A 72089-nucleotide genomic window follows, 5' to 3' on the forward strand; every position below is an offset into this window, starting at 1 on the left:
GGCACTGCAAACCCTGCCCACTCCCGACAAGACCCTCCCAACATGGTGAAAGACAAAGGGATGAATCCACCTCATCCCAAACCCACATGGAACAGTACACTAGAAGCTGGAATAGCCTCACTGATAAAGCATCGACCAAGGCCCCCATCCCAGAGGGACCCTTGCCACAACCACAATCCCTCACATGACTCCGTAAAAACCAAGATCGCGGAGGTGCGTGTGGACGTGGGCCTCATAAGACAAGATCTCTGCAATGCCACTGCCTGTATCACAGAGGTGGAGTCCAGGCTATTCCCAGTGTAGGATGAGGTAATACATCTGAAGGAGCAGGTCACACAGCTGTTGTCACACGTGAATGATCTCCATAGGCGTGTGGAAGATGCCAAAACCTATCATGTCGGAACAATCTTTGCCTGTTGGGCATCCCTGAAGGGGCAGAACCAGCAGAGGTAGCCACCTTCATAGAGAACTGGATAAAATCCGGGAGGGCTGCAGATGCACTGCCGGCATGGTTCATCGTGGAATGCGCACACTGTGCGCTTATGCCCAGACTACCGGTTGGAAGCCCACATAGGCCGATCATAACCAAAATCCTCAACTTCAAAGACAGGGATGCCATCCTGCAGGAAACCTGCATCCATCCCACCCGGTCCTGTCAAGCCAATATAGTAATGATTTTCCCAGACTACACCAGAGTAGTGCAGGCACAAAGGAGATCATATTACGCTGTTAAGCAGAAATCACAGGCCCTCAATCTCCAATATAGGCTCCTATTTCCAGTCCGCCTTAGAGTGATCTTCCAGAACAAGTCTAATTTCTTTGAATCTCCTGAGGCAGCATGGACTTGAATGACTGAGGAGTGCTGGTTCACTCACAAGTGGCTACTCCTGTCTCTGCTCCTCAATTACGGCCAGTTAAGACTTCAGACACTGGGTCGCACTGGTGGCACAGCCACTCCCACAGAGTACAATCCAGCCAGAGGGTGGTCTCCACCTCACCCTCCGGCATTCCCCAGAGCCCGAGTGGCTCACCCGCGCCCCAGGGATCCCTGGATCTCCTGGGGTGGCCAGGATTGGGTGAATGAGGCAACTAGAGAGACACCCCCATGTCTCCAGCAGCGAGATCAGAAGACATGGACCTCTTGCGTAACCCCAAAATTGAACTGAGAATGTAAAAGCAACAACGATCTGCTCCGGAGACCTGCACATCCTGTCATGTGGAGGGGTCCACCATGATGCTCCTTCATTAAGCTTCACATTTTAGTCTTGTTTTGAACTTCTGCTACTTGGGAGACAGATGCTTCCCCAAAAGAAGTACTGGGTAGGGGGCTGGGACCATTGTCCTTACTTCTCTTTTAGGTTTTCTTCTTGGTTACATCATTCAGCACAGTACTCCTGATCCACACAGGTGCCACTCTCCAGGCAGAAGGACAGTGATCTTAAATATTTCCATGCCCTAGACACTCAAGCCCACTAGACAACCCATGCAGCCAGCCCCATGCAGCCACACTTAAGCAACATGACCAATCCCCATAATAAGGGGGAACCCATACGGGTTCACTCCTGTAACCTCAATGGGCTCCTCGCCAAGGTGAAGCGCACAGCAGCATTAAAGTATTCTCAGAGATTACCCCCAGATGTTCTCTTGATGCAGGAGATGCACCTCATGGGAAACCACTGTCCCTTCCTAACACATATAGGGTTTGACAGAGTTTGGGACTAGGGGTTTGTGCGATGTTCCCAGGGGTGACGACTCTCCAGCTGCACTCCGTTCCCTTCACTGCTGCCCATGAAATCAGAGATCCTTAAGGCCTCTTCATGACCCTAACTGAGACCATCAAGTTGATGTCGCTCTACGTGCCTCCAGTGACCCTCAAGCCCACTCTTTGTGCCACTGTAGACGTCATATCCTCCCTTTCCCCGGGTCTGACGGTGATTAGGGGGATTTCAATGCATCTTAAAGCCTACCAAAGATGTAACCGGGGCACCCTTCTCCCACAGGAAAAAATTTGCCAAGTGACTAACAGACTGGACATCCATACTAGAGCTCTGAAGTCCCGGGGTCAGGGCCCCAATATTTATACCACATTTCCCTTTGAAGTTGGCACAAACAAAGTTCCACTCGCATACATAAATCAGTTCTTCCTGGGGGGGAGCTTTGTGGAAGACAGACACAGTCTATTCAGGTGCAAGCACCAACTCCGCCCACAACTCAAAAAGCAAACAGATCTATTCATCCTGTCTATGAGTCACCCAGGAATGGGACACACCTCAATTCCACACTTGCTTCTGTGTAGTGTGAATGCACATTCCCTGCTCCGGTCACTCTGAACTCATGCGTGGAAAACATAAGTGGTAGAGGTCCACAGGATGGTTAAGCAAGAAAATGGCCACTATCTAAAAGTGGCATTTTCAAATACATAATATAAAAATCATCTGTGCCAAAAGATAAACCTTTTAATTCTGAGTTCAGGAAGCCTAACCCCCATGTCTATGTCTTTTCCCCATGGAAAATTATGTTTGTAAAATGTTACAAAGCAACACCCATGTTAGCCTATGGGAGGGACAGCCTTTCAACAGTAAAAACGAAATGCACAGTATTTCACTATAAGGTCACGTAACACTCTCCAGCACATGTCCTACCTTTGACATACACTGCACCCTGCCCATGGAGGTACCTTGAGCCTACCTGAGTGGTGCCTTACATGTAAGGAAAAGGAAGGTTTGGGCCTAGCAAGTGGGTGCACTTGCCAGGGCAACATGGCAGTTTACAACTGTGCACACAGACACTGCAGTAGAATGTATGAGATACACTTATAGGGCTACTCATGTGGGTGGCACAACCAGTGCTGCAAGCCCACTAGTAGCATTTGATTTACAGGCCCTGGCACACAACGTGCGCTTTACTAGGGACTTACTACTAATCAAATATGCCAATCATGGAAACACCAATCCATACACACAATTTACAGTAGGTGCATTTGCACTTTAACCCTAAACAGTTGTGAGAAAGTGTGCAGAAACACTAAACCAACAAAAAGAAAGCCCAGGACGCCATCAAAAGCAGGAGGTCAGAAAGCAAAAAGACCGGGGAAACACGCTAAAAGATGCCAGGTCTAATTTTTAGTCTTAGTATTGCACCTTTGAGTCATAAACTTTGGCTGCAGTCACTGATTTTAATCAAGAATTTTATGTTAATTACGTCTTCCAGACTTCCAGATATATAAATGTGACACAATAACGTCTTTAATAGGCATATACTATAGCTTTAGTCTCTGTCTTAAAACTTACAAACATGACTTACTCAAATCTACAATGACCACCTATTAAAGCCTTACTGACTTTTATTAAGCATATAAACTATGTATTTCGTTTTTCAGTTTCACCTTTGGGGACAATGGACTTGTTGTATAGCTTCACTGACTTTTATTAAGGATACAAAATGAGTATTTTAGCTCTTAATTTAGACTTTCTTTGGGGGAAATGGGCACTCAGTTTAGTTTTACTTGCTTCATTAAGCTTTTAAAACACCTGCTATATTTGTAATGTTGACCATCCTTTTTTATGGATAATACACACGATGAGAAACATGCTCCTGCTGGCTCTCTCCTGGGTCAGTCTTTCAACCAAAGCAGCGAATTCAGCAAGGCAGGCCATCTGCAGAACCGAACTAGAGTCCAAAGTTAATGAATCCATCCCTGAACTGACTGTACTGTATGCTATTATATTACATTTCCACAAGACTACTCAAGCACGGGCTTGGCAAGAATATGAACTCAAATAGGGTCAACTGTGTGAGATCAGTCATTACCATTGAGGGGCAAAGCATCAGTGTCATTCCTAACCAGAGAGGCGAAGAGCTCTCTATCGAAAACAGCGCACCTGTGTTTCAAAGAAAACATTCCGATATTTATTGAATCAGTGATGGAATGCTGAAGTATAAAACCACCACTGACAGATGCTCACATTTTTCATATGCAGTATTCAAGCAATTAATTATAATATTAATTTGAACTCAGAAACGTTCGAACTATGCACTACAAATCAGTAAGGTGCAAAGAAATAAAATCTGCAAAATATGAAGCATATTTCCTACACATCAACGTGTTACTGTGCGCTCTGAGAATTTGAATGGTCCCGAGTCACCAAAATGAGGGTGAGTGAAGCCAGAAATCCAAGGACAGTTTTAAACGGCCCTAGAGTTCACTTATTCGTACAAAATATAAAAGCATTTTAATAAATGCGTCTCTACAGATTTGACAACCCGGTTAGTCTTGGATATGAGCTGACAATCTGTTTTTCAGTGCAAACCTATATAGGGTCCACTGTTAACTTAGGGGCATATTATCAAGGAACGGCTTTAAATGATTGCGCCTTTAGCTGCAGGAAACTGCCGCTAAAACAGCGATAATTGGCTTGATAATATGCCATGGAGAATTCCAATAGAAGCCCATGTTAACACCAGAACATGAGCTTCTATTGGAATTCCAAAGGGCATATTATCAAGCCCATTATCGCCGCTTTAGCGGCAGTTTCCTGCTGCTAAAGCGGCGATAATATTAACGCCGTTCCTTGATAATGTGCCCCCCAAGACCTTCACATTCATCTTCCTTACAATTGTTTGGGCCAAAATTGAGGTATGTAGGCCTTCTTGGTGCATCTCGGCTCCAATGCTTCTCTAAAGATCGGTGCCTTTCCAGCTTGCCCACACATTGACCAGTCAATACAGGAGGGTAAGGCAAAGTTTTAACTTTTCCCACAAAGTATGTCTCCACACTTCCACTGACATAAAGGTGGTCTCTATAAAACAGAATGTCCCATGGTGCAATACAAGAAATCCTAAAGACTGACCAGGTATGAGGTGCTGGGAGAGGAGGCAGCATCAGATGGTATGAGATAGGTGTACTGATGAGACACACTTTGGTAGCACCGAAACTGGAGCGTGATGCATTGAAGGAAACAGTCCCAGTTGCTGCACTTCAATCAGAAAATGCATACTTGGAGTTTAATTTGTTGTGAATAGTGTGCGTGTTCAAAGGAGGGTGTATTTCTATGATGTTGGATTAACCAAATACCTAACCTCTTCACCCCCAAAACAATGGCCATAAACCAGAGCTTAATTTATAAAAATAATTCAGTGCCAAGGTCCTTCTCAGGAGGCCACTGCAGCTTGCACCACTAATGTGACTACTATCATAACTTACTAACCATTGAACTCCTACAAGTGTGACAATGCAGACTACTCCACACGCCCAAAGCTATAAGATTGGCGTGGGAGACAGGTGTTAGTTAATTATACTTTGGACACTGCGTGGGACTTGTAACCAGATGCTGCAGGCTTTACTTGCTGTCCCTTGCCAAACGAGTGCAGAGAGGAAGCACCATTGGACTTAACTGCTTTGTAGAGCTGACCTGCTGCCTGCTGGACTAAGAGAAGGACTGCACTTTGCTACCAGGACCTTGTCTGCCCTCGCCGTTCTTTTGGTGCCCCAGTGTTCTCAAGCGACTGTTGGCTTGCCCCCACTGTTTTACCAGTGTCCCAGGTCCCTAAAACATTCTGTCCTATCATTGGCCACCCAGAACTAGGGTGTGGGGCACTTGTGTTGTCTTAGCATGTGTTGAGCCGTTTCAGAAGAGATATAATTTCAGATGTCATCAGTTATGTCATCAGTGATGTCACTGACCATGTTATGAGTGATGTAATATGTGAGGTCATATGCAGTGCATTGCATGGACATGGGTTATAGTTAGCGCTGAATTTCACAGATTTTGTACAAGTAAAATCTGAGTCTAACTATAATGTCCCTGTAACCTTTGGTTTTCTCAGTGAATTTCTAAGTTTCAATTTTTTAATACTAACTGTAACCTGCCACCTTTCAGAGTGGGTGTGTGAATGGTTGTGTGGGTCTGTGAGTGCCTGTGTGTGTGGGTGTGTGAGTGTCTGAGTGGGTGTGTGAGTACCTGCATGAGTATGTGAGTAGGTGTAGGAGTGCCTGTGTGGCTCTGTGAGTGGATCTGTGACTGCCTGTATGGGTCTGTGAGTGCCTGTATGGGTCGGGGAGTGGTTCTGTGAGTGCCTGTCTGTATCTGAGTGGGTGTGTGAGTTCCTGTGTGGCTCTGTGAGTGGGCCTGTGAGTGTCTGTGCCCATCTGTGAGTGGGTGCATGAATCTCTGAGTGCATCTGTAAGTGGATATGTGAGTGTGTGCATCAGTCTATGAGTGGGTCTCTGAACAGGTGCATGAGTATCCGAGTGGGTCGCTGAACAGGTGCATTAGTATCTGAGTGGGTCTAAAAGTGGGTGCATGAGTTTCTCAGTAGATCTGTGAGTGGGTGTGTGAGTCAATTAGTGGGTCTGTGAGTGTGTGCATAACTCTGAGTTACTCTATGAGTGAATGTGTGACTGAGTGGGTCTGTGAGTGTGTGTGTGAGTGTCTGAGGGGGTGTGAGTGGGTGCATGAATCTTGAGTGGGTCTGTGACTGGGTGTGAGTCTCTGAGTGGGACTGTGATTAGGTGTGCAAGTGTCTGTGTGGGCCTGTGCATGGGTGCATGGCTGATAGTTTAGGTCTGTGAGTGGGTGCATGAGTATCGGAGTGGGTCTGTGAGCAAGTATATGAGTCCTTGAGTGGATCTGTGAGTTGGTGAATGAGATTCTGAGTGAGTCTGTGAGTGGGTGCATTACTGTGAGTGGGTGCATGAGTCTCTGAGTGGGTCTGTGAGTGGGTGCATAAGTGTCTACGCGGGTCTGTGAGTGGATGCATGGGTCTCTGAGTAGGACTGTGAAAGGGTGCATGAGTGTATGAGTGGATCTGTGAGTGGGTCCATGAGTCTCTGAATGGGACTGTGAGTGGGACATGAGTGTCTGAGTGGGTCTTTGAGTGGGTGCAAGAGTCTCAGAGTGAATTTATGAGTGGATGCATGACTGTCTGAGTGGGTCTGTAAGTGGGTGTTTTGGTGTCAAAGTGGGGGCTATGATTAGATGTCTGCATATCTGAGTGTGTATTTGAGTGGGTCCATGAGTCTGAGTGCAGCCTTGAGTGAGTACATGAGTGTGTGAGTGGGTCTGTGAGTAGGTGCATCAGTCTCTGAATGGGTCTCTGAGTGGGTGTGTGAGAATCTGAGTGGGTCTGTAAGTAGGTACATTAGTCTCTCAGTGGATCTGTGAGTGGGTATATGAGTCAGAGAGAATCTGTGAGTGAGTGCATGACTTTCAGAGTAGCTCTATGAGTGAATGTGTGACTGGGTCTGTGAGTGTGTGCTTGAGTGTCTGAGTGGGTGTGTATCTTTGATTAGTGTGCAAGTGAAGCAATAAGCTGTTCAGCAAAGAAATTGTTTCTTCATTGACAATGGTAAATGTTTCTTCTATCTTTTGCAAATGTTCCTGTAGCAGATGCAATGGAATCTCTTGGCTCACTGTACTCTCCTCCTTGCTGAATCCCTGTGTCATAATCTCAAAAGGAGGTAGCATCTCCTCAATTTTGAATTGATTAATCATTGATAAATGTGTACTGCTAAAACAGGTGTAGCAGACATGCAGTAGGTTGGGTTCCAAAGTGTTGGCACCTCTTGTATGACGGATTTTGCAGATAATTTATTAGCACTCTGAAAGATCCTCAATTGCTTCCAGGCTTTGAATGAATGATTAAACATTGTGAACATTCTTTGACAGGTGATCAGGATGTTACTGACTACAGCTTCTTTTATTTAGGACGTCCTGTGCAATTAGGTTTATCGAATGTCCAAAAATAGTACTCTGAAGTATCCTCCCTCTGCCCTGGCTTTGACAATAGTACTGCCATTGTCAGTGGTAACAAATCCAGTGCTGGAGTGTTTTGGTTGTAGTCATTTGTACACTTTAGAATTTAATTTGTTCAAGATATTGGTAGATGTATGTGATTTCTCCATGGAGAACATCGATACAGTTGCCAAATGCCTCGAAAAGCATATTCAAAGGTGAGATCAGCAGTTTGCTGCTGCTTCATTCCCTTGAAGGAGATTCAGTGTGTAGTGAACGACATGTAATCTGTTGCGTGCCAACTGATCTACATGTCCTTTGTGAGGTGGACATATTGAACAGTGCTCCCCTTCAATGCACCACCATCCAATCGCAGTGCTTGATGGTGTATCGCTTGACCAGCAACAGTGGAAAAATACTTCCAGCTTGAAAGTCTTAATTTTGGATGGCGGGCCTCCACTAATTCAAGAAATCCTCCTCCTTCCACAAAAGAAAAAGGAGGAGGTAAAGTGCTGACATTGGTACGGAAGCTCCTTTGTGAACATAGATTTGTTAGTAGGTTATTGTGACTGTCTTCTTTGTGATACCTCTTGTAGTAGTGGCCTACGGGGAGCGTGTAGGCTGCCTTGGTGCTTTGGGGTAACTATCCCTCTGTTCTTTCTACTATTCTGACTTTCTCACTATGTTCGACAGTTGCAGGACTGCTTCACATTACTTGGACATCCTCTTCTTCTTCCTCACCCTCATCTTCTTCTATCAGTTGAACCTCTTCTCTCGCACCAAGTATAGTTATGTTTTTGAGGTGTTCTGCCATACATCGTATCATAATGTCCATCTGGCTTACCATGACAAACGTTATTTGCAAATTGACCATTCTGCTATGTGGTCCTCATTTTACCTTAGTGTAAAGAAGTCCCAAACTGGGGAATAGAGGTTTTTTTTATGATGCCAAAGCCTGAAAAACCTGTTGAGCTAGAGCTAGACGTTTATGTTTCTCTTCCCTAGAGCGAGCTGTGACTGCGGTAGGGGTAGTGGTTGCTGCAGGTTTTTGGGGTCTTGAAAAGGGTAACTAGACATAATATTGAATACAAAATATAGAATAGCCATAATATCGAAGTAAAAATATAGAATAGACAAAATATCGAATGCACACAATATAGTAATATAATATCGATTTTTAAAATTTAGAAAGTCAAAATATCGACGGATATAATGTAGGTTTTAAAATAATCGAATTTTTAATAATATCACATTTTTTAAAGTGTTTTTTGTGTTAGTATATGTGTGAAAAGTATATATTATGTTTATAATTTATTTTAAATAATGCATTTTATGTTATTTAATTTTTGTGTAATTTAATTCTGTAGCAGGTTGTGGGTTTATAGGGGAATCGGGTGGGAAGTAATTTAATTATATTAAATTAAATATTAATTGTTAGAAATTACTAATTGTTTTTAATGTAATTGTGTGTTTTACTTCTGTAGCGGGTTGTGGGTTTATAGGGGAATAGGGGGGAAGTAATTTAATTGTAATTAATGAAATATTTTTATCTATTTATTGGTATTCATTTTGAGTATATTGTTAATTAATTTTTAATTGGTAATTAATTTTTATCAATTAATTAATTGATAATTTTGTAAATTTTATGCATTTATTTTTCATAGCGGGTTGTGGGTTTATAGGGCAATAGGGTGGGAAGTAATTTAATTGTAATTAAGTAAATAATTTGTATTTATTTATTGGTATTTATTTTTAATTTATTGTTTATTAATTTTTAATTGGTAATTAATTTTTCTTATTTGACAATACATTTGTGTTAATTGATTAATTGATAATTACGATAATTGTATTAATTTACTTTCTGTAGCGGATTGTAGGTTTATAGGGGAAAAGGGTGGGAAGTAATTTAATTGTAATTAAATACATATAAAAAATACTTTATGTGTATTGATAATTACTTTACTGTTAATTAATTATTAATTGGTATTAATGTTTAATATTATTGAGTTTTGTTATTGAAAATTAATTAGTTGTTAATTAATTATGAATAGGCAATTCATTTTAATACCTAATATTTATTTGTATTTGTAATTATTACATAATGGTAATTAATTTTAATTAATTTTTTATTGGTATTGATATTTATCTTATTTTTATAAATATATTAAATCATTACTTTCCCTACTGTTAAACTCACTAGAGTGGGAATAGTAATTTTTACCCGTAGGCTATGCAACGCTTTCCCTACTGTTACACTCTCTGCAGTGGGAATAGTAATTTCTACCCCTATGCTATCCAACGCTTTTCCTACGGTTGCACTCTCTGGAGTGGGAATAGTAATTTTTACCCTCCTGCTATCCAACGCTTTACCTCCTGTTGTACTCTCTGGAGTGGGAATAGTAATTTTTACCCCTACGCTATCCATCGCTTTCCCTACTGTTTCACTCTCTGGAGTGGGAATTGTAATTTTTACCCCTACGCTATCCAACGCTTTCCCTACTGTTGTACTCTCTGGAGTGGGAATAGTATTTTTTTCCCCTACGCTATCCAACGCTTTCCCTACTGTTTCACTCTCTGGAGTGGGAATTGTAATTTTTACCCCTACGTTATCCAACGCTTTCCCTACTGTTGCACTCTCTGGAGTGGGAATAGTAATTTGTACCTCTACGCTATCCAACACTTTCCCTACTGTTGCACTCTCTGGAGTCGGAATAGTAATTTTTACCCTCCAGCTTTCCAACGCTTTCCCTACTGTTGCACTCTCTGGAGTGGGAATAATAATTTTTACCCCTACGCTATCCAACTCTTTCCCTACTGTTGCACTCTCTAGTGTGGGAATAGTAATTTTTACCCCTACGCTATCCAACGTTTTTCCTACTGTTGCACTCTCTGGAATGGGAATAGTAATCTTTACCTCTACGCTATCAAACTCTTTGCCCAAAGTTGCACTCCCTGGAGTGGGAATAGTAATTTTTACCCTCCCGCTATCCAACGCTTTCCCTACTGTTGCACTCTCTGGAGTGAGAACAGTAATTTTTACCCTCCCGCTATCCAACACTTTCCCTACTGTTGCACTCTCTGGAGTGAGAATAGTGATTTTTACTCCTACGCTATCAAACGCTTTCCCTACTGCTCCACTCTCTGGAGTGGGAATAGTAATTTTTTGCCCTACGCTATCCAACGCTTTCCCTACTGTTGCACTCTCTGTAGTGGGAATAGTAATTTTTACCCCTACGCTATCCAACTCTTTCCCTACTGTTGCACTCTCTGGAGTGGGAATAGTAATTTTTATCTCTACGCTATCCAATACTTTCTCTACTGTTGCACTCTCTGGAGTGGGAATAGTAATTTTTACCCTCCCGCTATCCAACGCTTTCCCTACTGTTGCACTATCTGGAGTGGGAATAGTAATTTTTACCCCTACGCTATCCAACGCTTTCCCTACTGTTGCACTCTCTGGAGTGGGAATAATAATTTTTACCCCTACGCTATCCAACGCTTTCCCTACTGTTGCACTATCTGGAGTGGGAATAGTAATTTGTACCCCTACGCTATCCAACGCTTTCCCTACTGTTGCACTCTATGGAGTGGGAACAATAATTTTTACCCCTACGCTATCCAACACTTTTCCTACTGTTGCACTCTCTGGAGTGGGAATAGTAATTTGAACCACCATGCTATCCAACGGTTTCCCTACTGTTGCACTCACTGTAATGGTAATAGTAAATTTTACCCTCCCGCTACCCTATGGTAAAAATATTGTGTATTTTTTATTAATATTAGATTAATATATATATATGTATTTAAAAATAAAAGTGTAGGTTTTTTATAACTTAAATTATTTATTTAATAATTTTAAGGTTACTTAAGTATTTAAAGTATGTTTTAAATCATTATATTTATTATTTCATTAATTTTAAATTACTTTTAAGACATTTAAAAAAAATGATGTTTTGACTAACTATATTTTTTACAACAATATTTTTGATTCAATATTTTTGTACTTACCTGGTTGTAGATAGGAATTCGATATTTTTGCATTTTATATTTTGTCATTGATATTTTGGTAAGTCTATGTTTTTGTATTTAATATTATGTCAGTGATCCCTTGAAAAGATGGTAACAGGTGGTTTTGGTGGAGCTCCATGAATAAGAGCAGTTTGAAGAGAGATGAGCTGATTCTCCTCTGTGCCACTCTCCAAAATAACAATCAGAGTCTCATTATCACCTTTCTCAATTAAAAGGCACTCAGGAACCTTCCTTTTCCCTTATCTCTTGTTCCAGGATCATCAGAAGGCTTGAGGAAGACAGGAGAGTGTTTTTTCTTCTCCTTGCTGGAGATCATGAAGTGGACGACCAGTCACATCATCATCCTCTGCAGCAAGCTCAAGTTCCTGCCCTGATCCAACTTTCGGAAGATCAGGAGTTACAGACTATGGTTCCTGTTGTTGACTTATCTGTGAAATTTCAGCAGGCTGTTTGGGTTATTCTTTTACAGGTTCACTGTTCTGCATTGCTGCAGTCACTGCAGCACTGAGAAACATAAGCTTAGGTTTTAGTGGTGGTGCCATTGATTCAGGGGTGATTCTCCTCTCAACAACTTCCTGCCCAGAGGGGGTTTCAGCAGATACATTGTGCTTCTGGAAATATTAGGCGGGTTTGATGCCAGTGGGTGCAACTCACTTCTTCTTTTCCTCACTGGCAACTCTCTCTGCAGCAACCTCTTTCTTTGAGGCCATCTTTGTTTATGGGTTAGCACAAGCAGAAGCACTTAAGAAAGGACTCTGGTCACAGTCAGAAAATTCTTAGTCTTCTCTCCATCGCTGTATTATTGTGAAAGATGTTTTGCGAAACTGCCGGCAATACAAATGAAGCAGAAAGTCAGTAAGGCTTGAGCAACCTAGCATAAAGCAAGTCATCATCAATGCTTTACAATAGTGTACCCATGCATGAACTCTTTTTTGCTATACATCACACAGGAAAAGCTAGCTTGGTGCATCTTCAGTGCCCAGAAAGACCCTATGGCAGGCAGGGAGGTGTAGGGATAACTCAATAAATAATTGAAAAATTTACACTTCAGGACCATGGGGTCCATATATGAGGCATGAGGGGCACATAATAATAAGATAAATTAATATAAATATTTCTGGTGCCCTTACGGGGCCCATGGGGACACTATGGCAAAGGGGTGCAGGCGAACGTTGGCTAAATTAATACAGTTATTGCTGATGCTATTCCAGGGCCCATGGACCTCTATGGGAGGTAAGGGGAGAGGCAAAGAACATGTAGCCCTATTCTACCTGGAGCACTAACCCCAAATTTTTTTTAGCATAGCATGAAAAGCATTTTATAGATACGCCCAAAATATGTTTGAGCCCACAAATGAGGCTGCCCTATACACACCACCAGTAATTCAGCTATATCAGAAAAGAAAACATTTTATTTTAATTTTTCTTGACAGTAGGTAAAATATGAACACTGTACATACTCTTTTCAAAACACATGTAACCAAGTAATCACCCCGCCGGGGCACCACTTATACATCTCCTATATTTATAAATTGGCGAATTATTGGCTTATCATTTATACAGTGCATTATTATTGGCACCCACCCCCTTAGTTACACCACTTCTGCTACACCCAAAGGAGTGAGCTCCTTCTTGCATTGTCCATCCTGCCAACACCAGCTGTGGGGGTGGGTTCGTCTGTACCTATGCCCGACGGAATCAGTGCGCAGGTTTGCATCTGCCTATTGTTATCTAATCTTTTTTCCTTTTTATTTTTGTGTCTTGTGGAGTATTCCATTTACAATTTCAGAAAACTAACTTTATATAATATACAACCACATTCAGCCCAAGGCAACAACAATTACCCCTCAAAAACACTTTTAAAAGTTGCAAAACACAACATCAACCATGTCACATATACACAAACTCACAAACAATGGTGGCCATACACATGGGGAAGAAGGCAGGTGAGAACAAAGGAACATAGACCTGGACTGCAGGAGTCACCCCAACCCTAACCACCAACAAGCACATGTAGACAAAAAGTAATTACATTTTGCATTTAATACAAGGTGATCCACAATTCCTAGAATTATTAACATATAGCACAGCAGCAGTTTGCATGTGAAAAAACATGAAAAAATACACCCAAGGCCTACAGCAGGGCAGACTAGGAACAGTACAATAACAACATTACAGTAAAATGATTAACACATCTGTATATAATTAACAAACAACATGTAGAAATTCAACATTATCCCTTCAAATAAGTTAATCAGTAATCACACCAGGACCCCTACTCCTAACTCCAGGCCATCCAAAATCAAACAAGAGAAATTGAAAAAATAGAAAAGGAATTAAAACAGCACAGTGTGCCCCGCCTCAGACAACAAACGTTTTTCAAAGTACAGCATTGAACTTACTTGATTTTTCCAACAAAATAAAAAATTCCAAGGGTGTGGATGCAGCAGAGATAAGAGACAAACAGAGAGTGATGCTTTCCCTCCAGACTCCAAGCAAATAAGAGTGAGGAGCCGTTCGGAACAAGTTGCCATGTATGTACATTTCTCTCCCAGTCTCTATGGCCCTCTCTTCATGTTTCAAAAAAAAATAAATGAGCTTTGCATTCAAAAAGTTACTCTAATAGTCTATTTGGTTGAAAATTCAACTCTAAAATGTAATTTTGAGTTGATTTCCCAGCCACTCGTGTTTAAAAAAAAAATGCCTCTTGTGTTCATTTTTGTAGTTTTACTCTGAAAAGTTATTCAAAAAATTTACCTGGAAAGTCTGTTCCTTCCCACGTAAAATGAACTGCCACTCACATTTGGAAGATACTGCTCATGTTTCTGCTGTTTGCATGTTACATTTTCTACCTGAGTGGGAGTCTCGTTATGTGACATGGAATAACAGCATAATCTTGGTTACTGGCAGTACATTTTCTTAGAGAAAATTATCAAAATTGCACCAGTTATGCCGGTGTAATTAAAATGTCACCCAAATCTAGGCATTAGCACACCCCATAGAGACCTTGAGTATACGGAAGACTAAAGAGTATCATATAGATGCATCAAGCATCCTAAATAGCAAAAAATAACGAATCGTTATTAAGAAATCGCAGAATGGGATGCACCATCAAAATCGGTTAATATTTGCGATTTGCACCCGCCCGCAATAGCCAAATGCGACTCCGCAGAAAGTCCTCAAAAATCGCAGTCGCCTGTTTCCAACCCCCTAATTGCGAATTCGCAAATAGCAATCTGGCAAATAGCGAGATCGCAAAAACGTGAAGTCGCATTTGGAGCACAATGATGGCATCACTACCAGGAAGTAGCCTTGCCACGATGTAAGGACCTGCCATTGTGACTTTCCTCATGCTCCTAATGAGTCTCCTTAAGTGTGCTTGATTTAGCCAACACCTGTTTGTTATCTCCAACATTTTTTTTGTTGTTGCCATTTTGACTTCATGGTTACCGCCTGGTTTAGCTTCTCCTTAAATTGCGATTCGTAAGTTGCGAATTATGGCGTTTTTGCTATTTGCGATTGCTGATGCATGTGGATAGTGATTTGGTTGCTAATTCGCTATTAAATTCGCAGAATAATTGGAGAATCGCTTTTAAGGAATTGCAGTGGGGGTTTCTACGGGTTTAGCGATTCTTTGTTTTGCGAATTTGCAAATTGTTGCTTTTCCACTTGATGCATTGCGGTAGAATTTGCGATCGCAATCGCTGTTTCGCAGCGATTGCGATCGCAAATTTGCTTGATGCATCTATGCCTATAATTCGTCATTTTTCAGTCTATTCATTGTCTATATGTTTTTCTCCCCCTCCTACGTGTTGCTTTTCTGTTTCTACCCCTGAAAAAAGAAAGTTCTACTTCTGCCAGTTCAGGAACGCTAAGCCAACAGACTTTGCTGAGGCAGCGGGGTGCTCCATTCTCATTCTTCCAAAGGGTTTTGGCTTCCAGTCTACCTGAAACGCACAGTGATTTACTGGCTAAAAATTGGCCAAGCCACCCTCTCCTCAGTAAACTCTCATGCTGGCACCAAATACCTTAAAACACCTTTTCCTAAATTAAACCTTCCCCTTCTGGCTAAACTCCAAAAGTTGTGTTGCTAAAAAAGTAAGTAACAACATTGACATAAACAACCTCCTTGATGGCTTCTAATCACACATGATCCATTTGCAGCATGAGAATGGCAATAATACCAATAGTGGATGATGATAGTGCGCACTAGAGGAAGATGGACGGTGTTTGCTCAATCTTCGTGACTTGTCAGGAGTGCATGACACCTTCAGTCGTGCACTTCTTCTACAAGACTTGAAACATCGGATCAGTAGCACAGACCTTCATTGGTGTAAATCTAAGCAATCATTCACAACAGGTAAACGTGCTGAACTATTTTTCCAGCTCCTCTCCTCTACAACAAGAAATCCCTCAAGGGTCGACCGTCTCCCCAGCGCTCTTCAACATTTACATGGAGTCCCTCAGTGTACTACTGAGACAGGCTAACATCTTCCATCTGGATGCTGACAACACATCTGTACTCTGGAGTACCTTGTCACCAAACCATAATTGGCATAAACCTATATATATCATACTTCATCATCTTAAGCCGTCCCCACCCCCCAGAAAATGGTATTTCTTCTACTTTGCTTTCCACATTGAGACCTCCAAGCTGCTTGCCTGCAAGCACCCTATATTGTTAAGAGAACCAAATCATTGAGCTCCATCCTAGAGGACATTCTGAAACTGCACTGACACCTGAACAACTCAATCAAATGAACAAACTACCAAATCAGAAGAATTAAGTTACTTTTCACTGCAGGAGTCTTTTAGACACTGGTGTAAGCTTTAGTTAATTTGAAGCTGGACGATGGCAACTCCCTACTGTCCCTCATACCATGAATACACGTGGATCTCAAAGAAGTAGCCCTTACTGCAGCTGTTTGACTTGTATCAGACTACGGAAGAGCTAGTCACATCCACCAATTTGAGTTTTTCTAAATTTGCTTTCAGAAGACGCCAACAATGCATTCAACCTGGCCCGTATTGTCTGTAAGACCCCTTATGGAGAGAAAACAAACTAGTTATCACATAAACTAGTCATCTTGGGAGACTTGTTGCCTATGGAGCATCGACTCATTCTATCTCGAAAACCCTCCCTTCCAAAAAAAAAAGAAACTTTGAAGCAATCTTTCTCAAGGAGTGATCCAAAATCTGGAGTCCCTACCTTCCTGCTATTAGAACACATTCCTCTTAGACCGTGTTCAAGCAAAATCTGAAAGTCCTTTTCTCCCATCGTCACTTTCGATATTGGCTGGTGTCTAAGATTAAAATAACTTCACTTTCACGTTCCTCCTTTCCCTGTGGGCCTCCTTTACTGAATAATGATTGGCCTTTCTCTTACTACACTTAGATGTTTGTCTGCTGTATAGTGTTGTATACTATTTTCTGGAAAATGCTATATTGTATTAATCTGTGCTAATATGTAATGTGTCTGGTTCACACTGCATGTCTGCCAATAAAGAAACTAAATAAATGTCTTATATATAAATTACCTTCACTATATCAATTATCATCACATCCTGTCTTTTCTGATTCCCCATTATAGGAACTGTAATTTTATAATTATTTCCTCACTAGCTGTATAATGAATACCCCTACTATCTGAAATATATACATTTAATTTTGTAAGAAGTCTATTCGCTCATTTCATAACTATGTAATTTTCATCCACTTTACATGGTTCATTAGCAGCCTTTGATGGGGTGACCTTCATTACAAATCCCTAAATAGATTCTGATCCCATTACAATTTCAACTGGCCAATCTCATTGTCTTTAAGAAAGCAGTGTGGTTGCAAGATGCATTTAGTTTCATTCACAAACTGATGGGTATCCTCAGCCCTAGGAACTCATCCTACAATCTGCTGCAAGATAGAGATGTGCAATTCAATCAGAATGGAATGCCAAGTGAGATGGGTTACCGTTGTTAAAGTAGTGTTGGTAATTCTACTCAAGAGATACTTGTCGCCTCCTCCTGGGTTCCTTCTGCATTGGAAGGGTCCAAGTTAAAGATGCAATGATTGGTCAATCACTAAAGCTGACAGAGGGGCAAAGAGAGATCTTAGCCCATACAACCACTCACATTTCAAGATGCCACTTACCCCCGACTGCTCAGACCTTCACAGCTTCATTAATGCAGAAGCTGTCTGTTACAACCTAATACCTCTTTCAATATATCCTCTACCTCCACACTCTGACTAATCCTAAACCAAATTCTACTACTATGATCCCAAAAATAACCCGTTTTAGACTCTTCCATCCTTTACTGCTCCTTGCATTATCTCATTTTACTATTCAGATCACCCAAACAAGCCTTTCTAAACCCTTTCTTCATGTGTCCCTACTAGACTCATTTGATAACTCATTGTTCTCCCTAATCCACTTCTAGAGACTCTTTCCACCTCCATATCTCCTTTACTCATCCCAAACCTCCTCCTACTGCTATATTATCTAAATAAACTCTCTAGGCGCTTCCCTCTTCTATCCCTGCCCCTATCCTTTTCAATCAAAGTAACAAACTCACATGTCCTTTGCTCAAATTAATGACATTTTTCCCTGTTCGAATTCACCACTAATCCTTTCTGGAGTCCAGAGTTGCGTGCTACTCGCCGACAAGCGTGTTAACGCCTCGTCAGTTGTAGTAAGTGCTATGTAAATGCAATTGCAACTAAAATTCCCAGGTTCATACTAGCTGCTGTGACAATGGCAAGAGCATCAAGATTCAAAGATATGGAAACATCCACTGTAATCACTGATTGAAAGTATTGCCTCAGACAGGTGCTGATGAGAGATTGTAACTGAGCTAATATTAGAATTCACTGTAGCCCCAGATCTCACCGGATCTCTTCAAGAGCATCAGTGCCCACATGAGCCACAGCATTAAATCAAGCGACTTTTAATGAGAGAGTGTCAATCTCATCTGTTATGGTTCAAGTTCGAGTTCAAGTTTATTGTTATAGCGCAGTTTATTAAAACCATTGGAAATATTTAGAAGCATTTAAAACAACATCACCATTTGCGGTATCTAGTTAAAAGACAAAATATCACCCATACACAATATTCCAATGTAAGCTGTAAGAAAAGAAGTAAAAAACAAGCATCATGATCATTTGCCATGCAAATACTCGGGGGACTGCTGGAGGGCTATTCAGCACGGAAGGTGAGGAGTCCGGTGAGCGGACCCTGGCGGGTTTGAATATGCTCAGGTAGATAGCTCTGCCTCCCTAAAGGAATGGTTCAGGTGTCAGAGCTGTTGCTAGTGACTCCTGCCCCTTGGCACAGATAAGATCATTGGCCAAAGTATGAAAAACACTAGGGCACTGGTATACGGAAAGTTGCAAAATCGCAAGATAAGGGTAACTGCAAGAGTAAACAGGTAATGTGCATGCTGAAACGGATCCTCGCTGTTGGGTGCCTCCTGGCATAAGTAAGATCATTGGCCAGAGTGTGCAAAACTTCGAGGGTGTTAAAGTCGGGAAATGTGCAAAATGACAAAACAGAGGTAGCTACAGATGTTGGCAAATAAAGTGTTTACATGGACGTGCCATTGGGGCTTACAACATCTAGTACTTGGCCAAAGTTCACCACTATCTTTCCAGGTGCTTGGTTGGTTTGTGCAAAACCGCATGGGCAAACAGTTCGTAGATTGAGCGAAGTCAGTGGAAACAGGAGGTGGGCTCAGTAGAGAGAACAAGGAATTGTGCAAAATCTCAAGGTTAAAATTAGTTGGAGATATACGCAACAAATGCATACCTAAGGCAAAGACTCTATGCTTGCAGCCATAGTGATTAGTCAAAACCTCCTGTTTCTTTCCATCTTTCCAGGGACTTGTTTAATTAATGCAAGACACTAATAGAGTGTCAAGGACCTCCATCTTCCCTTCCACCCTTTTGAGAAATTTTACTAGGTGTCAATTCAGCTGCGGATCTGCTGGGGCGAAGCAAGCCAACACAGCCTGAACACCTCTTTGATTGAAGAGTGCTTTCAAGAGCAATCTGTGATCGGCCATTAGCTCTTTGCAGGTGCATAATAAGTGCAGCAGGTCTTGTATGCCACCACACAAGCAGCAACTGCTTGACCCTGGATGTCATTGCCACGGGGTATATGTAACAGTGATGGAATTAGTCTAAGACTATATTTAAGAAATTCCTCTTTTAGGTTGTTACTGTACCCAGTATGAAAGTACGGTTGGGCGGCAGCTGATCTGTTATTCAAGAGTAGCCATGCATGGGATCTTCTAACTAAATTGGCCCTGTCCTCCTGCACAGAGAGCAATTTGATGGTTTTACTTACCAGTTTTTTAAAGCACAGGTGGCTGGTAGGGGTTTCTAGAGTCAGTTGTCCCAGTTATAAATAGCGACTCATTAAGATATGCCCTAGCAGTCGAGGTTTCCATATTCTGTATCTTTTCCCATATATGGAAATTCAGGGTATTTGGTGTGGCTTTCCTGACTTTGTTCCAGCAGTTTTTGTAGGTGCCAATGCCTTGACAGAGTCTGCTTCTGGCAATCAAATTCCTGCCTTATCTGTGCCGGGAAGATGTATTTGGGGAGATTGAAAATAATCCTGTAAATTCTGGTCATGATGTTGTCTAGGGTGGTAGCGTCGCTCCATCTGACAGCTTCCCTCCCATGAGCTGCAGTGGGCAATAGCTTTGCTTGGACTTATCAGAGAAATGGCATCAGAGTTCGGCCGAATAGGTTCCTCTTCAGATTTTTTAAGGATGTGGCCAATGCATTGCCTTTGCTTTTCATGGCTTCTTTCTGGGGGTTAAATGACCCATTTTTGTCGATAATGACTCAAAGGTATTTATAAATTCATCTACAGAATCGAGCCTCATTCAACCCAGGTACAAGCTGTGAGTCCTTCTTGGGTTGTTAATTGGCATTGCTTTGGTTTTATCTAGATTAATAGCTGGTCTGTTTTCTGTAGAGTATTCCAGCATGATGGAAAACAGAGGAAGTAATCGGGATTATTATAAGAATGATGGATTAGGGTGAACCTGAGATAACTTAGATTTTTAAGAGAATGATTTTGGTTCAGAAAAGTCATAAAATTAAATTTTAATTTACAACGCGCACCAATACCCAGAGGTATCTAGGCGCATGTAGGCCAATTGAGAGAAGAAAAGAGACATTACTAAGTATGATAGAAGGCACACAACTTTAAGAAAACCTTACTTATTAAACAACCAGGTTTTTAAAAGTTTACGGAAGGAGAGATCAGATTCTTTCTTGAGAGCCTGAGGCAAGGAGTTTGACAACCTGGCAGTACCAGCTACACAACTTGTTACCCCCCAAGAGGTTAGTTTAGCCCTGGGAATTACCAGGTTAAAAGACAATGAAGAGCGAATCTGCCTGCTTTGGACATACAAAAGAAATCTTTGTTTAAAACCCCCTGGACCGAGCCCATGCAGTGCTTTAAAGGCAATGCAGAGGGACTGAAATTCGATCCGTCTTCTGACTGTAAGCCAATCCAATAATGGCAAGGCCCGAGATACTGATTGATATTTTTGAATGGAATGCAAATGGCATGCCACTGCATTTTGGAGAACCAGCAATTTGTTTAAAAATCTTGATGCATATTAAAAAAGAGTGCACTGCGGTAATCAATCTTTGCCAAAATGTGTGCGAAATTACCAATTTCTGCAGGTCAGAAGGGTTATAGGGTAAAACTTTCCTAAGAGTTTTTATCATAAGAAAACAAGAAGAAGTTATGGCGTTTACTCGTCCTTCAAAATAAAGTTTGTCATCAAAATAAACTCCTAAATTATTTACCTAGGTGATTGGGGTAGGAAGATCTCCCTTTTCCTGCGACCACCAATTAGGTGTCCAGAAAGAGGTACCCCATCCAAATAGCAGAACCTCAGTCTTTCCGGTGTTCAACTTAAGACAATTACTGGAAATCCACTTACCAATTTTTAATGCATACAATCGTGGAATCTGGAAACTGTATCATCAGGACTACCGGCCAGTGATGCCACGGTTTGTGTGTCATCAGCATATGACACCATTGTAAAGCCAAATGACTTTATTAGGGTGGAAGTGGGGTGACATAAAGGTTAAAAAGTGCCAGGCTTAGTGATGAGCCCTGGGGTACCCCACACAGAAGAAATAAGGGGATAGACCTAAACCCCTCTACTTAAACAAGTTGCTCTCTTAATGAGAGGAAGGAATTTAGAAGTTTGAGCGCCTTGCCTCTGATGCCCAAGGCGAAAAGATGATCAATAAGAAGACTATGGTTGAACGTGTCAAACGCTGCAGAGAGGTGTAACAGGATCAAGGCCATCTTCCCACCCTTGTCCATCATATACCTGATCTGCGGCGAAATGGTAATCAGAGCCAAATCGGTACTGTGTTGGCTTCTAAAGCCGTTCTGTGTAACAGCTAGGAGATTGTTACTCTTAATGAACAGTGAGAGTTCGAAATTCATTGCTTTCTCTACTATTTATGTGGAAAGAGGAAGCCGAGAAATTGGCATATAGTTGTTAGGATCCTTGCCATCCAGATTACGTTTCTTCAGTAAAGAGAGCATGGAAACCCTCTTCCACTCTTTAGGGAAATACCTTTCAGAAAACATCTCATTAAAGTTGTCTCTTAGATAATTGGCCATGATATCATGCACTAAGTGAAGAAACTATGGGGGGAGGGGGGGTGGGGGGGTGGGGGGGGCAGGAATCCCAAGGGGACATGACCTTGTTGACAGGGAATGGCCTGAATGATGAGTTCAGAAAGAGGGTAAAAAGCTTCAGAAATCTACTAGAGCATAGGAGAGGTGGTCTCCTCCATGGACATCCCTTCTACAGGATGAGAGGAGGCAAATGAGTCATAAACTTCTTTTACTTTGGTCTGAAAAAAATCAGCTGTTGAATTACAAAATTCCTAATTGACTTCGATATTTTTGGATTCAGGAAGCTTACTCAGCTTTTTTACATTTGCAAAAAGTTCTTAAGGGATGTTAAGTGAGGCCTTGATTTTAGTCGTAAAGTAAAACGTTTTAGCAGTGGAGACCTTCCTTTTATAATCCTGAAATGACTTTTTATAGGCAATTTTATCCTCCGAGTCACACTGAGTACATTTCCTCTCAAGCCTGTGACAAACTTGTTTCTGAGTTTTAAGACTGTCATCGAAACAGGACTCGGACGGAGAAGTCCTTCTATTGTTAATGGCTTTTATAGGAGCCAGTAGGTTCAGATTGGTAGTTACCCATTTATGATAGTTATTCATAACCTCTTCCAGGTCAACAGGAATTTGAGGTTTAGAAGGCATTAGGTGTGCACTGAAAGTCTGCGGGGGAATTATATGCCATGGTAGTCCTAGAGCTTTAATATGAAGAGAGAGGACAATATCATCTTCAGATTCCAAATGATGTGAAACATGACCACTGAGTGGTCCAACCAGACTGGGGGAAGAACGGGTGAGACTCTAAGGTGGATGATGTCCGAGAAAATGCCATCCAAGGAATGGCCGGCAACATGCTCGGGACCATTAACTAACTGTGCAAGACCCACGCTTTCCAAAAGATCTGTGCAAATATTAGTGTCTCTGTCTAAAGTGTTTTCCAGGTCAGATCAGACAGAATATGGCCATACATGGAAGGAATTTGAGGAAGCTGACAGAGCTCGAACTGGTGGTGAGAACCCCGATCCCATGATCTTAGCCCTTCCGGCCCAGATAGTAACTGCCATGAAAAAGATGTTGACGCCTCACCCTATCAATTGGGACAGATTAGCTGCTTGCAAACAGAAAAAAGATGAAAGTGTCTCTGACTTTTTTATGCGATTCGAAAGCACATTCACCGACTATAGTAGACAGGACATGACCTTAGAAGGGGGACAGCGGCTGATTGTGGATAAATTTGTGTCCAATCTGTTACCAGAGCATGGAACTAAACTAAAAATGTCAGAAAGTGCATGGCCCATCTCCACCCGTCTGATATTTTGACAATGACCCAGTACTATGAGAATCGGGAGAATGAAGAGCAAGATAGAACAGATAAAAAGACTAAAGACTTAAAGACAAAGGTGTTACTCCAACAAGCATAGCCGACCCAGACCCAAAATAGAGGTGCCCCTAAGTTTCAACGAATAGCTCAGAGACCTGCCCCTGTGACTCCTCGCCCACCGCTGGGACCCAACCAGTGCGCTTATTGTTGCCAGGAGGGTCATTGGCTCGACGAGTGTCCATTGTTGGCCCAGAACAACTCTGCCCCCACTGACCACTTCACAGGACAACGTCTCCAGAGAGGATGAGGGCGAGGTGGACCTAGAACACAGTTACAGGACAGGATCCCTTTATGCAAAAGAATAGATTTGACACCGCTAATTTTGAGGACCGCAATTATTTTACTGAGGATTATGAGCCTGATAAAGGGACGGGGTTCATGTCCCACTAGGATTGCCAAGGACAAGAGAAGGGACCCGTGCCTATTCCTGTTGACCAAAGGGGACCGAATGTTCATGTTACAACACTGGGCACCACGGAAAATTTCTTGGTCGACACTGGTGCAGTAAAATGTTCTATTGCTAGGTCCAAAGTCCCTGGGGCCCCCTTGCCTGGCGCAAATAACATTTCTTTAGGCTTTTCTGGCACACCAGTATCTAGCCCCATTTCGCACCACTGGAACTAACGATAGGACCCTTCACAATTGATTCCCCTTTGGTTTTGACTTCCACATGTGGAGAAAATTTGTTGGGTTTTGATCTAATAAAAAGATTACATGCAACAATATACTGTTCTCCTGATGAGGTTTACATCACCATGGGTTCCCCTACCACACACCCAGTATATTTAGCCTCCCCAGATCCCATTCCCCAGGAACTTCAGACTGTCCCTCCAACTCTTTGGGCCCAAGGTGATACTGATGTTGGCCTTTTGTTTATACCCCCTTTTTCTGTTACCCTGAAGGAAAATGCTCACCCTCTCCGACTTCCCCAATACAAAATACCCAAAGAAGGGGAAAGGGCATTACTCCAGATAATTTCTGAACTTGTTGACAAGGGTGTGGTTGAAGAGACAAGAGGAAATGTGTGCAATAGCCCAATTTTGCCTGTCCTAAAATGCACCGATCCTTCTAAGCCGCCTGTTTATCGTTTTGTCATTGAATTACGTGAGATAAACAAAATAGTAGCACCCCAATTTCCTGTGGTCCCAGGTATCACCACCCTACTTACTATGGTTCCCCCGACTGCATGTTTTTTCTCTGTCATTGACTTAAAAAATCCCTTCTTTAGTATGCCCGTTGATGAACAGAGTAGGGATCTTTTTGGATTCTCATTGGCAGGACAGAGTTTCCAGTTCTGCAGAGCTTCACAAGGATATACAGAGAGACCCTCAATTTACAGTCAGGCCCTCAAGGGCCAACTTGATTCCCTACCCCAAGGTACTGCACTGCTCTAGTATTTTGATGATTTGCTTATAGCGGCAGATACCGAGGCATTATGTAAAGAAGCTACAGTGAAATTGCTCCTGCGTCTGGCAGAGTTCAATCACAACGTTTTCCTCTTCAAACTCCAATATTGTCGACATGAGGTGACCTACTTAGGTCATCTCCTGTCGAAGGAGGGATGCCGCCTCAACCCTGAACGAATACAAACAATCAGTAAGATGCCCCCACCAAAAACGCAGAAAGAGGTACGTGCTTTTATTGGTATCACCTCCTACTGCTGCCAGTGGATACCCAATTTTTCTTTACTCATTAAACCTTTATTGAGCCACACACTTAAAGATGTTCCCCACCCTCTCCCTTGGACAAATGAGTGTCAGCATGCATTTGAATAACTGAAAACAGCCTTTTGTTCGGCCCCGGTGCTAGGCACCCCTAATCATCAGAAACCCTTCACCCTTTTTGTACACAAGCATAATGGTCGCGCATTGTCAGTGTTAACACAGTGGTTTGGTGACAGACAACGCCCCTGTGCATATTTTTCAGCAGTTCTACATCCCGTAACCCGTGCACTACCCAGTTGCTCGAGACCAGCAGCTGCAGCTGCCATATCCATTCGCCAATCTGCTGGCCTGGTCGTTGACACTTCTCTTACAGTTATGGTTCTTATGCAGTTGACACTTTAATAAATAGGACAAAAACACAACACCTTACTAGTGCACGTTTGTCCGGATATGAATTGACTCTCTTAGCCAGTCATATCACCATCCGCCGCTGCACTACGCTCAATCCAGCCACATTGCTACCCTTTGTTAATGATGACACTAGTCCTGATCCACATGATTGTGTCCTCCGGACGGAGGAAGAAACTAAAGGCCGTGTGGATTTAACTGACACACCCCTAACTGACCCTAATGGTACCCTGTACGTGGATGGTTCTTGCTTCAAACTTCCTGATGGCAGCACAACTGCTGCCTACGCCATCACCACATTACAGACAGTAGTAGAGAGTGAGAGAATACCTTACCAATCAGCCCAGGCTGCTGAGTTAGTGGCACTAATCAGAGCTTGTGAACTGAGTACAAGGATGGTCGTCAACATCTACACTGACAGCCAGTACGCCTTTGGCGTGGCCCATAATTTTCGGCAACTATGGGCTGAGAGGGGATACTTTACTTCTCACGGCACTAAGATACAGCATGGTCATCTGGTCAGCAGGCTGTTAGAAGCATTGACTCTTTCTTCAAAAATAGCTGTGATCAAATGTAGCACCCACAAGACAGTAACTGATCACACAGGAAGGGGTAATGCATTTGCTGACCAGACTGCAAAGGCAACAGCTAAAGATGTCTCTGCCCCTATGTATGTAGCTGGCCCCTAAAACTGGGTACCAGAGAATGGGATGCACGAGAACACTATTGAGAATGTGAAGGAAATACAGGCAGAAGCAACTAGAGAGGAAAAGGCTTTCTGGGAAGAGCAAACAGGCCTATTAAATGAGAATGGCTGTTGAACGGATCTGTCTGAACAACAGCGATGGTTGTTACCCGATGCCTATGTTTTACCGGTGGTCACTATGGCTCATGGCCCAGCTCACATTAGTGCAAAAAGCATTTGCAAATTGCTTGCTCCGGTATGGCAAAACAAACACATCCCAAAATATGCTGAGAGGTTAGTCAGGCATTGCATGATTTGTTTGATGCATAACCCCGGAAAAGGCACACCGACACCTGCTGGGAATTTTTCACCCCCATCTTACCCCTTCGAAGAGCTCCAAATAGATTACATACAGATGGAAAGATGCAATAATCTCCGATATGTCCTGGTAGTTTTGTGTGCCTTTAGTAAGTGGATTGAAGCCTACCCCCTCAAGGAAAACACTGCTATAGGCACTGCCAAAATATTGGTGAAGGAATTTTTTCCCCAGATTTGGGATGCCCAGAATTATCTGGAGCGACAACGGAAGCCACTTTACAGGGGAAATAATGAAGAAAGTGTGTATAGGGATGGGGATCAGACAGAAATTCCATGCTGCCAATCACCCCCAGTTAGCAGGTTTGGTTGAGCGCCACAATGGAAGACTGAAATTAAAAATGGCAAAGATCCAGGCTGACACAGGAATATCTTGGCCCTGCCCCTTGCCCTCCTATCAACTAGAGCCACAGCACATTCCCGTACCGGACTGTCTCCGTACGAAATAGTGTTTGGTCGGCCTGCAAATATTTGGGGAGTACCCCGCCCCAAGAAATATTCTGACATTTGAATACCCGTTGTTGATTGAATATTTACATGAATTGACCACTAACTTATGTCTCATTCATCGTCAGGTACAAGATATCCTGACACCCAAACGAGAGCGCCCTGGTCACACCATCCAGCCCGGGGACTGGATTTGCATCTGGAACTTCCGGAGAACAAAGAACTTGGAGCCGAGGTGGAAGCCGCCCCAGCAAGTGTTGCTGGCGACCAGGTCTGCAGTGAAGGTGGCAGGAAGAAAAAACTGGGTCCACGGAGTGCATAGCAAAAAGGTGCCTCTACTACTACCATACGACCGGTGGGTCAAGGAAGACCTGGGAGACGACGAATGCGAAAAGGTCCCACGCTTTGTACCCTTCAGTGATGCCAACATTGCCTGGGCTTCATCTGAACGAGAGTACGACATCCTGCAATCTGCCGTTCCTCCGCATCAGAGGTTGCGGGACACTCAACAGCCAGAGCCTTTGTTTCCTGATCAGACCAGGCCCAGGTCCTCCCGGTACAACCTCCGACCCAGAAAAAAGGACTGAAGAGACAAAGGTCTCTGCCCTCTGCTTGACATGGTCTGACAAATCGCTGCAGGGCTGTGATACACAGCACATTTTTATTTTTCTCTTTGACCAGAGCCGGTACAGCGGACTGGAGCGTGCCAATAGGGCCGTCGGAATCACTGACCGGTGAAGCAACCACCAATCACAGGCAGCAACTAGGGAAGACCAAGTGAATCAGATGATGAACAAAATGAACACTGAAACCCTAAAGAGCAAAGAAACAAAGAAACAAGAGTACATGCAGACAATACGTGGCCAGTACTCGATCTGTCTAATCATACTAATGACTATCTCACTGGGACTGGCCTGCCTCGGACGGTAATACACGCTGCCCTTGCAGCACCTGAGCCTCCTGCCTCTACAGAATCGCCTGATCAGCATGTGTCATTACCCACCCATGAGAAAAACATAAGGACAGGTTTCTTTAACAACACTTTCATTCAAATGCTACATCAGCACCAGCTTGTGGTGAACGCAACAAACTGTTGGGTATGTGGGTTGCTGCCCCATACTGTAGGCACTGGGATGTCCCTGATTCCTGCTCCTTTTTCTCGAGCTGGCTCGGCCTGCGGCTGATACACTGTGTTCTTTGATGCATTCTATTCAGGTGACACATCCACACGATCCCTGGAGAAGATCAGTAGCAGACAAGCCTTCCGCTACATCATGGCTGCAGAGTGTCCAAGCATGGATAAAGATTCAGCAGAAAAGAACGAATATGAGAACTATCATGGGTCCTTCTATCCATCGAACATTTGCAATGGTGGGGGAAAGAAAAGACTGCCACCTATCAGAGATCTCCCTGTCTACCCACATCCCAGAAATACTGCATGAAAAGCAGTAGAACAGTATGGGTGGGAGAAAGTGACTGTGCCTACACACTCCAGCTCAATGCTTCAACTCTCCCAGCTCTGGTGTCCTCACTGAACTGTGGAGAAGTGTGGCTCAGGGGTTAGAGGCGGCAGACCCGGATGGTGAGATCGGCCCTGGACCAGGGTTCAATTCCCTGCCCCGACGGGGGTTGGGCTCAATAATTCCACGGACTTGATAATTCTCGCTCCGGTGCCTGTTCAACTCACGGGTTCACACTCTGCGACTCTGGGCAATAGCTTGCTTAATCTCCACAACGGCCCCTCGCGGCGGGATGCCTGGCTTTTACCTTGTGGATACCCTGCCGGGGTATCTCACAGGGGAATACCAGGACGGGTTCCCTAAGCAAGCGCATAGATGCCTGCCATGTGGGCGATTTGCGCTATATAAATACATGTACATTTACATTTACATTTACATACTTTGTTTGTGGGAACAAGGCCTACACCTGGCTGCCCAAGTCCTGAGCAGGCACCTGTTACATTGCTTGGTTGCTCCCCTCCTCCTACACAGCTGATGCAAAACACCACATCCAGAAGAGAGGTGTGGTTGATACTGAAGACACAGCTGGCCAAGAATTTGTTGACTTTGTTAAAGGGTTCCTCCCCTTTTGGGGCCCTATGGTCAATAGTCGCAATCTCCGACATCTCACCAAGGTGGTAGAGGCCACCATCAATGCAACTGCTGGTTCTGAGGTTCCGTGACAATTGTAAGTGGTGTTTTCGACTCGCACGAATATAGTCGAGTCTGGTATCTATGAACCGCAAATGACGAGTTTAGTAAGTGTGCACAGTTTCGCTGTGCTAACTTAAACCGTTCGTTTGTTATGTGGGTTTTTCATCTGTACCCACGGGTTCCATCTTAGATACGGCATCCATTTTGTCTCTTGCCCTCAAGTAGTCAGCGAACGGACGCTGTCCGCTTCGCGACCCTGGGACTCCCAAGATATTTGCGGAAGACACATGTTCTTTGTAAGTGTCTTTATGACGAGGGGGATGCTACTGTAAGGCAGATGGCGCCGCTCGAGGCTCATCTTGCCGCACGGACTTATTGTCTCAGCCGTGCATCTCATTAGGCACGTCCCTTTGATGCCTGTATCTCGTGTTTCCCGATACCTCCCCTTTTACACCCTTTCCGATCTCCCCACTGTTTCCCTCTTCCTCTGCACCTGTCCTTGTTCCTATTTCGATCTATTTTACTGCTGATTGGAATTTGCTGATGGTGGGAAGATGGGTTTTTACAGTTGGGAACCGTCAAATGTTTCCGCACTTATGTTCCGGACCTCATGTGTTTCAAAGTGACCAAAGCGACCCCTCTGGGGGATAATGGTGAGAACCGGGTTGTAAACTTTTGTGTACCATGTTGTCTTATGGGTAAAAACTGTATAAAAGGAGCGATCCACAGAGCCAATTTGAAGCAGTCTCCCCAAGTTGCACGCGGTGTACTTGTTGTGACTTCTGTGTTCCCTGCAGCAAATAAACCTTGAATCTTTGACGCCGAAGGAAGTGTCCCGTGTCTCTGTGATTCGTACGCCGGAGCAGGTTACCCACGAAGGTTTCAGGTGTTGTGCCCTGACACCGCTGGGTCTTAAAGAACCCAGTCCTTCAGTTGGCGCCCAACGTGGGGCTGCATCAGTGGTACCGGTCCAAGCCCGACGATCGTGAGGAACTTCGTGTGAAATCTCCGAGGGAAGGTGCACTCCGCTTCATCGATCCCGTTGTCGAAATAAGTGGCCCGAAGACTTTTCCCGCGAAGATTCCCGCCTCCGGACGGCTGCGACGGACTGCTGCCCTGACTGTAGACCTGTTTTGGCGCCTGGCGTAGACCTTGGTATAGCGAGACGATTGACGGGCCTTCCTGGTGACGCCATCGATTTTTGAGTTAAGTATTTGTGGGTCGCTCCCACAGTTCTTGGTTGTTGACACTTTAGCGAGTGTTTTTGTTGTTCACGCTGTGTGAGTGTTTTTGTCGGTGACACTTTGCTAGCGTACTTTGTTGTGTTGTTTGACGACTGCAGCCGCCAAAAACCGAGGGTTTTGTTCTTTGCTGGGACTTGGTAAATCCCGTAACCCTTGAAGTTTGTGAAACTCGGCTAGTGTGCAAGATGCCTGGTCGCAGTACTTTGTTTAGTTGTTTCAGACCTTGTGGTACGGATTCCCGACTGGAGGACTCGTGTCCGATACCTCCGGTTGGAACTCCCACTTATGAGCTATATAGCAAACATGGGCTAGGCCCAATTACTTTTAACGATTACTGGATTAAATATACAAAGAAGGACGGCGACCTTCGTTGGCCACCTCATGGTAGCTTCGAGGCCCCGATCTTAGATAATCTAGAGATTAAATTGTTCGAAAGAAAGTCAAGGCCGGCCATGTTTGATGCCTTTCGGTTGTGGCGCAAAGAAGCCCGACAGAAAGAAATCAGACAGACTAAACGTAATCAGCGAGATAATGTTGCTACCATAGTGAAGAAAGCAGAGCAATTTCAGCGTGATAAGGAGGTTAAGGATAAGGAAGTGTTCGACCGATTACAGCGTATGACCGTAGATAAATGTTATCCCGCTTTGCCTACGGAGTCGGAAAAGAAGGAAGAGCCAGTTGAGGATCCCTTAATGTCTTATCTTATGAAGTCTCCACCTCCGTATGTACAGGGTACCGCAGTTCCTGTGGTCCCTGCCGTTCCTGTTCTTCCGCCTATTCTTCCTCCGCCTGTTCCTCAACCTGCACCCGTTCTTCCGACTGTTCCTGCTCCTTTGTCTGTTGCTATCCCTACTGCTCCTCCGCTTCCACATACTCCTGCTCCCGCTACTGCTCCTGCTACTGCTCCTGTTTTGTTAACTCCTGCTGTTGCTACTGTTTCTACTCCTTCTCTTGTTAGTCCTGTATCGTATGCTTCTCCCTCTACTCGTTCTCGTACTACTCCTCTTGCTGCTAGCTTCTTCCATTCGCTCGGACCTGTTCATGGGTCCGCTGGTTCCGATGGTCCTCAGAGACGTAGTCAGCTTCCTGGAAACAGAGAACGTGTTGCGCTATATAATATGGCGATGGGTTGGATGGTGAATCCTCTTAGAAGTCCACCCCGTGTTGTCCTCGATACATTTTGTCAATTCAATATACCAACCCAGAGATATGTGTTTAATGAAATGTGTAAGTTCCTTTATGATCAGATAGCGGCCGATGCGCCTGACGAGGTGCTGACCGCCCTGTCTGATCTTCAGCTTCAGTTTGCAAATGGACTGATAGTGGATACTAACGTTCGACGTGCTGTTGAACGGTTGCTATCTTTTCGTCCCGCTCCGATACCTCATGCATTGTTTGTTGAGGATATTGAGAAACAACCAGACGAGTCTGGCCAATATCCCATGCGTGAAGTTCCACCCGTGTTGATGCCAGGTGATGCTGCTCACGTTCCACCTATCCTGCCGTATTTTCAGAGAGTATGGATACATCTCCCATGGAAAAGATCAGAAGTGTTGCAGGTGAAGCAATCTTTGCCTGACCCTCGCAAAAATCCTGCAGGGTATTACAAAGAATTATCGCAGCTCGTAGATGCTACGGTGATGAATCTTGCCGATATCGATATGTTGTTTGGCAATGTCGTACCGCAACCGGTATGGGCTAAGATTCGTCAGGAAAATCACGCAAACGAACTAGGTGGTGATTGGGCGGCCATTGTAGCGGCGGATGGGTTGCAAGTTGGTGGTGCTAAGCCTGAACAGTTGATTGCTGCTCTCCCTCAAAGAATAATAACATTAATGAAAACTCTTATGCCAGCTATGAGGGTAAACTGGGACAAATTGTCAGCTTGTAAACAGAAGAAAGATGAGAGTGTTTCCGACTTCTTTACGAGGTTCGAGGAAGCATTCATTGACCATAGTGGACAGGATATGGGTACCGAGGGTGGTCAGAGATTGTTTGTGGATAAATTTGTTTCGAATTTATTGCCCGATTTGAGCAATAAGTTAAAGAATTCGGAAAGTGCATGGCCCGTTTCTACTTCGGCTCAGATATTGGCTACGGTGCAATACTATGAGAATAGAGAAAAAGAAGAGAATGACCGTGCTGATAAAAAGACGAAAGAGCTCAAAACTAAAGTGTTGTTGCAACAAGCGTATCCTCCGCGTTCAAATCAGAATGCGTCCCAACAGAATAGATCACAGTCGCAATCGAACAGATCCCAAACTCGTAATGATTCCTCCTCCCAAAGATCATCGTTAGGGTACAATCAATGTGCTTATTGTAGACAGGAGGGACACATTAAATTCAATTGCCCTGTTTTGAATGAACGAAACAATGGTAACTCATCTAGAGGAGGTCGTGGTGGTTCGCAGCAGGCATCACGTGGTAGAGGTCGTGGTGCTCAGAACGATCGCTCAGATAACTCATCCAATTCTAATAATTGTTTCGATCAACGTGGATCATCGCAAGGACGATCTGCGCAGTACAATGTAGACGATTATTACGTCGATCAGGGAACTGACGACAGTAATTACTAGGACAGCCAAAGACAAGGAGAGGGAGTGGTATCAGTTCCGGTTGATCAGAGAGGGCCTTACGTCGCAGTTGCTACATCGGGCGTCGTTGAGCCTTTTCTGTTGGACACTGGTGCAGCGAAAAGTTCTATCATGCATTCGAAACTCCCTGGCGCACCTTTGTCTGGCTTAACAAATGTTTCCGTTGGATTCTCTGGCGCCCCCGTTAGCAATCCAGTTTCGCGCCCTTTGCCCCTTAAAATTGGGCCACGTGAGCTAGAAGCTCCATTGATTCTAACCACAGGTTGTGGTGAAAATCTTTTGGGCCTGGATTTGCTTAAACGTTTGTATGCGACTTTGTATTGTTCTCCTGCGGGTGTAAAGCTTACGTTAGGAGAGAGGGTTGTCTCTCCTATGTATTTGTCTCTCGATAAGCTTCCACCGGAATTGAGTTCTCTTCCTGCGTCTTTGTGGGCGACGGGTCCAAATGACGTGGGCCTACTTGATATTTCCCCTTATGTTGTACAGTTGAAATCTAATGTGCGACTGCCACGTATTCCCCAATATCGTATCTCCCTTGATGGTGAGCGAGCATTGTTAGCGATCATCTATGATTTGATCGAGAAAGACGTTATCGAAGAGACTCGGGGAAACGTGTGCAACAGCCCTGTACTGCCCATTCTTAAACGTACTGATCCTTCAAAACCGCCCGTTTATCGTTTTGTTATCGATTTACGGGAGGTGAATAAAATTGTGGTTCCTCAATTTCCCGTTGTGCCTGACATCACGGCGCTACTGACTCTGATTCCAGCTTCTGCATCATGGTTTTCGGTGGTTGACTTGAAAAATGCGTTTTTCAGCATCCCGATTGCCGAGGAGAGCAGGGACCTTTTCGGTTTCTCTCTCGGTGGACGTAGCTTCCGGTTCAAATGCGCTCCTCAGGGCTACTGTGAAAGTCCATCGATTTACAGTCAAGCCTTGAAGGGTCAACTGGATGCGTTTAGGTTGCCGGTCGGTGCGGCCTTGATCCAATACGTCGACGACTTATTGGTGGCTGCTGATACTCAGGACATTTGCAAAATCGCTACGGTGTCGTTGCTGCAACATCTCTGTGAGCTGAATCATAAGGTGTCCCCTTCTAAACTCCAATATTGTTGTCAAGAAGTAACCTATCTAGGTCACTTATTGTCAAAGGAGGGAAGGAGGCTGACCCCAGAGAGGATTGCAGCAATTGCGCGAATGGCTGTGCCAAAAACCCAAAGAGATGTGCGTGCCTTTCTAGGTATCACGTCGTACTGCAGGCAATGGATTCCTAATTTTTCATTGCTAGCGAAACCATTGGTGGCTCTTACGTGCAAGGATGTTTCAACTCCTTTACCATGGACGGAAGAATGTCAGAAAAGTTTTTCTGAACTACGTGATTCATTGTGTTCGGCTCCTGTGTTAGGTACCCCTGACTACAGTAAGCCGTTTACGTTATATGTTCACGAGAGGGAAGGTTGTGCTTTGAGTGTCTTAACGCAACCTTTTGGTGGTAAGCAACGTCCATGTGCATATTTTTCCTCGACCTTGGACCCAGTAGCTAGAGCATTGCTGAGTTGTTTACGAGCAACAGCGGCAGCTGCGGTCTCCATCCGACAATCAGCAGGATTGGTCATGGATAATATGCTTACGGTGATGGTTCCGCATGCAGTCGATACTCTTTTGAACCGAACGAAAACTCAGCACTTGACGAGTGCGAGGTTGTCTGGGTACGAATTGACGCTCTTGGCAAGCCACATTCAGATAAAACGTTGTAATGTTCTGAACCCGGCAACTTTGTTACCAATTAGCACAGAGTCAGATGAAGTAGCAGAACATGATTGCTACTTGAGGACTGAAGAGGAAACAAAAGGTCGAGTGGACCTTAAAAACACCCCATTGGAAGAACCGGATGGCACATTGTATGTGGATGGGTCATGTTTTAAGTTGCCGAATGGCGATGTGACTACTGCTTATGCTGTTGTAACATTGAATACTGTTGTTGAGACTGCAAGGTTGAATCAGAATTCTGCCCAAGCTGCAGAATTGATTGCTCTTACTAGAGCATGTGTGTTAGCGAAAGGGAAACGTGTGAATGTGTTTACCGACAGCCAATATGCGTTTGGTGTCGCTCACAGCTTTGGACGATTGTGGAGAGAGAGAGGTTTCTTGACGTCGCATGGTACGAAGATTGAGCATGGACAACTTGTGAATGATCTTTTGGATGCATTGACGCTGCCTACGCAAGTTGCGATCGTTAAATGTAGTGCGCATCATAAGGTGACGGATGATGTTGGTCGTGGTAATGCGTTTGCGGATGAGACTGCTAAGGAGACTGCCCGGAACCTTAGCACTCGGATGTATGTGACGAGTTCGGTTAGGTGGCCTACAGAATCGAGTATGTGTGAGGACACTATCGAGAGTGTGAAAGCAATTCAGAATGAGGCCACCGAGACTGAAAAGACGAAGTGGAAAGAAAGCACGGGAAAGTTGGATGCGAATGGTTGTTGGATTGATTTGTCGGATCAGAAAAGATGGTTGTTGCCTGATGCGTATGTGCTGGCCATTGTGACAATGGCACATGGGTTAGCACATATTAGCGTGAAAGGTATTTGTAAATTGTTGTCTCCTGTGTGGAAGAATGATGGTATTACGAAATGTGCTGAACGTCTGGTGAAGAATTGTATGGTGTGTATGATGTACAATCCTGGCAAAGGAACCCCAACTCCTCCTGGCAGTTTTGCTCCCCCTTCATGTCCCTTTGAGGTGATTCAATTGGACTTCATCCATATGGAGCGATGCAATAACCTGAAATACGTTTTGGTTGTGGTTTGCGCATTCTCCCGATGGATCGAGGCCTATCCCCTCAAAGACAATACTGCTTTGTCTACTGCGAAAATCCTACTGAAGGAATATTTTCCTCGGTATGGAATGCCTAGAGTCGTGTGGTCAGATAACGGAAGTGAGTTTGTTGGAAGTGTGATGAAGAGTGTGTGTAAGGGCCTTGGAATTAATCAAAAATTCCACAGCGCCAATCATCCCCAGTCAGCTGGATTGGTTGAAGGGTACAATGGCACCCTTAAACTAAAGCTGGCGAAAATTCAGGCTACGACTGGTCTTTCGTGGCCTGACGCTTTACCTTTAGCATTACTGTCAACTAGGGCGACTGTACACTCCCGAGTAGGGCTTAGCCCCTATGAAATAGTGTTCGGCCGTCCTGCGAATGTGTGGGGGGTTCCTAAGCCAGGAATGTTCTCTGATCTTGAGTACCCAATGTTGATCGATTATCTACATGACTTGACTGCTAAACTGAGGTTAATTCACCAACAGGTTTACGACGCATTGCCGACGCAGACGGAGGGTCCAGGCCACCAGCTCCAGCCCAGAGACTGGGTGGTGACGAGAAATTTTTCACGCAAGAATAACCTGGACCCGAAGTTTACCGGACCCTATCAAGTGCTCCTGGCCACGAGGACTGCCGTTCGTCTTGAGGGACGTAAGAATTGGGTGCATGCCACGCACACCAAAAGAGTCCCTATTCCTTTGCCGGCAGACCCGTGGGTAAGGAGAGGCATTGCATCATCTGAAACAGAAACATTGCCGGCGTTTGTACCTTTTAGCGACGCACAGCCTGTTGGAGAATCCCCAGCGCAGCAGAAAGACATTGTTGAACAATTAGCATCAAAAGACTCAAGACCAGAACACTCAACTGATCAGCAGGACGCTGTCTCTTCAACGGATCCTTTGTTTGACGAGCAGACACGCCCTGGGAAAACCCGATACTTTTTGCGATCTCGCACTAAGGACAAATAAAAGATCCTGCTTTCCTGTATTGACAACTGCATTATCCCATTTTCCGTGATCAGTTTTGAACCTTCGTAATACTGTAATTATTCCTGTATATATATATATTGAGCTTCATTCCTTGTACTTTTTGCTTCCACAGCTGAGAGACTTTGTTTTTGCATACATACATATTGTGCATTGAAGGCCGTAGGGCCGCGCGCGTACTTCCTTCTGGATAGTAGGTCTTGACGCTAGGTCAAAGGCCGTCGGTTCCTGGGAACTCCTAGGGATTGACTATTGCTACACAGAACGAAGTGCGTCAAGAAACGTTGCGGACGGTCGTAGGGAATGGCATTCTCGAAGCTGAATGATTTGGAGGGAGCTCAGGTTCACAGATTCAAGCTGCAGCAACTCAGTCGTACCAAATGTTTTATATTCCAGCTGTTTGTATTGTTCTTGACTGCTTCTGCATTATTGGCGGGTGGGGTGTATTACACGATGTCTTACTTCTTACCTTCTGCTACACCTACTCCTACTCCTGACCCTAAACTTACCTCTACTGTTTCTCCCCATTCCTTTCATATGTTACCCGAACACGAGCAGGCTAGACGTGTAGAATTCCGCAACAATTCCTTTATTCAGCTCCTTCATCAGCATCAGTTAGTGGTTAACACTACTAATTGTTGGGTGTGTGGGTTGATGCCACATACTACGGATAAGGGAATTCCATATCTGGTGTTACCGTATAGTTCCCAAGGGTCAGCTCGAGCATTTCAAACAATGTTTCGAAGCGCACTGGGTTTCCACCCCATTCGAGAACCACGTTCCCCCTACTCTGGTCCTACCTCGTATCAAAAACCTTTGTCGATAGCAATAGAGGATTTAGATAGTGATATCTATGATCCCTCGCTTATTCCCGAAGAAGAGATACAAGCCTATAGGGTCCTAAGTAGAGGTGAATATAGTGCGTTCACTAGCGAAAAGCAGCTTAAAAGCTCGCCTCCGATATGGGTCGTACCCCACACTGGTAATTTTTGTCTCATGGGTCGTGGCCGAAGATCGCAAGCCCGACTTGGAGCAAGTGCTTGCACTGAAAATTACATTCTGCCGATGTTCTCGTCCCCTGTGTTCCTGGCTGCCAAGGGTACATACTTTATCTGTTATGATCGTGCATATACATGGTTGCCCGCTGACTTCATGGGCTCATGTTTCATTGCAAATCTGTTGCCTCCGACGTTCACTGTAGATGCCGATTATCATAAGACTAGAGTTGTGCGAGGCGTAATTAGCGAAGAGGATACTGCCGGTCAAGAGGCAGGAGACTTTTTCAAGGGTTTCCTCCCGTTTTGGGGGCCTATGGTCAATAGTAGGAACCTGAGACAGTTGACTCGAGTGGTAGAATTGACAGCTAATATTACTGCCAGTGCCCTTGGTAATATCACCACAGAACTTCAGGCGGAGAGACTTATGACGTTACAAAACCGTATGGTTTTAGATGTCATCTTAGCAGATCGAGGTGGGGTATGTAAGGTGATCCATTCGAGCTGCTGCATTTTCATTCCAGATAATGCTCCTACTGTCTATCAAGCCATCTCAAGGTTGCATAAGATCTCCGAATCCATACACGTGGATGTAGGGGATTGGACGCTACTTGGGTGGTTTTGGGGCCTGATGTCGACTTGGGGTTGGAAGATTCTGATGATCATCGGAGTCGTTGTAGTGTTCCTGTTCACGTGTTGCCTTTGTGTGCAGTGTGGTCCTGCCTTATGTGGCCTCTGTGCTACAACGTGTATAAGACAACCACCTGTTACCAAGGGGACTCGGTTGGACAGAGCTATGCTATAGCAACATCTCGATGGTCTGATGAATATCGAATATGATTCCGACTAGTGCTTGCCTACATGAGGGCAAAAGGAGCGTCTGAGGTTCCGTGACAATTGTAAGTGGTGTTTTCGACTCGCACGAATATAGTCGAGTCTGGTATCTATGAACCGCAAATGACGAGTTTAGTAAGTGTGCGCAGTTTCGCTGTGCTAACTTAAACCGTTCGTTTGTTATGTGGGTTTTTCATCTGTACCCACGGGTTCCATCTTAGATACGGCATCCATTTTGTCTCTTGCCCTCAAGTAGTCAGCGAACGGACGCTGTCCGCTTCGCGACCCTGGGACTCCCAAGATATTTGCGGAAGACACATGTTCTTTGTAAGTGTCTTTATGACGAGGGGGATGCTACTGTAAGGCAGATGGCGCCGCTCGAGGCTCATCTTGTCGCACGGACTTATTGTCTCAGCCGTGCATCTCATTAGGCACGTCCCTTTGATGCCTGTATCTCGTGTTTCCCGATACCTCCCCTTTTACACCCTTTCCGATCTCCCCACTGTTTCCCTCTTCCTCTGCACCTGTCCTTGTTCCTATTTCGATCTATTTTACTGCTGATTGGAATTTGCTGATGGTGGGAAGATGGGTTTTTACAGTTGGGAACCGCCAAATGTTTCCGCACTTATGTTCCGGACCTCATGTGTTTCAAAGTGACCAAAGCGACCCCTCTGGGGGATAATGGTGAGAACCGGGTTGTAAACTTTTGTGTACCATGTTGTCTTATGGGTAAAAACTGTATAAAAGGAGCGATCCACAGAGCCAATTTGAAGCAGTCTCCCCAAGTTGCACGTGGTGTACTTGTTGTGACTTCTGTGTTCCCTGCAGCAAATAAACCTTGAATCTTTGACGCCGAAGGAAGTGTCCCGTGTCTCTGTGATTCGTACGCCGGAGCAGGTTACCCACGAAGGTTTCAGGTGTTGTGCCCTGACACCGCTGGGTCTTAAAGAACCCAGTCCTTCAGTTCTCTCAGTAATATCACGGCTGAACTTCAAGCAGACCGCCTCATGACTTTGCAGAACAGAATGGCACTTGACACAGTGCTGGCGGATCGTGGAGGGGTCTGCACATTGATCAAAATAAGTTGTTGCATCTACATCCCCGATAATGCACCGACAGTCTATCAAGCAATCCAGAAGCTCCACAAGATTGCTTCCGATATCCATCAGGATGAGGGTTCATGGTCCTTGACAGGCTGGTTTTGGAGCATGGTATCTCAGTGGGGATCGAAGATAATGACTTTCATTGCAATCCTTGCTGCCGCATTGTTCTCTTGCTGCCTCTGTGTTCAATGCATGCCCGCGCTGTGTGGGCTCTGTGCCACCTCTTTGGCACACAAACAAGTGAATCCACACCATCACAATGCCATGATGATGATCGAGAAGGAGGTCCAGGAAATGAGGGACATTGACCTGGATGATGACTGATTGTTGCCTCTGCCTGGCAAAATGAGGGACTGTTGAACTGTATTTTCAATTGACCCACACGACTCCATTGTGTGTTGCCATGCTCTCGACAACTTGGTGAAGAACTGTTTTCCATGTCCCCGTTGAAACTTGCACAGCCCTCCTTGTGGTTGAGCCGATTCTGAGAAGCTGCCTGTGTGCCTCACCCTGTCCACCATTGGTAACTCAGATTGTCACAACTCCTGTGCCCCGTGACCACGCCATCTGGTCAAGGAAGCACGAGGCTGTGCCCTGAGACCACACCATCCGATCAAGGAAGCACAAGTCTGTACCCTTTGACCACACCATTGAGCAAGGGAGCACAAGGCTGTGGACATTGTAAAATAAGAGACAGATGTCCCCAGGCCATGATTGCACCACAAGACTGACAAAGAACTTGTCAAATGAGGAACTAATCAAAATGTGGAACTGCGTTTTGTGTAAATGGGCATGCCTAGCACTATAAGTATGTGTGTGCTGCGGAGTGAAGCAGCAGTCTCCGTAGAATTGTCTTTGTACCATTCTGGGACCTCTGTCCTTAGCTCGAGCTAATAAATAACGTATTGACCTCCACGGCTGGTTGTCCTGGTCTGTTTGGTAATGTATGACTTGAGCAAGGAGAAACCGAAGATTCTAAGGTGTCCCCTGTACCACTGGCTTTGACTCTCCTAGTGGGGGAGAGGTCTCCAAAAAAGCCGGTTCTACAGAGACTCACTCACAACACTTAAAAACAACTGATGGCCAAGGCCACAAACAAAAGCTGCAAAGACCAGCTAAAAAAATATTCATCCCTCTGGTGAGGGAAGGCCCCATAATGCCCTGCAGGGCTTACCTTGTACAGAATGTTATTCCTTGTGTTGCCCCAAGGAGAGCCAGGGGCAGCACCAACATTCATGTGAAAGGGCTTGCGGGCTGCAGAAGTGCAGCAGCCCCCACTTAATTAACTTTCAAAAATCAACCCTATATCTCCCAGGGCACAGAATGCATGACTTCTAATAGTTTTTCAAACATTCTAGAATGAAACATTTGCTGTACAACTCGGGTGTGGAGAGACCCTTAGGGGTTGGTTCCATGGTTGCAATTTATGTGGTCTAAATGTGTAAAAGAAAGACTCAGATGCATGTCATGTTGGTTTTAAATGCTTTGTTTAAAATACATTTTAAACAAAGGTTTTTGAGAAACATTACTATATTATAAATGGTAGTAGTGACTTCATGGTTACTGACTCCAGGGTTATAATGGTGATTTTAAACATGTTGTTACTGTTTCTATAATGTGGTAATCCTTTGAAAAATCCAAAAAGCTTGCTGTATATTAAAATATAGGTGACAACTTTTGTTAAAACCAATAGCTTTTCAGTATATATTGATGTGGCGACCTACTGACAAAGCCAATAGGACTGTTTTATTTAAAATTACACCCATATATTGTGCTGTTCTACTTGGTATAGATGGGAGGGGGGTGAGTTGGGGGATCATGATCCAGTAGGGGGTCAAATGTGATTTCAGAATGTCACCAAAGGTAATTCCATCTGCTTGATGCATATATTTGTAAAACATGCAAAGTATTTAGTAGAGTGCTCATTAATGAACCATTACAATATTCCAAAGCATAAAATATATTACCTTCACGTGCTGTTATAAAATGAATATAAACAATTACAATAGATATATTTAAAAATTGAGCTTTTTAATGAGGAATAAACAGTAAGAATTGTTAAATTATAGTTTTTAGCCTATGTTATTATTTTGCTAAATTCTCCAAATAGGTTAAAAATGTAATTATTTGACAGATTAATTGTGGGTCCTTTGAGTCCAGGATTTTTAATATTGCCGATCTGCAGGTGTGGATACCTATTTCATTAAACTTCCTCCTGAGCAAATCCCGGCGGCAGCACCCTAACACCGCGAAGATACATATCAAATGTATAATGTCCTGTAGTAAAGCTCCACATAGTTTACAATCTTTTGGGGGACGGGTCCTCCAAATCGATTGATCAGCATTGGACGGCAGTTTCCCCATACGCTGCTCCAAATACTTAGTTTTCAGGTGAGGCGGGAAAGTGAGGCCCAGGTATACTGCTGGTTCAGGCCTTGTATAAGCTTGTAAGACCGTCCATGCGTGCGCACATGGACTTAAGATTGCTTTGTCATCGATTAGTGAATGCAATTTTGCCGCTTTTTTCATAATCGGCTGGAATGATGTCCAGGGTAGTTTCCCTTGCCAGAGATCTGCCATCTTAGTTATTTTCAAAGAAACATTTAGGTACTTTGCATACTGTGATTTTGGATCGTTTTGCAGGGTTTCCCAGAGGGCTGAGTTAGTTTCTAGGTCACGATTAAGCCATATTTTGTACCAAAATGTAATTGTCTCATACCTTTTGTGGAGTAGTTGTTGTTGTAATCCAAACTCTAGGCGTACCTGAGCTGGTGAGGCGTCACACGGCATACAAAATACTCTTTTGTACACTTGTGTTTGTATTTTGTCTAGTATTGGTGCACTCTTTCCGTGATGGACCACACTTCCATATGCAATAGTTGGAAGTTGTTTTGCTTTAATAACTGCCAAAAGTGGAGTAAGCGATGCACCTTTTTGCAGTTTTTGAATGCTGCAGAATGCAAATAATAAAGCGGTTCCCTTTTTTTGGATTGTTTCATAGTTGGTGACGAATTAAAACCTTCGGTCCAAGCATATCCCCAAATATTTCTAGCTATCAACTACTTCCAACTTAGCGTTGTCAATTATGAATTTTGGCTATTAGGGCCGACAGTGAGTTATAATCATGACCTTTGTTTTTTTTGTGTTTATTTCCATCAGATTTGTTTTTGCGAAATCAGCTAACTCATGGATTGATCGTTGCATTCCAATTCTCGTCTGGCTTAGAAGTACAACGTCATCTGCGTAGGACAGATGTGTTAGAGGCAGTGTACCCATCCATGGAGGATGTGAATTAACCCAGTCTAGCCTCTGTGTTAAATCGGACATGAATAAATTAAACAAGTGTATTTAGTAGAGTGTGCAATATATGTACTTTTTCTTTTTCAAACAAACAAACCACTGTTTGGACAATCATTTATTGAATGCTATTATTGTGTGTCAGGAAATGGATTTTACTAGCCCACACCACCTCTCCCTGAGTAGACCTTGGACTGTTCTGCTTCACAACCCTGAGAGAGTCAAGTGCTACAATGTGGTGCTTGGGTCTCAGTCACAAGTTACTTGTGGACCTATTATTTGTGCAGGGCTCAAATCCTGCCCAACTGAGAATCCCATTTCTTACATGTTAATAGAAAATGATGGATCCAGAGTAGACAGTATTCCTTCTGTGAGACAGTTTGAGCACCACCCCTTTGGTGGATTAGTTGCTCAACATTGAGGGAGTAGATGTGGTGGTTACTGTAGTAGAATGTCTAGGGGGACCTCCTTTCAATATGGTGGCAAGCATGCAAAGGCTGTTCTTCCAGTCAACAGCAGTGGCTTCATGGTACTGGAAGTCTGGTGTTGTGGACTGGGCATGAACCAAAATGGAAAGCCATTTTTATTCCACCTTGGAGAATGTTTATATTTTCCACTGAGCTAGGTAAACGCATTACTGCCACTGAACATTCTGTAACCATAAGAGAGCATCATGAGAGAAGGAAAATTGTGCTAACTGCATGACAGCGCTGAGGGCCGTGTCCCATCCACTGAATAAAGAAACTTGAGGGGGCCTCCTTGCAAGGTGCGTGGAGGGGCCCCCTCCAAGCTCAACGAGGTGCTCTCCGGCCAGAGTGCTATGCTGAGGGGGCCCCCTGGTCCTTGGCCCCCCACACTCTGGGGGCTGTGGGGGCCTCTGTTACACCCCTGGTCCCATCAATATGTCCTCCCCTAAAGTTCAAGCAACCTAACGAATGTAAAAAATAATGCTGTGCCTCTAGGTGCTTTACCTAACTGGCAAGATCATTTAAATATGAAGGAATGTCAACAGTAAGCCATGTATTTGTATTTGTATCAAACAACATTTTCAGTGGAAGTACTGTGGCAGGGAAGAGGCATGGACATGAGAGCAGAATTGTTTTGCAACACATGTGGTGGCCTCCTAAAGGCATGTGCACGTGACTCGTAGTGAAGCATGTGCCTTGCATTTTTCTTATGTAGGTGTCAGTGAGATTCTTGTGCCTATGAATGCAGGGCAGTGGACGATATGATGCCGCTATAGTATAATAGAAGCTCAGAATTATCCCCATGCTGCAATACACAAATGAACTGGTGAGCAACCATTGCCAAAAATACTGACAACATAACAATCCATCGGTTTACCATTGCATCCTCTTCACCTTGCAATTAGACATCCCCAGGACATGGTTAGGTCAGTCTAAACCATAGGTTTCAGGCACAGGTGTCAAGCTAACGCTTACCATACAGATCAGCCACCAGCATGCCAACATGAAACACATCACAAATGCCAGGCAGTGAACACCAGACAGATACGCTGAGACCAGTCATATTCAGGACTTGGACAGGCGCAATCAAAAGGGTGCTCAATGACAATAATTTGCATGTTTTTTGTCAGCTTTCTGTATTCAGTCAGTTTTTCACTTTCCACCTTTGCCTTTTCTCTTCATCATGGAGTGGGTTGGCAAAGTAAGTCCCTGCTCCACTGGGCTCTTTTAGTGCACCTGTGACATTTTCGAATCAAAAATGGAGAACATCGGAGAAGGACTGGTGGAAATAGAATTGGCTATTTAAAAAAAAAGTTCTCCTCGCCCCGGTATTGGCTAACCATTCCTTCGAGATTCAAGAATTCTGAACAATGCGTCACGCCACATGTGCATCCCACTCCCTGTCTGATTCAGCTTTCCATATGGCTCCATTGCCTCCAGTGGCAGATCTTTGATGTTATCAAAACAAATTAAGTATTAAAGGCATCTCTTCAGACAGCTTATTGAGAACTGCTTATGCACGTGAGGATCAAAGGGAGGCAATGCCACCCTGAAAGGAACCCCTCGGGAAAACCTGCAGCTTTTTACGGACATATATACTATAATCAACCCTGGATACATGCTTCCAAAAAAGGTAAATTAACGTGAAAATTCTGTCCCCTGGAATTATTGGAGTAGCAGCTGCTTTTACTCATTTTAAAACCCACGCTGCAAGGCTAGTGTCACGTTAAACTCAGAGATCAAAAAGACATTATTAAATGCAGATTTATTGTATGGATTTTATTCGGCATCTCTTCAACTGCAGGCTCATAGAACAGCAGCAACAATATTTACACAAACTTGTTTGATCATTGGGAACGATTTAATAAGTTGGGGGTGTACCCCAGTTATCTAAACAATTAAAATATAATACATCCTGGTCTTTATTTATTCATGTACTTCTTTCATTCATTTACAGTTTTTTTAAATATATACCTTTAGCTAGACTGCAGATCAGTTTGACAGAGTGCTCGTGACAACATCCATTTTTACAAGTTTCAATGTATGCATTTTACTGTCAACTTATTTAAAAGCTTAACCAAAGCAATGTACACATCTTCATCAGTTTTGATGGCTCCATAACAATTTGAATGCATGATCATTTTAAACGAGGCTCGAGTTTGGCAGGAAAGTGTAGTCTAAGCGGCAAGAAAGTTGTGCCAAAGCATGAAGGTCGTTTGAAGGCCACAAATATGGAGTAGAAGAAATCCGTGCATTTCACGACTCAGAAGAGGGGATTTACCTAGGCTCTTCTTTAAAACGAGAAAAGAAGGGGCGCATTTGACATGGGTGGGGAACGGGATAGAATTCGACATCGTGAGCGTCTTCTGACCATGATTGATTTACGGTAGACTTCTCTTTGAAATTCGGGACCTCGAGCCACAACTTCTCAGATTTCTGTTTGCTCCAGATGTTTTTACTTGGTGATTTTCGGATTTGGACGGGGAAGAACAAATTGAGTGCTTTGTTGACCAAATATCACGAACAGCTATAAGCAACAAAAAAAACGGGATACATAGACAAAACGAATGCATAATAAATGTCGAGCAAAACAGCAAGTGTAGTACCTCATCAATGATATACCGAGTGCAGAGAGGACAGACACATGTTCTTCTTCAAGGAGATTTGCATCCTCAGGTCGTGAAAGCATTGGGTCGAACTACAAAGACTGTGCTAAGAGACATATAATCTGTACCTGGTTTGGACCACCATCTGAAGTGGTTACTAATAACCTGCTCTTTAAGTATACCGAGGGGCAGTATGGAAACCTTCATTTGCTTCCTTGTTTCTTCTTTGCCTTCACACTGTGCACCCCCTTTCGGTGTTGTGATTCCAAAATAAAGTGGTCTGTTTTTTTCAGTGATGTTTCTTTGCATGTTGAGATGCAAGAAAGGGCATCTGACACCTCAAAACCTGCCAAGCTCACCCATCGTCTCACTGCCACAGACATGATAGGAGGCAATGTGCTCCAAGAGCACACTGAACAGTTGTGCAGCGTGCTCTGAAAAGACTCATCACTAATAGTGTGACAATTCACGCGGCACATTTTATACACACAATGAACGATATTGTCTTAAACTGCTGCCTGCTAATTAAAGTTATCCTTCACTTAGACCCTTAGATGCCGACAAAATCTCTTCTGCAGCTCCAAGTCTCATAAATGAAAATGATTCCTATACCAAATCCTATCAACACATGATTCTGAAAGTAGAACTGGTAAAAGAAAGGTGAGAAAAAGACAGTGAACAATATCAATAAAATATTTTTATTACCGCTTATTAATCTAAAATAAATGTTAGTATGTAGACAAAATGTAATACCTTCAAAAGCAACTGAATATATTTTAGAATTAAGTTAATAAAGAAATGCAATAAAATAAAATGCCTGCTCCCTGACATACAGAATAGCTGAGAAACATATTAAAATGTAGAAGAAATGTTGGTGTTAAATATTGCACATATTACGACTCTGAATGTTGGTAGCATCACAGTGATTTCTAAACGTGTTTTATGGCATCAATGGCCATTGTTGGAGGGCGATGTTTCAGCTTAGCATCAGGCCAGGCCTTGTGGCCAGCCCTCTACTGCGCACGACCGAAAGGGTGGGCTGCATTTGGGAGCTGGATTTACATATGATAATTAAATATTACTTTAAATACAAAAAAACTAGAGCTCACTGAGAACGCCAAAGGTTAAAGTAGTGTTATAGTTAGGTGTGATAAAAAGATTTGTTTCTTTGGTGAAAAGAAAAAAAATATATATATCAGTGAATATAATATATACATATATATATATATATTATCCGTTCGTTTCCTCTCAGCAAAACGTCCACCATCTGGAACCACAGCAAAGGAAGAAACAGAAGACTCGGAGTACAAGTGAGTTTTTTTATTTCGGGCACACCTCGTCAGCATAATGTTTCGGCCTACACAGAGGCCTTGGTCACATGACGCACTGAGGGAAGTGAGCTAAATTTAAAGTGCTAGTGCTTAGAAGACAGTACATTTGATTGGCTACTGCATTGGGAGGGAGATGTCCGAGTGAACATAGAAAACATCTTGTATAAAGTGCCGAAAGAGAGTAATCTCATTTCATTTTTTGCTAATTACTGTTTAAATACAATAAAGTCCGAAGACCTGCCAATACCTATTACCGTATGACGTACAATGTCACGATAAAATACAATAAATAAGTAATTCGTATTTTTTAAAAAATTTTGTATAAAAAAGAAAAAAAGAAGAGAACAAAATAATATATATTTACATATAATATATTGAATTTGATTAGGTTTGGCACATCAGACCGCATGACACTGTGTTCAAATACACTGCCACACTATTTCTGCACTAGAAACCCATGGTGATAATAGTGCCAATGTTATGCAATAAAAACTACCACCTGTATAGATCTTATACATAGGGTTTGTACATTTCTCGTATTGCTCACCTACTTTAGCCAAATGTTGGTACTGATGTGATAAATATTAAAATAAAATTATGTGTGCAGACAGAACCAAATTTGCTAAAAAAAGATTTTGTGTCTCAAACTTAAGGTTGTGTGTAACCAATGCTGCCTGATGCAACTTCCAACAGGAGTATATCAGGTGTAGTCATTAACTGAGTACCATACTATACAACCTAGTTGTTATCGCATATATAGTTGTGATAGTAAAAGGTACAGCAAATCTAGTAGTAAGCAGTTGATATATACAGCACATGTAAGTAGGGAGGTGGCAAATAATTGAGTGGCATTAAGAGTTATTTAAAGACAGGTATAGAAATCCTCTGTGGAAATGAGGCCATGCGGGGTCTTACTGTCCATTTCTAAGATGTACCTGGTCTCCAATGCTCTTAAAATGCCTTCTCTGTTGCCACCTCTCCTCAAAGGACCTACAGTATCTATGGCATAATACCTAAGGAGTCCACTGTTGTTATCGTGGTGTTCCTTGAAATGCCTGGCAACGGGATACGTGGCATTGTTAGTATTGATGGCCCTTATGTGCTGGAGTATCCTCTTGTGGACCTGCAATTTGGTACTACCAATATATTGCAGGCCACAAGGACACTCCAGCACATATACCACGTATTCACTTTTGCACGTCAATTGTTTTTTGATTTTTCGGGGCACTGTGGAAAATGCAGTAAGGAACTCGGTTTTGTTGAGTCCCTGCGAGCAAGCCTTACAGTTCGAGCATTTTCTAAAACCTCTACTTGCAGTCATCCAGTTTCTAGGGGGGATCACCTCAGGACTAGATTTAACTAGGGCATCCTGTAAGGAATACGCTTTCCTGAAGGTGATAGCTGGTTTGCTAGGCATGTGTGCGCCAATCACTGGGTCTAACCTAATCAGGTTCCAGTGTTTGTTGACTATTTTCCGTGTTGTCTAATGTAGGTCCAAACGAGTCTTGTTGGTTGTGATACCCTGGAATCTGTGAGCCTCTGGGCTTTCTTATGGATCAATGCATCAGTACGGGACAGGGCATTCGCTTTGTTAATGGCTATATCAATTAGATTCTCTGTATAGCCTTTAGCCAGAAACCTTTGCTTGCTCGCTGCCTGCGCTGCTTTGCAATGGGTATCTGTGCTGCATATGCGCCTAATTCTAAGCATCTCCCCATAGGGGGTGCTTCTAATTAGGTGCGGGGGATGGTGACTATCAGCATGCAGCACAGTATTGCCCGCAGTGGGCTTTCTGTAAAGTTTAGTATCCAACCTGTCCTGGCTGACCTCTATTGTAATGTCCAGAAAGTGTGCTTGTGTCTGACTGATGTGAGATGTAAAGGCCAGATTGTATGCATTGCTCTTAAGGGTTTAAATGAAACTTAAAGCTTCCTCACGTGTCCCCCGCCAGATCATAAGGATATCATCGATGTACCTATACCATCGTATGATGTGGCGGGAGCAGATTTCAAGGTGATCGCCATGGAGGACCTGCCTCTCCCAGTATCCCATATGCAAACAGGCATAAATGGGAGAGAAACAGGCCCCCATGGCGACACCTCTAACCTGCTGATAGTACTGGCTGAGGAACATAAAGTGGTTATGGTTCAAACAAAAACTGATCATGGTAAGTAACAGTTTATTGTGCTCAGCGAGTTCTATCGGGCGCTGGCCCAGGTAAAATTGAATGGCTCTCATTCCATTGCGTGTACAATACTGGTGTAGAGTGATGAAACATCTAGTGTAATTAGCCAGTAGTCTTTCTCCCATTGTACTTCTTTGATTTTCCTTAAGAGGTCACTTGAGTCCTGGATATAAGAAGGAAGTGCTACAACGTATTCCTGAAGGAATGAGTCAATGTATGTTGTGGCTTTCTCTAGTAACCCCCCACACGCCGAGATTATAGGTCTTCCAGGCGGTTTAACAGAATTTGTATGCACTTTGGGGATTAAGTACAACACAGGGGTGATTGGGTGATCATTCTTTAGATATTTCAGTTCATCCATGCTGATGAGCCCACTCGAACGCCAGCCCATCAACAAGGAATGGAAATCTGATTGCGCTTTTCTCAATACCTCCACATCATAATGTTTATAACAGTTTGGGTGATTCAATTGTAAGTACGCCTCCTCCATGTAGAGGTTCCTGGGCAAGAGCACGATGTTTCCACCTTTGTCAGATTGCCTGACTATCATGTTACCATCCATTTGTATTTTTTTCACCAGTTCCTGATATTCATTGTTACACCTTTGATTGTATTGTTTAGACTTTAATGTCTTTACATGCAATGTCTTGACTTGTTTGATAATGGCATCATGAAAAATGTCGATGTTGTCATAAGGTGTTACCGGAGTGAATGTCGAATGCGGTTTGAAGTTCGTTAGCCTGCCAATTTGGGCATTTGCATCCCCCTATGTGTTCTGCGAGGCAGAGACTTCCGATCGTAGCACTTCTAAGTCCTGCATCAGCGGGATATCATTCACTACTAACCCCATAGTAGATGACGCAAAAGTCGATTTTCTAACAGTGTTACGTGATTTACTACTAGCAAAGTGTTTTTGCAACTTAAGCTTGCGCGTGAATTTAAAGAGATCTATTCTTGTGTCCGCGTAATTAAAGTTGCTGGGGGGACTAAACGACAATCCCATCGACAAAATACCAATCTCTGAGACAGTAAAAGCAGTAGTAGTTAAGTTAATCACAGATAAACCATTGTCCAGTGTATGAGAAATATTGCTTACTTCTTTTTGCTTGAGTTCCACCGCTTGTAGTTTCTTTTCTTGGATTTTACGCTTTGTGTTGCTTTTCCTGCGTTCTCGTCGCTTGGTGTTTGGGTTTTTCCTTGTGCTGGATTTCTGGGGCGCAATGTATCGCGTCTGTCCTGGCGGATACACTCCAGCTCCTGTTCCAGGATGAACCGGGTAAACCCCAATCGTGCCGATCCTCTTGCCGCTTCAGTTTCAGACCCACTGTCCATGTTAGAACTAAGATCTGTGTTGGTGGAGCCATCTGGTGACCTGGAGCGTGTCGGAGCAGTTGCGGGGGCAGTATTATGCACTACACGTGAACTTGAAGCTTTTGTAGCTTTAATAGCATCGTACTTGCGGGCAAATGTGAATATACGACCCTCATTGTAGTCGGTCTTATCACGCTGGAATTTAAACGCTTTGCGTTTTCTGATGACATCCTCCTCTTTTTGGACTCTTTGCTGCATTGTCTCTCTATGTTTTTTGCATTCCAGGGAAATATCCGCATTATCCACACACAGACTTGAAATTTCCGCTTCAATTTCGTCAATCTGCTCTTGGATTTTCATTCTGTCACTCTCCGCATATCGCACCAACATGACTACCAAACGGCGGGATGAATCCAAGCTCCATTCGGCCCAGTCTTTAAGCATTGCAGGATCCATATATTCGTACCTCAGGGCCAGCCTGACTCTCAACCCCGAGGTATCCGATTCACCTCCAGATATCTGCTAAGGGATTGATGTTCCCACCATTTGGACTGCTCTCGCTTGAGGAGTTTTTCCAAGATTTTAAACTTCTCGCGAATATCGGAACCTCCCATTGCACCTGGTTCCTCGGAAGTGCTCACTACCGACCCCCCAGCCGGGGAGTCGTCAAAGGCTTCGAGAGCTGCCACCTCTCTCCCTTTGTGTGCGTCTGCCGACATGGTGTTTGCCAAGTTGACGATATAAATATTTGACTCACTCGATACGGGGGTACGGCCACAATAGCTGTCAAACATCCGTATGTGCACAACTTCTCCACCGGAACAGTCCCTTAGGTCAGGGCCCTCCTAGACTGCAGCCAAACGACTGCCTTCATCCTTCTGGACCTTCTCACCCACCTTCGACACCATGTCCCATCACATCTTCATCAACAGATTCTATCAAATCAAAAACCAGGGAGACACCCTCAAATGGATTGCCTCATACCTCATTGTAAGAACCCAGAGAATCCAGCTCCCACTGTTCACCTTGGAACCCAAGAAGATCATCTGCGGTGACCCCCCCAGGAACATCCCTCAGTCCCACCCTCTTCAATACATGCATGGCACCCTGGCCACAACGTCCAATTGCATGGGCTCAACTTCATCTCTTACACCGGTGACACTCTACACATCCACTCACTGTTAGAAGGCCCCTCTATCATCAAAGCCAACTTCCACAAATGTAGGATGAACATTGCCGACAGGAAGAAAGACAACACCCTCAAGTCAAAGGGACTTCTTTTTGAAAGAAAACACACAATAGTCTATTCAAATCACAAAATAAACATATTTCATACTTATAATAGGCCAAGGTATGTTTCTAATAACATTTCTAGGTGTAAGATACAAGGTCTTTCCACAACACTGTATTGCTTCTAAAACCGTTATGAGAGACAGTTGGCCAGGTTCCAAACCGCAACAAGTAACATTTGTTAAAAACAAATAAGAGCTGTTATTTAAAAGTTTATGGTGCATGGGTATAAATGAGGCCAGGGGTATAGAAAAGAAGAAAGTCTTAAGTCCGTTCAACATCGTTTTGGTCGTGGGAACGCCTGACCGACCAATTAGGATGTGAGCATACAGTGTTCGGTCGCACTGCTATCTTTCACAATGGGACAATGCATTCCGACCGGAATGCATGCTCTCATTGTAAAACAAAGAGGTGCAGTTTATCCCTGCATCATGTGCCAGGCACCTCAAGGTGCCTGCCACAGGGTGCAGGGATCAACAGGGGGCACCTTGGCCAATAACTGGAGGAGGAGCACCCATGGGGACCCTGCTTTGGACCCCCAAAGTCAACTTCTAATGGGTTTTCTGTGTCGAAAAGGCCAGCACAGAAAGGCTGTCGGAATCTAACAATGTAATCCCTCAGGCGGAAAGCGCGGCCCTTGGGATTACAGAGGGCATTCCGACTGGTTTACAGGATCTCCAAACCCTTTGGAGGCCAATTAGAATGACCGGTCGCATTCCTTTCTGACTTACACCATCCTAATGAGTCGGTCGGAAAAGAATTCGACTGACTGATTATGATGTGTTAGGAAAAAGCTCCAACCGACTGTGGGAGCCATTTTCCTAAAGCATCAAAATTGTATAATTGCCCTTAACTGAGTCTGTCCATCTTGTAACACTTTTAGATCTTCTTTCATGATGTCTAAGACTGAGGACAAAATGTGATTTAACAAGTACACTATTTTATATAGTGTGTGCATTCTATTGTTGATAACTTGAAAAACTGTATATTTTCGTGATCTATTTGCCTAATTTTTTTCGAAGCTTATTTTCAGATTATTTATTATATATATATATATGCGTGTGAACAAGGTGGTTTTGCCGCCGAAAACCGAATAACGGAATAAAGAACACTTTTCATTGATATACCTGGTCCCACGGTGTCAGCGCCTGATTTCGTATGCTTGGATCCAGGATTGGAAACTATATATATATATATATATATATATATATATATATATTTTTTTTTTTTTTATTGTTATGAGTTGTGGCAGAATCGGGCTCACTGGAGTAAAATAATGCTCGCACCACCAGAACCAGAATGCTTAGCAAGTGACTCCGCCCACTGGGGCAGGTACAGGAAGTTCAAATGGTGCACGCAAAAGCCGTTCTGTTACAACTACAAGGAGCCAATGATTAAGGGAAAGGGTTCCCGAAACGCGTCTGGCAGCAAGAAGAGATGACTGTTCCCTGTGGTTACTTGCATGCAGCTGCCTCTCAATAAAAGATGTATTTGCACCTACCTGCGGACTCTTCCATTGGGGCTACCCTCTTCGATTTGGTATTAAGCGGCTGAGCCCAGCCGCGGGAGAGTCCCACCACGTGTGTGTGGGTTTGTGATGGCACCAGCCCGGCGTCATCAATTAACAAGAGGTGGGCTTCGGAAGACAGCTAAAAAAACATAGCAGGAAACCTACGGAACTTTGCATCAACCCACTGGGGTAATCTATTTTATTGTTATGAGTTGTGGCAGAATCGGGCTCACTGGAGTAAAATAATGCTCGCACCACCAGAACCAGAATGCTTAGCAAGTGACTCCGCCCACTGGGGCAGGTACAGGAAGTTCAAATGGTGCACGCAAAAGCCGTTCTGTTACAACTACAAGGAGCCAATGATTAGGGGAAAGGGTTCCCGAAACGCGTCTGGCAGCAAGAAGAGATGACTGTTCCCTGTGGTTACTTGCATGCAGCTGCCTCTCAATAAAAGATGTATTTGCACCTACCTGCGGACTCTTCCATTGGGGCTACCCTCTTCGATTTGATATATATATATATATATATATATATATATTCAAATCCACCTCCTTTGTAACGCCGGGACACCGTGACAGCGGTGCATAAAGGGGCAAAGGTCCCCCTTTGTTGTATACAGGTCCACAAAACGTAGTAAAACTACGTGAATGCACTCCCCTTGGAAGATCCGGAATTAAGAAATCATTAGCAGAGTGCGCTTTTCCAAAAGTTCTTGTTTATTTAGAGTGCAGCATCGTGACAGCTCATGGAAACAAAAAACCCAACGCGTTTCAGCGAGGAAACTCGCCTTGATCACGGGTAGTTTACAAGTCCAATGAACAACATTTAAATAAAGTTTCACCTGGTAAGTGCAACATAAACATAAACAAAGGACTCAAAGCTTGTAAATGCGGTGGCCATCTTAGAATGGAGTACACCCATTAGTCACGCAATTCAAAAACATAAATATATGATTCAGAGGCACCTAATATACAAATTATATGGCCTAAATGAGCCTGTATTTCCACATATATGTCTTAATAGATAAAAATATAGAGAGACAACTGCACTTTTCTTAATTCAGTCAACATAATAGCTGTAAAGCAACAAGTTCTCATAATTCAAATCCTATTAGTAACTGCGACTGCATGATATAGATGATATAGATTCTGACTTGCACCTCTTTCCTTTTTATAGGTACTGACTGGGTATGATGCACAGTGAGAGACAACCATCTAAGCCGCTTTCGACTTGGATTGACACGAATGACTGCCTTAAACGTATTAACTCACTTGGGATTCTATATGTAGTATGTAAGGCACTGTGTATATATATTGGGCACCTTTCTGTTAAGTCAACTGTGAAACTGGACAGCGGAATTATTCACTGAAGCCATTTATAGTCAAATAGAGACCCATTATGCATGTTGGTCGATCAGCAATTCCGATTAGGGTTAAATATGTAACCTCACTGGGGGTTCACACGTGATCTATGACGTTATTATTTATTATACCTTCTTATAATGTGGATTTGAATTATGAGAACTTGTTGCTTTACAGCTATTATGTTGACTGAATTAAGAAAAGTGCAGCTGTCTCTCTATATTTTTATCTATTAAGACATATATGTGGAAATACAGGCTCATTTAGGCCATATAATTTGTATATTAGGTGCCTCTGAATCATATATTTATGTTTTTGAATTGCGTGACTAATGGGTGTACTCCATTCTAAGATGGCCACCGCATTTACAAGCTTTGAGTCCTTTGTTTATGTTTATGTTGCACTTACCAGGTGAAACTTTATTTAAATGTTGTTCATTGGACTTGTAAACTACCCGTGATCAAGGCGAGTTTCCTCGCTGAAACGCGTTGGGTTTTTTGTTTCCATGAGCTGTCACGATGCTGCACTCTAAATAAACAAGAACTTTTGGAAAAGCGCACTCTGCTAATGATTTCTTAATTCCGGATCTTCCAAGGGGAGTGCATTCACGTAGTTTTACTACGTTTTGTGGACCTGTATATATATATATATATATATATATATATATATATATATATATATATATATATATATATATATATATATATATATATATATATATATATATATATCTCGCTACACGCTCGCTCGCATCCCAGAAAGCAGACGGCACTCAGAGCTGGATGTTTTCTTCAGTTTATTGACAGACCCCCGTCACCCCATCAAAAGACAAACGCGTTTCGCAGTGAAAAAAATATGTATATATATATATATTACCTACTGGCGGTCGCCAGTAGGTAGTTATAGTTAGGATTTTTTTCAATGTTAAATCTCAAAATTCTATTTGGAATAACTTTGGCGCCGGTTGACAAATCTGCCTGTAAATTTCCTCAAAATGGCCTCTTCGAGCTCTGGCCCTTCTCTGAAAGTTTGGGGGGGATTCGTCAAGCGGGGGCCGAGATTAAAGGGGGTCCCAAAACGCATTTTCCCCATGTTAATTTCCATAGGGCGGTCGACCTCACTTTTAGCCCGAACGGCTGAATGGATTTCCACCAAACTTGACAAAATTGTAGGGACTGGTACCCCGATGTGCCTTTGCTATGTCTCAAGATATGTGCTCCAGTGGATTTTGAGTAATTTAGGTTCAAAAAAATATATATATCTATAGGCGCGCTCCGGTACGCGCACATGGGAGCGCACCGGGCGTGCAACGCGACTTGCGCACGGAAAGCTGATTGGCTCACGGGTGTCTGTAAACATTCGAAACAGTCAGGAGCGGCCGCCATCTTGTGCCTTGGTAGGATCGAGATACAAGAGGTGACATAAAAAAAAGGGAGAAATGACTATAAGGGGGCAGGGTAGACCCCCCTGACCCCCTAGGTTTGATGTGCGGGCTAAAATAGGGTCCCACGGGGCATTTAAAAAAAAATTTGATTTGCGCGGGGGGAACGCCCGGTACGCGCACCGGAAGCGCACCGGGGAGCGAAGCATGGGGAAAATCTAGGGCCTTATTTATGAAGGCCTTGCGACAGTTTTGCGCCGCCTGTGCGTCACTTTTTGTGACACACCAGCGGTGTAAAAAATGCACCTCGTTGCGCTATATTTAAAAAGTGACGCATCTAGGTAGATGGGTCACTTTTTAAAACCCTGCGCCACATTATACCTGCGTCAGGTATAATGTATGCAGAGGGAGCGTTCCCCTGCAAAAAGCCTCGTAATAGTGACGCAGTGAAATCTATGAGATTTCACTGCGTCACTTTAAGGATGCTGTTGCGTCAAAATCTTGCGCCTGCCTCACAGCAGGCGTTAGACTGACGCAAGAACTTTCACATGGGGCTTTCCCCATGTGAAAGGACGCATTACTGGAGTTGCGTCACTTTTGTGACACACTCCAGAAATGCGTCACTTTTGTGCTTACAGATACGTCAGAAATACTGACGTATCTGTAACTCCTTGCGACATGATTCGTCATACATTAAATATGACACATCTGGAATGTCGTAAGGAGTGCGCACAGAAAAGTGACGCATCGCAGTTTTCACGCAGCGACAGGGATTTGGAAATGGCTTTGTTAATGATATTATTTGAGTATCCCCTTTCCCGGAATCTCATTTTGCTATTTTCATGAGATTGTTTAAGGTTTGTATCATTGCCACAAATATGCCTAAGGCATAGCATTTCCCTGTATGATATGCTAATAATCAAATGCTTGGGGTGCGAGCTACTAGCATGTAAAGTAGTGTTGCCTGCAGTTTCTTTCCTGTATAACCTTGTCTCAATCTTGTTGTTGCTTATGTAGACTTGTATATCAAGAAAATGTATTGTTGTTTCATCTATGGTAGCAGTGAAATGTAAGTTAACATTGTTCTGGTTAATAGCATTGACAAATGCCATTGCTTGTTCTTGCGTGCCATGCCAAATCACAAATAGATCATTGATAAATCAAAGCCACATCTTAATGTTGTTGTTGATATAGTGGCTATGATCTACTTTGAGGACCAGCTCCTCCCACCAGCCCATGTAAAGACATGCATAGCTGGGAGAGAAGCTGGCGGCTATTGCTACACCTCTGGTCTGCTGATACAAAATGTTGTTGAACATAAAAATATTGTTCTTCAAACAAAAAGTAATCATCTCTACTAGCATTTTGTTGTGTTTTTTGTACTGTGTAGGTCCCTGGGCCCGATAATGCCCAATTGCCTTGACTCCATCCCCATGTTGGTTGAATACAAGTATAAAGTGAGGTTACATCAAGTGCTATCAATAAATATTACTGTTGCCATTCAAACTCCCTTATCTTTCTTATGAAATCAGTCATGTCTCTACATTGGAGGGTAATGCTTTCACAAAGTCCTTCAAGACAAAGTCAAAATATTGAGAGGTATGTTCCAATAAACCATCTCTGGCTGAAATTATTGGTCATCCCTGAGGTTTTTCCGAGTTCTTGTTGACTTTGGGGATAAAATATATGGTAGGGGTAGTTGGATTCTCCTTTCTTAGAAACTCGTATTCTTCACTGGTTATGAGTCCCTTGGTTTTCCATATCGACAATTCATTGTAAAAATAATTGTACATTATTTTCAGATTCGAGGTACTGCTTCGACTGTGGCAGGATCTGTCATTCAATTGACTAAATGCTTCTTTCTTATATTCCTCTTGAGACCAAATGACAATGTTTACTCCCTTGTTACTGTTACGAATGACTTTATTGTTGTCATTTTGCAATTTCGTGATTAAATTATTGTACTGTTGATTTCGTCTATCGAACTTGTTGCGAGTTGTTTGTATAGTCCTGGTCAATTTTATGATTTGTAAACTGACTGTCTCATGGAATATACCAATGGAGTCACAAGGGGTAATGGGATTAAAAGTAGATTTTAGTTTAAATGGGGTTTGTTGCATAACTCTACCCCTGCTTTGTTCAATTAGATTGAAAGTCTCCTCATTGCTGTTCACTACTTCTTCATGTTGGTATATAATATCATAGCCTTCCCATAGATCTTCCACTTCCCTTAAGAGGAGGAAATCAGATTGAGAGAGATTGGGATACATCATAGGATCTATAGGTTCTTGTTGTCCTTGTTTTCCTTCAGTTTTTGCCAAAACTTGATATTTTTTGAGTTCAAGTTTTCTGTCACTTTTGTACAAATCCATTCTGGTGGATGTGTAATTGAAGTTGGCACCTGGGGAGTATGACAATCAGAGGCTGAGTAGATTTTCTTCTTCTGTGAACAATTCAATATTGGCTGAATTCATGATTGTGTTGCTAGTCCTAAAGGTGTAGTACATTTTTTCTGCCAATATCCCCTTCCCCGTTTTTTTGTATTGGAAGCGCCACCTGTTTGCCTTGCGCCTCTGCCACCGCCTGAAGGCCCTATCTGCTCTGCGTTGCTCTTCTGTAATCTTGGCTGGAGGGCTTGCCTCCGCTTGTGGCATAAAAAATTCAGTTCTTCACCTGGTGACGGTTTTGGCAATTGTCTTCCGCCTTGTGGGTTCCTTAAGTCCGATTCTGACTCACTGCCCCCGACGAACTTAAATCAGAGTAGGATGTGTCAGTTAATGGCCCTCCTTTTTTTGTTGAAGCTGTCTCAGGGCCCTCTGTTGTTCTGAAGTTGGATACGCGTAATGCTTCATATTTTTTGGCAATAGTACAAATTTGTCCCAACTCATAATCGTTTTTAACTCTCTGAAATTCAATGGTTTTCCTCTCTTTTATCTTATCTTCCTGCTTCTTTAATCTAAACTATTTACAACAAGGGGTGGTGAGGGACAGAGTCTCTGAATTAAGCAGAGAGCTCTCACCCAGTCAAGTGGTCTGCTCAATTCAGACACTCTGTTCATCACCACCCCCTTTTGTAAATCGATTTTGGCCACTATATGTGTGGCAGGGTATACTCAGACATGAGTCCCTTTCTCACTGCTCCATCAGGATTCAAGCAAGCCGGGCCGAAGAGGCTGAAATGCCAGAAACCGGTCCCCGGTAGCTTGTCTCCTTTCTGGTAAAGAATTGGCTTGGTAGTTTAGTCTGCCCTGTTCCCACGATGCACTGGGCCAGGGACAGACTGATTTGCATATAGCCATGTTCTGAGCTGGGATGGGGCAGTGAGATAAATAACGGTGATGGATCAAGCCCTGATCTTTGGACTGGGTAAGAGTGGTCTGCTCAATTCAGACACTCTGTTCATCACCACCCCCTTTTGTAAATCTTTAATCTAAACAGCATCTCGCTACATAGTTAAGTCATATCTTCAGTTAGACCTAAGCCCTCCAATTCCCCATTGATTTCACCAATGTCCTTCAGTAATTGTGCGCAGTCGATGTCTGCATACTTAATTATGATCAATACCAATTTGCTAGATGAATCAAGGTTGTATTCAGCCCATTCATGCATCATTTCAGGATTACGATTCTCGTAGCTTGGGACTGTGAGTATCCGGAGACCTCTTCGGATTCTACCCACATCAATATATCTTTGTATCTTTGTAGGGAATGAGATTTCCACCACTTGCTCTGTTCCATTTTATCTTTTTCCTAGATTTTTGAATGTTTCTTTTACGGAGTTAGTGTCTTTAGTGCTGTTTTTGCTGTTAATATTAGTACCAGATGTCACCGGGGGGCAGTCAGAAAATCTTTCCATCGCTGCTGCCTCCCTGTCATGCACCATTTTGGCAATATTTATTCTTTATGTTGAATGTGAAGGTTGCGTTTGTCCCAATACAACTAACTTCACTGACTTTGCAAACCTCTCCTCCCCAGAGGGCCTGCTTGTCTTACCTGGTTTAAATCTGTTCCTTCATGGTCCTCCAACTCTACGTTTGCAGAGCTTCCACCAGGCACAGGCAGAGTTACAGGTTCTGTGAGGTCAGACACAGCGTATCCTCCCTGGATCACAATCACTTCCAGGTTGCCCCAGAACTTCAGTTTCACTTTGCCTGCCGTCGAGCTGGAGAGGGGGTCCGTGTTTAACCGAGTGAAATTATACGGACAATTATATTGCGTCATTCTATCGCCAAAAGGATTTCTCCAAACACGAACACAGATCCGAACATTAATGCTTGCAATGTTGTTTTATTGCTCCGTCGCCATTACGGGTTTCGGCTAGTCCGAGCCCTGTTCAAATGACATGGCAAGTTCAATTCGATTCTGTTTTTAAAATGACAGGTGCATTGTAAAGTGTAACATGTGACAGTAAAAACCATAGACATAAAAGAGCATAAAAAGACAAAATACTTGAATAAAAACTATATTCACTAATATATATCTTTTTTTCCACTGAAAAAACCAAAGCTTCCGGGGATGTTATAGTTAGGTTCAAAATGTCCACAAATAAAAGCATAGAAATTCAGTAGTTATAGTTTTAGTTATTTCAAGTAACAATTACTTGTGCCCTAAGGTAACTATAACTCACATCCCCATCATGAACAGTTTTCTCAACAATAACTTCACTACAAATGTTGCAGTGATATTATCAATGATGTCATAGAACATTTAATGAGTGATGTAATATGTAGGGTAATTACCAGTACATAGCAAGGCCACGAGAGATAGTTTCCTTACCTATACCTTAGGGCATGATTTATAGTTACTTGCGATAACTATAACTGCTGAATTTCTATAATTTTTTGTATGTAAAATCTGACCAAATTATATCGTTCCTGTAGGCTTTGTTTTTTTTCAGTGAATTTCTATGTATTTTTAAATGTATTTCCTAACTATAATATTCCTGTATTCTAAATTTTCTTTAGTGAATTTCTACGTCTTTTAATGCAATTACCTAACTATAATGTCCATGTAATTTTTATATTTTTTAGCAAATTTAGAGTTATTTGTCAATTGTACTGCAATTTGGCCCATAAGTTCAATTTACTAATATACATTTTCACAAGTTTATGAATTTATTTTAATTCTCATTCATTCTTATTACATAATTTAAAACTAAACATTTTTTAAATTAAGGAAAGTTAACTTGTGTAGCCTTTCCATAAATGCAATTCACAGAGTCTTTCTTTTTGATTTTATGGATCTGTCAGAAATCCTCGGACAAATAAGAGGTCTGTCGGTTATATTGCACACATACAATACTAAAACAACAACACATTTCATAGAAACATATGCTATTGCTATTTCTATAAGTGTATCACTTCCTGTGTGTGGGTATGTGAGTGGCTGTCTAAGTTACTGTGTGAGTGGCTATATGGACGTGTGTGAGTGGGTGTGTTAGTGGCTGTATGTTTGGGCAAGTGGGTTTCAGAGGAGCTGTGTGGGTGTGTAAGTGATTTGTGGGCCAGTGAGTGGGTGTGAGAGAGGCTGCATAACTGTGTAAGTGGTTGTGTGAGTATGTGAGTGGATGTGTGAGAGGGTGCTTGAGTGACTGTATGTCTGTGAGTGGTTTTGTGGGTCTGTAACTGAATGTGTGAGTGGCTGTATGGGTGTGTGTTGGTATGTGAGTGGTTGTATTAGTCTGTAAGTGGTTGCGTGAGTGAATATGTGGGTCTGTGAGTGGTTGTGTGAGTGCTTTTATGGGTCTGTGAGTGTGTGTGTGATGGGCTGTATGTGTGTGTGAATGGCTGTGGTGGTGTGTAAGTGAGTATATGAGTGACTGTGTGAGTAGGTGGGTGAGTCTGTGAGTGGGTATATGTGTTTTTAAATTAGGGTCTGAGTTCGCAGATTCACCCAAATCTACCCAGTCCATGAGAATCCAGGTGCATCCACAGATCCCTTGCACTCCCCATAAAAGCTTTTGGACAATGTTTGCCATGAGGGTCCATCACTGACTGCCCCATCATTCCCATGGGGTCAGGGTACCTCTACCCTTAGCCCTTCTATCCCTTGTGAATTTTACTTTCACAGCTGGGAACCAAGTCCTGATGAAAAAAATGCAAGTCGCAACTTTTTTCTCAAGTTCCGCCCAGCCAATCATTGTATTGCTGTTGGCACGTGGATCCACTGATCCACCCGAATCCGCTGCAGATCCATGTCTCTAGATATACATAAATCTTTTTACTTTAATAACTCCAGAACCACTTAACAGATTTACACCAAATTACAAAAAGAACCATTTCTGGACCAAGCCTTACCTTCCAATCATAAAATTTAATAGATATTAAAAATTGTTATTTTAAAATTACAACTGTCCTGTTCATCTATTGTGACTCATAGAGTTTTCTGATAGCCATTGCAACTTTGATGTATTTAGAAACAGCAGTACAATTAATAAAGGTAGCCAAAGAGTGCACATAATGAAATCCTTCAATATAGGCACAAGGCTGAATTTCCCTCAGAAGTGGGTTACACTTTTTTCCCTCTGTTTTTTATAAAGGGGGCAGAACAACATCAAGTGCCAAGTGCTCTAAGCAGCCATTATCACACGGGCAAGGCGTGAGTTTATCGACCCATCCTGATTGTTTCAGGAATGCCAATAAAAGGGCAAGGTGCATAAATGTACTGTAGTTAAGATAAATTGTGTCTGTGCATTGATGGTGAAAGTTAAGTATAATTGCTGTTGTGGAGGGAAAACCGCAAGAGACCTGTCACATTCTGTTGTGAGCGGCGCATGTATGCCCCAGAATAGTACGCCTCTTTTATGCTGGCTTTCGCATTTGTATCAATACTAGCAGGGTTATCATAGTAACGCCCCAGGCCTATCTCATGGAATTTGTCCATTACAAATCGTAGCCAGGGAACCAACAGTGCGCTATTTAGGCTAATACAATCCTTCCTTGAATCCCTTGGGAAGTAGGGGGCATATTATCAAGGGGGTTTATCTCTGCTTTTTTGGCTTTAAAAGCCATGAAAGCGGAGATAAAATGATCTCCCTATTACCTAGCTGTCGCTAACACCAGTTAGAGACAGCTAGTAGGAGATAGCGACCATCTTGGGCCCCACTTTGCATGTCAGTGATATTTATCACTAATGACATGCAAAGTGGGCGTGCCAAGATGTTAGCGACTGAAAACAGTTGCTAACATCGCTATCTCCTATTACCAACTTCTGGAGATATTCGCGCTAAGTGAGAATATCTCCGAAAGCTAACACCTGCCCTGAGCAGTTCTTAGCCATGTTATCCAATGGGGGGTGGATAACATGGCTAAGAGCATTAGCTCGGTAATGCATGAATATCGGTGACTTTTCTGCGATATTCATGCATTGCGGCGATTTTTATCGCATTTGTGATAAACCTTGGTAATACCAAGGTTTATTTGCGGTAAAAATCGCCGCAGCTCAGCGGTAAATTTTTTTCTCTAACCAAGCAATAGCGATAATTATCACTATTGCTTGGTAATATGCCCCTTAGTTCCCTCAAACAGCCACATTTTTGCCCATAGGAGCAGAGAAGCAATACCTATTTGATCCTTTAAGAATTCCAGCCCCAGCTTACGGTGACAAGTGTAGGGGTGCTGTTTGGGGTCATCAGTTTTTTATAAAGTTATTTTCCAGGACCTATACATGGTGACTTTTGTGGTAACCCCAAACTCCTGCCCCATAGGATGTGTCAGATAAGCATTTGGCTTTGTAAAGGGTAATCAGCTCTGTCACCGGCTTGTAACCTAACTTACAGGCAAAGTGGAATAGCCCCTCCAGAACTTGGTTTGTATGTTGTACCCTTGCAATAACAAGAGGATCCCAATACATAGTATTATTAAAAATGTTCCCTACGTATGTAAAATGGTCAACTTACCAATAGACTTACCCGCTACAGCAAAGTTTCTAGTTTTAATCAAGTTGGGGCCACTCACCATAGTGTGCGAGTTGATAAAATTGATTTTTAAATCCAGCGCCAACATAAAATCTGTAAAAGCATTAAGTGATTTTTGGAGGCTATTTGCTGTCGGATCAATTAGCACCGTATCATCCGCATACGATAGTAGCGGTACCAGGTTGCCTCCAATCTGTGGAAAATCAATTTCCTGCTCTCGTAAAAATGCCTCTAGGCCATTTGTATAAAATAAAAAGAGAAATGGAGTTAAAATGCACCCCTGCCGTACACCCTCTGTGGAGACGATAGGCCTGGTCTTTTCCCCTGGGGCCCATATATTATATAGCAACTGTGGTGGAGGCATGAAGCCTACGCAGAAGGGAGATCAGTGCTTCCTCCACACCCATTTTTCCCATCAATGCCCACATTTATCATAAGCACCAACAAGTCCATGAAGTCCAGGTGGATAGAACCCCTCCTGGCCTTCATGTACTTGTCCATTATCAGGGACAAGTTAAGGCACTGCTCTGTGGTACCCATTCCCCTCCTAAAACCGTATTGTGTTTTGACATGATCCCTGTGTTGGTCACCCAGGTCTCACGTCATGCAAGGACAACCCTCCCCAATGCCTTTGCAGTAGCATCAATAAAGGAAATTGGACTGTAACAGGAGGGGCCACTCGTATTGCCCTTTTTAAACACCAGAACAACAATGGCCTCCTTCCAGGTTGTTGGGATGGGACCAATCACCACCGCTTCAAAGACATTGGTGAGCAGGAGCTGGGACTTTCATACAGATTCCCCTTGAGAAAGCCTCCTCAACCTTGGCTACTGAGAGGGAAGCACTTAATTGGGAGGCCAAGTTCAAGTCTAAGGGTGGATCCCCACTTTGCTCCTCTAACTGGACGTAGTTTGGGTTAAATATGGCTGAGAAATAGGATTCCCAAGCATCCCCCAAAAACAATGAATCCACATGCCTAACCTCATCCATAAATGAAGGGCGATTAATGATGTCCCCAAAACTTTTAGTGTTTTTAATGGCACCAGCTCTCTCCAGATCTTCCCAATCTAATTCCTGCAGTTCTTCTTTCTTTTGGTTAATTGTACTTTTATATCCCTGCCTAGCACTTTTAATTTGGGTTCAATAGTGAGGGCAAGCATGAAGGGCTATTTTAGGGTTCTTTTGGGCTCTAGGACGCTCTGTATTTTTTTTAAATAATCTTTTTATTGAACCAGACAAGAAGCTTCAAACACAAGCGAATCCCAGTATACATAGACAAGTTAATTTGAGTACACAGTCATCATCATACTTTGCAATATAGTGCACAGGTACATTTAACGCAGTTCTAGACACTGGCCGCTTGTGTTTGTCACTCACCCTTCAAAGGATAGCCCACTGGACATCCCGACCGAACCCCATATAAGGCCTCTATATATTGTCCAGGCCCCTCATATTTTCTCCCATTTCTCCTCAGCTTTGATAGACCACCTGCTCTGCAGTATGACACCAGTCCATATCACACAGCCATGCTGCCATGGTCAGTGCCTCTGCCGCCCGGTGCATGTGCAATATTTCTTTTTGCGACCCCCTCAGCTAAAACTAACCAAAGCCGGGCCCACTGCAGCCAAGTGATCTCTCCTGTCACCCCGAGAATATGGCAAGAGCGCTCTGTATTGAACCACCGTATCTCCTTGGGTTCCATTCTCTGAACAGGTGTGGTTAGTCTTTTGGCTTCCACCTCAAAGTTGCCAACAAACGACAAAAACTTCCTCGAGATGAACATAAAATCAATTAAACTTTCCCTGCCTCCTCCAACATAAGTAAGGCACTGTGTTAAGGCCTCGCCCTGAGGTGTATAGATGAAACGCAGCTGGGGCTTACCCTGTGTGTCCAGCAGTCTACAAACTCGTTTGGTGCTATACATACAGGTGGGGCTGTTGAAATCACCCACCCAGAGGATGCATAATGGCTGCCACTTTCCTGAAATATTATTAATTTCCACAAGTAGAGCTTCGATAACTTGGCAACTGTTTTGGTCAAATATGTTAAAATGCCAGTTCACCACTAATAACTTAACCTGAGTCAGGTTGGAAATCAAATTAGTTGGCACCAGGGTGAGGAGTTTAAGCCACAGGCTTGTATGGACCCATATTAAAAAGAAATTAGCAACACCAGCCCTCCTTTTGCCCTTTCTGCCGGTCAAGGTGTGGCATGGACGGTGAAGGAACAGTAAATGTACAACACTGTATCATCCTTATGCCATGTTTCCTGGAGGCAGATGATATCACAACCCCTGACATACTCCAGCCATACCTCATTGGACAGTTTCTGTTGAATGCCTGCAATGGTCTAGGAAATAAATTTAAATGGAAGAGAGGTGTGTCCCTGATTAGCCTAGCCCACAGGAGTAAGATTAATGGCGGGGTAGTAACAGGAGTTACCAGGTCAGACCCCTCCCCGCTGGGTTTTTCATTAGGGATTGAAATAGGGGCCAGGAGCAAAGTTCAGATTTATCTGTGTTCTTGTTAGTGCTGATGGGATTTTTCAAAATGGAGACAGATGGATCTACAAGCTGCCTATTAACAGTATCACCAACATATGAATCTATCCATAGGTTGATGCATTGTAAACTTTCTCTTCTCAAATTGCCTGAACTACCAGTTTGCACGGGTAGTCAGTCGATTTCAGACAAACCGGAGAGAGCATCAAAACGATTAGGGTGAATAAATGGAAAGGAGTGGGAGGGGAAATATCTATTTGGGCCTAGCCACAGGGGCTGTTGTCTTGAGATAGTCCCTGTGGTATAGAGGATAGAAAAAAAAAACTGACAAGCCTTTATAGTTTCACTAGGTGAATCTCTGAAGTACTTCAGAGCAAGATGCAAACACTTAACATTACTACAATTAAGCATGACACAGTTCCCTTCAGCACATTTAGTCATGTAACCCAACTAGCGCACCCGCCTTGCCATGAGCGACTAATCTGTGTGAATATCTGTATCGGTCTGCCAGTTGGTGTGTAAATGGCTGCATGGGTTGGTGAGTGCTACATGAGTGTTTATATGGGTTAATGATTGGTTGTCTGAGTACCTGTACGGGTGCCTGAGTGTCTGTGTGGGTGGGTGAGGGTGTGTGTGATTCCCTGCATGGATGTGTGAGTGGGTGATTCACTGGCTGTATGGGTTCATGAGGGCGTCTGTGATCTATCAATCGATTAGTGGTGTATAGAGCACCCTACTCACCCGTGAGGGTCTCAAGGCGCTGGGGGGGGGGGGGGGGGAGGGGAGACAGCTCTGGGTTAGTCAAAGAGCCAAGTCCTGAGCTCCTTCCTGAACATGTGGAGGGTTGGGGAGCGTCAGATGTTGACTGGGAGCTCGTTCCAGGTTTTGGCTGTGATGTAGGTGAAAGCTCTCCCGCCGGCTCTGCTTCTGTGTATGTGGGGGACCTCTGCGAGGGCGAGGTCGGCGGAGCAGGGGTTTCTCTTGGGTACACTGAAACATACTCGGTCATTGAGGTATTTGGGTCTGCTGTTGTTGATGGATTTGTAGGCGTGGGTGAGGAGTTAGACGGTGACCCTCTTCTCGACGGGGAGCCAGTGGAAGCTTTGTAGGTGTTGGGTCATATGTTCGTGACGCAGTGTCCCTAGGACGTGCCTGGCTGCTGCGTTTTGGATGGTTGGAGTTTGCGTAGAAGCATTTTGTTGATTCCAGCATAAAGGGCATTTCCGTAGTCGAGTCTGCTGGTAATGAGTGCGTGGGTGGCTGTCTTTTTGCAGTCAGGTGTGATCCATTTGTGGGTCTTAGGGAGGATGCAGAGGCAATTGAAAATGGTGGAGGCGATGGCGTTGATCTGGCAGTTTATTGAGAGAGAGGGGTCGAGGATTATGCCGAGGTTCCGAGCGTGGTCAGTTGGGGTGGGTGGGCTCCCGAGGGTGGAGGGCCACCAGGTGTTGTCCTAGGTAGAGATGCAGGGTAGAGGATGAGGACCTCAGTCTTCTCGGAGTTGAGTTTTAGGCAGCTGTCCTTTATCCAGGTTGCTATGTTTCTCATACCTTCCTGGAAGCTGGGTCTAGTGACTTCAGGGTTCTTGGTGAGGGAGAGGATGGGTTGGGTGTTGTCAGAGTAGGATATGATGCTAAGCCCATGCTGCCTGACGATTGCAGCGAGGGGGCCAAATAGATGTTGAAGAGAATCAGGCTTAGTGAAGATCCTTGGGGTACTCCGCAGATTATGTCAGTGGGGTCGGAAAAGAAGGAGGGGAGTCTGATCCTCTGGGTTCCACCGGAGAGGAAGGATTGGATCCAGTCGAGGGTGGATCCCTGTATTCCTGTGTTGTGGAGTCTGGCGGCTAGTGTGCAATGTGAGACGGTGTCGAAGGCTGAAGAAAGGTCTAGGAGGATCAGGGCCACGGTGTGCCCCGGTCTAGCAGCATGTGGATGTTGTCGCTGGCAGTGAGGAGGGCGGTCTTGGTGCTGTGGTTTCTTGCAGAAGCTGGACTGGGAAGCGTCTAGGATGCAGTTTTCTTCGATGAAGGCGGTTAGCTGGGCGTTTACGAGTATTTCAGTGACCTTGGCTGCGAAGGGGAGGAGAGCGATGAGCTGGTAGTTCTTCAGGTCAGTTGGGTCATCCGTTGGTTTCTTGACGAGGGGTTTCACCTCTGCGCGCTTCCAGTCATCTGGGTAGATGCTGGATATGAGGGAGCCATTGATTGTTCATCCTACTTCAGGTGCGATGACCACGGTGGCCCTGTGGAAGATGTGAGAGGGCTGGGGTCCGTTGGGGCTCCTGAGTGTATCTTCTTCATGGTTGAGGAGATGAGCTCGACGGATGCGGGGGCCCAGGCGGTGATGGTCGGCTTCTCGGCAGTGGTGGTTGGCGTGGTGCTATTTTCTGCTGGCTCGCTGACGTTGTGGTAGAGGGCCTTGATCTTCAGGTGCAAGTAGGAGCTGAGTTTGTCACAGAGTTCCTGGGAGGGTGTGATGTCAGAGGATTCGCAGGTGGGTTTTGCGAACTGCTAAATGACGTTGAACAGTTCCTTGACATTGGGTGCATTGGTCATGACTTTGTCTCTGATGAAGGTCTTTGTGGTGTCCCTTTTGCGCTGGTGGTAGTCCTTGAGGGTGCTCTTGTGGTTGTTCCGAGCTTCCGTGGTCTTCTGGTTCATCCAGGTTTTCTCCATGCGTCTGCAGGAACCTCTGCCTTCTTGGAATTCAGTGGTGAACCAGGGGCCCTCAGCGGGCGTTGATTTGCGGTGCGGCTGAGGGGTGCTAGCTTGTTGGCGCAGCAGGAGACCCAGCAATGAAATTGCCAGGCTGCGGTGTTGGTCGTGGCCATGGGGGGTCTTGGAAGAGGGTAACGTTTAGGTGCTCCTCAGTGACCTTACTACAGTTCTGTTGCAGTGGGCGTAGCGCGGTCTTGGATGTGGTGGTGTTGAAAGTGAAATGGACGCGGAGGTGGTCCGTCCAGAGGGGCTGGGTGGTGTGGCTGAAGGGGATGTTGTATCCTCCCACGAAGATGGGATCGAGGGTGTGGCCTGCTATGTGTGTGTTTCTGTCCTAGGATGGCGAGGTTCTCGAGGAGTGCGTGGAGTCAGGGTCCTGGCTGTTTTCAAGGTGGAAGTTCAGATCCCCAAGCAGGATGTAGTCCGTGGAGGTGATGGTGTGGGGTGAGGCGAGCTCGGTGAAGGTGGTTGCGGGCTGGGCGTGGGGACCAGGCAGTCTATAGAAGAGGGTGCCGTGTAGTGTGGGCCTGGGGTTGGTCTGGATCTGGAAGTGGAGGTGTTCCGTGTTGGAGTGGGGGTTGCTCGTGCTGGATGTGGAGAGTCAGAGGGGGATCTTGTGTGCGATGGTGAGTCCTCCTCCCGGGTGGTTTGGGTGGTCCTTTCTCTGGATCTTGTAGCCGTCAGAGATAGCTGTGGCAATGTCGGGTGTGGAGGTGGCGTTGGTCTAAGTTTCCGTGAAGAATGCGATATTGGGTGAGAGGGTTGTGAGCATGGAGGGTGACTGAGTCATAGCAGAGGGGGCCAGGAGAGCCAGGCTCTCTGGCAGTGGTCGCGGTCGGGTCGCGGATGGGAGCAGATGGGCTTGCCTTAGGCAACCATCAGCGTGCCAGTGGTGCCCCCGCTGCTCCACGGGGCGCATTTGGACAGTGGTGAAGGGAGGGGGCGGGGTCTGAGGTGACATGTGTGCAAACACGCCCTGTGGTGTGTTTTAAGTTGGGGAATTAATTCCCTTTCAATTCTGAGGGTCCCTGGGGGCCAACAACCCCTCCAGGTACCTCCAGTAAGCGCCACTGTGCTGCATTGCAGAGAGGTGGCCCAGACCATGCCTCTTTGTACACCTCTCTGTAACGCAGCTCTGTGGCGCTTACTGGAGGTACCTATTTGGATATTTGGACCCCAGGGACCATCAGGATTCAAGGGGACTTAATATCCCAACTTAGAACAGCCACAGGGCGTGTTTGCACACATGTCACCTCAGGCCCCCCTCCCTTACCCACTGTGCAAACGCGTCCCGTAGTGCATTTAAAGAGGCAGTTTTAATCCCCCTGCCCTATTATGTACTAGGGCCTTACAGAGGAGGTCATGCTAATCACCGGGGAACCCCAACGCATAGTGTTCCCTAGTGTATGTAGGTGGTTTCACTGTATTCTAAGTGTCTTTTAGCATAACACTGTTTCTAGGCCTGGTTAGTCAGAGTCAGTTACCACCAGTACCAGTTTGAAAATGTTGTGGGCACAGGATGAGTTTGCAACAAGGGCTCTTTCTGCTTCTCTGTTGCTTCTTTCTGCACATGTCTTGCTTCTTCCTGCACTTTTCCTCGTCTTTGTGGACTTCAGTTGCTTCTTTCTGCATTTCTTTTGCTTCTTTCTGATCATTTTTTCTCCTTTATTCACATGTCCTACCTCTGCAGGAATAGTTAGAAACTAGCATTTGAAAAACCTTTGAAATTCACAGAAAAAAAACATAGGTTTCAGGCACATTATAGTTAGAAATTAGCATTTAAAAAAACCTTTGAAAATCACTAAAAGAACCATAGCTTTCAGGCACGTTATAGTTAGAAATTAGCATTTAAAAAAACCTTAGAAATTCACTGAAAAAACCATAGGTTTTATGGAAAGTGATAGTTATTTGGACATTTCACTCATACAAAACCATAGAAATTCCCCCGTTATAGTCAGTTCAGCTAACTATAACTTGCGCCCCGCAATGCACTACTGATGCTGCTGACATGGTCAGTGACATCACTGATTACATCACTGATGATATCTCAAATGACATCACTGATGACATCACTGATGACATCATTCATATGATAATT

The sequence above is a fragment of the Lissotriton vulgaris genome, chromosome 1_1 (genome assembly GCF_964263255.1).
Source record: "Lissotriton vulgaris chromosome 1_1, aLisVul1.2, whole genome shotgun sequence".
NCBI classification, from domain to species: Eukaryota; Metazoa; Chordata; class Amphibia; order Caudata; family Salamandridae; genus Lissotriton; species Lissotriton vulgaris.